At 31.2% G+C, this 71577-nt stretch overlaps 7 protein-coding genes and 1 long non-coding RNA gene across 12 annotated transcripts in view; 5 read left to right on the forward strand and 3 right to left on the reverse strand.

Moving 5' to 3' along the window:
• Positions 1-2185: 2185 nt before the first annotated feature.
• On the forward strand, positions 2186-8249 carry LOC124839557 (uncharacterized). The gene is made up of 5 exons (XM_088105311.1): positions 2186-2892; positions 3605-3708; positions 4223-4399; positions 5826-7672; positions 7895-8249. The coding sequence occupies exons 1-5, from the start codon at positions 2690-2692 to the stop codon at positions 8039-8041; spliced, it is 2478 nt and encodes an 825-aa protein (XP_087961437.1). The 5' UTR covers positions 2186-2689; the 3' UTR covers positions 8042-8249.
• A 4003-nt stretch (positions 8250-12252) lies between these two features.
• LOC124839551 (uncharacterized) lies at positions 12253-13329 on the forward strand. 3 transcript variants are annotated; one of them, XM_047315399.2, is made up of 3 exons: positions 12253-12566; positions 12759-12861; positions 13003-13329. In XM_047315399.2, the coding sequence occupies exons 1-2, from the start codon at positions 12281-12283 to the stop codon at positions 12851-12853; spliced, it is 381 nt and encodes a 126-aa protein (XP_047171355.1). In that variant the 5' UTR covers positions 12253-12280; the 3' UTR covers positions 12854-12861; positions 13003-13329. The 3 variants fall into 3 exon arrangements, with proteins under 3 accessions (XP_047171355.1, XP_047171357.1, XP_047171356.1); XM_047315401.2 differs by having other exon boundaries at positions 13017-13329; XM_047315400.2 differs by having other exon boundaries at positions 12254-12566; positions 13010-13329.
• A 986-nt stretch (positions 13330-14315) lies between these two features.
• Positions 14316-20845, reverse strand: LOC124839571 (putative clathrin assembly protein At5g57200). Its single transcript, XM_047315445.2, has 15 exons — positions 20689-20845; positions 20504-20573; positions 20173-20270; positions 19551-19689; positions 19347-19474; positions 19160-19252; positions 18974-19024; positions 18142-18207; positions 17997-18062; positions 17788-17868; positions 17639-17710; positions 16256-16447; positions 16093-16171; positions 15536-15648; positions 14316-15292 (listed from the first exon to the last, which is right to left on the reverse strand). The coding sequence occupies exons 1-15, from the start codon at positions 20776-20778 to the stop codon at positions 14894-14896; spliced, it is 1737 nt and encodes a 578-aa protein (XP_047171401.2). The 5' UTR covers positions 20779-20845; the 3' UTR covers positions 14316-14893.
• A 4475-nt stretch (positions 20846-25320) lies between these two features.
• On the forward strand, positions 25321-30403 carry LOC124839566 (pathogenesis-related homeodomain protein). Its single transcript, XM_047315434.2, has 11 exons — positions 25321-25764; positions 26260-26769; positions 27274-27439; positions 27651-27774; positions 27872-27984; positions 28220-28555; positions 28635-28868; positions 28960-29049; positions 29225-29275; positions 29683-29910; positions 30086-30403. The coding sequence occupies exons 2-11, from the start codon at positions 26276-26278 to the stop codon at positions 30353-30355; spliced, it is 2106 nt and encodes a 701-aa protein (XP_047171390.1). The 5' UTR covers positions 25321-25764; positions 26260-26275; the 3' UTR covers positions 30356-30403.
• A 4341-nt stretch (positions 30404-34744) lies between these two features.
• LOC124839564 (tRNA-specific adenosine deaminase TAD2-like) lies at positions 34745-41797 on the reverse strand. 3 transcript variants are annotated; one of them, XM_047315431.2, is made up of 9 exons: positions 41613-41797; positions 39379-39514; positions 38736-38773; positions 37189-37255; positions 36016-36175; positions 35827-35923; positions 35490-35590; positions 35305-35364; positions 34745-35192 (listed from the first exon to the last, which is right to left on the reverse strand). In XM_047315431.2, the coding sequence occupies exons 2-8, from the start codon at positions 39427-39429 to the stop codon at positions 35327-35329; spliced, it is 552 nt and encodes a 183-aa protein (XP_047171387.1). In that variant the 5' UTR covers positions 39430-39514; positions 41613-41797; the 3' UTR covers positions 34745-35192; positions 35305-35326. The 3 variants fall into 3 exon arrangements, with proteins under 3 accessions (XP_047171387.1, XP_047171389.1, XP_047171386.1); XM_047315433.2 differs by lacking the exon at positions 41613-41797 and having other exon boundaries at positions 37231-37255; positions 39379-39579; XM_047315430.2 differs by lacking the exon at positions 41613-41797 and having other exon boundaries at positions 39379-39577.
• LOC148207027 (uncharacterized) lies at positions 40172-41802 on the forward strand. Its single transcript, XR_015783905.1, has 2 exons — positions 40172-41097; positions 41290-41802. It is a non-coding gene; the product is annotated as an uncharacterized LOC148207027 (long non-coding RNA).
• A 4676-nt stretch (positions 41803-46478) lies between these two features.
• Positions 46479-49891, reverse strand: LOC124839561 (protein CHLOROPLAST IMPORT APPARATUS 2). The gene is made up of 3 exons (XM_047315424.2): positions 48227-49891; positions 47478-47633; positions 46479-46804 (listed from the first exon to the last, which is right to left on the reverse strand). The coding sequence occupies exons 1-3, from the start codon at positions 49199-49201 to the stop codon at positions 46757-46759; spliced, it is 1179 nt and encodes a 392-aa protein (XP_047171380.1). The 5' UTR covers positions 49202-49891; the 3' UTR covers positions 46479-46756.
• An 18463-nt stretch (positions 49892-68354) lies between these two features.
• LOC124839558 (RNA-binding KH domain-containing protein PEPPER-like) overlaps positions 68355-71577 on the forward strand; it is a 5839-nt gene continuing 2616 nt past the window's right edge. The window contains exons 1-4 of the mRNA XM_047315415.2: positions 68355-68771; positions 69397-69646; positions 70145-70293; positions 70429-70689. Coding sequence (XP_047171371.1) covers positions 68484-68771; positions 69397-69646; positions 70145-70293; positions 70429-70689 — 948 coding nt within the window. The 5' untranslated portion in view covers positions 68355-68483. The remainder of the gene's footprint in view (positions 68772-69396; positions 69647-70144; positions 70294-70428; positions 70690-71577) is intronic.

Genomic DNA, 71577 nt, shown 5'->3' on the forward strand with positions numbered 1-71577 from the left:
TTTGTGTTTGGAAAATATAAGTTATAAAAAGTTTAGTTTAGCAAGTGAATGTGACATGTGAGTCACTCAATCACTAAGAAGTTTTTGTAGCCTTTCCTTCGTATTAAAGTGCTTTTGAAAACTAGTTTGAGCAAGATTGAAGAGAAGAATTCCACGTTTCAATAATAATAAAAAAAAAAGTAAAAGGAGGAATAGAGAGATAAATTGACAACTTCGGATGCAAACACAAAACCAAAAATGCGCTAAAACTCTTAATTAAACAAACCTATTATTCTAAAAGACTAATTTTCTATATATTTTATTTAATAAATTTTACTCATAATTTTATAATTTTTAATGAATACATTAGAAAAATGTATATTGTTCACGTTTCTTTTATTATCATTTCTCTATTTAGTTTCTCTTCTTTTTTTTTTATAAAATCAATCAGCTTACTCATGATTTTAATTGTATAAATTGTTTAACAGCTTATTAAATTGATATTTAAGACATCTCCAGCACCCTGGATCTTAATTTACATTTTGCATGTACTTTTACGTCATCTTATTTTTAAAACATATTGTAATATTCATATTAATTACATTTTAACTTAAAAGTATTTAATTTTTATTATTGGTTACCATTGATGATTCTTTTTATTATCTATGTAGATTATTTTACTTAAAACCTTAAATCTTAAATTTATTATTATATTTCAATGAAAAGTTTTGAAAAGTTTTACTAAGTTTAAATCTTAAACTCATGATTTTGTCTTATACATTAAATGTCTTATACATTAATATATATATATATATATATATATATATATATATAATTATTTATTGTTTATTATAAAATATTATACTTTACTATAAATTCAATAAAAGATTTGTACATAATATATATAATTTTCAAATATAAATTAAATATATACAATCATCTATGTATATATAACTACGAATTTTATAGAAGCATAATTATAATTTTAAGTAAAATTCTAATATTTTTCAAATGTTATTCTTATACTTATATTTATATTTATTTATGTTGAACCCCATATGTCATAACACAATAACTACAAGAATAAATTATTGAAACACTATTTTAGCTTATATTAAAAAGAAACATTATAATTAACAAACCACAATAATTTAATTTCATTCCATTACCAACATTTAACCATCATACAAACTTACATTAATACATACAAAATATATTTAACAAGTACATCAAATTCACAAAATTTATATTAAATGTATTCTATTACAAGTAGAGTGTTTAATTGCAATCAAGCCACGTCTTTCATTATGTGAAACAAAAAATACTCACTTTCTGGTCGCTTCATGTCTTAGTTTTGTAATATAAATAATAATTGAAATAAGAAAACACTTAATACATATTACAACATATGTCAATATTTGATACACAAACTAAACAAAATGTAGATAGATTTTACGTTGATATCTAATAACAAAGTAACAATATATCCAAGTTTATAAATTTATTAACTTTTATAATAATTATTGTGTAAAAGATCACGTCCATCATAATTTCTAAGTAATTAATAAAGTAAAATTGTACATGAAAATACATAAAAAGTAAAATTTTATTTTTATAAGTATTTTATTAGCAAAATAAAAGTACTCTTGGATTGCCATAGTAGGTGAGATATAAACAATTGTAAATTCATAATTTTAAATATTTAAGATATACATACATTATGTCTTGTTTATATTTGATTAAAATTTAAATAAATTTTTAATTTTTAAACTTTAACGTAAAATTATAATTTGTTAATATCTAAAAATCTGATGATAGTAATATTTTAGATTGATAATTAAATTATTTATACCGCTTAATATATTTTAGTGTAAATGCCATTTAAAAAAAATATCTAACACAAAAAATATTAAGATTATTAAATTAAAAAGACTAAACCTATTAATTTTAAAAATTAAGAAAAAAATACATAAAAGTTTTATATATTAATGATTTTTAATTTGAGGTAAAGTTTAAAAGAAAAAAACATATTTAACATTTTTAAAATTTTTTTAATTAAGAAGGATTATTTTTTTGTATAAAAGAGAGGGAGAGTAATTATGGTTGACTAAAGGTGAAAGAAAAAAAATAGAAATTCTTAGTGAAAAGACTAAAAAAGAAAATGAAAAACAAAATGCACAACTCAATTGACCCGGAATCCAATCCATGGTAACTTACTTCGCAACACATCTGAACCATTGTCTTTTCCTTCTTTCTTCTTCTTTATTCCCATTTCATTCCTCTGCTCTGGACCAACAAACTTCCTGTTCTCTCCTTCTCTATTGTCTGTCTCTTCCCATTAAGGAAGAAACAAATAAAACAGAGACATTGAGAAGCAGAGAATCTCTGCACAAACACATCCAACTTTCTTCCTTATTTTCTCTTCTCCGCTCCACTCTCATCTCCCTGTTCACCCTTTTCCCCTTCACTTATCATTTTCTCTCCTCAATTAGCCCCCACAATAAAATCCCGCTTATCATCCCACCCCAGCCTGTTGTGCGCCTCGAAATTTTCAATTTTTTGATTTCAGCCAAAAGATCAATTCGGCTAAATTGTTACCTTCTGCCGAGACCCGCTTCAAAACTTGGACCAACTTTCGTTGATTTTTCCCGTTTGTCTGGATTCTCGTTGGTTTTGAGCATCTGGGTCGGTGAGGGGTAGCCGGTTAATCATGCCGCCGGCTGTGATGGATCCACCATTGCCGGAATCATCGTCGGTGCTGTCTTTTTCCTCCGACATCGTTTTTCCGGGAACGGAGCCGGATAATCGGCGATTCGGGAATCTTAGAGGTCTACAGTGGCGTATAAATCTTGGGGTATTGCCATCTTCTTCCATTGATGATCTTCGTCGAGCCACTGCTAATTCTAGAAGGAGGTAAAGTGGCCAGTTTAATGATCATTCCTTATTAGTTTTTTTTTTTTTTTTTTATGATGTTGCAATTTTTTTTTAATCCAATGTTTGGTGTTTGTATAATTGTATCCCTCAAGGTGGATGCCTATTTGAGAGGTTTGTTGTTAGTGGTAGGTATTCTAGCCAAAATTATACCGAGTTTGAGATTACTTCCTTGGTGTTGATGATAAACTTAGCGTCTAGCTATGTGATATTATATTTTTATTGTCACTATGTGTAATTTCCCCTTTCAACTCTTAATAACAACAAGGGAAGGGTGAACCTTACATTTTTTTACAATGGGGACATAAGCATAGGAAAATTACAGGACATTTTGGCAAGTTTCATTCGAGAATGCTTACATACGTGTTTGGGCCAATTAGTTTAGATACTATCTTTTTTTTTTGTTCCCCCTGTCAGGCTTATATAATCTTGTATCGAAGTATTGTTTTGTTGGCTGAAATGAAAAGAAAATCAAGCTGTTTCTTCGGTTGGCATTGATGGTTGTGGCATAAATATGGATTTGGCGCTTGACTGCCCATACATCTAGTACAGTGTTTCCAGGACTGAGTCTTGGATCCACCTGTTTCTTGATGTCTGTCATAATTGTGCATTAAAAGCAAGTGCATATTTGTTCAGTTAATTCCTATTGTTTGGAGGTGTACTTCTTTAACATGAACTGTTAAAATCTTGTCAGGTATGCCAGTTTGAGAGGGCGCCTTTTGGTTGATCCTCATGTTGTAAAGGATGAAAGTAGTTTGCCCAATCTTGTCATGGATAACCCACTTTCACAAAATCCAGGTAAACCAAAGCTTGTCATGGATATTCTCTCTCCCCGTTCCTGCACTTTACTTGTAGTTAAATCTATGTCTGATTACAATCCGTGATTTAACCCATATACTTTCATAAATTCCTCTATATTAAGTAGAGAGAAAATTAGATATCTTAATGCTAATGTACAATATTTTCTTCCACCTTTCCTGAGATTGGTTTAATAAGAGTTTCATCCTATGGTATCCTTTTATTTTATTTGTTGACAGATCATATATAGCAATGTTCCCTTCTCATCTCAAACTCATGAAAATGTTAAGCTAAAAAAATAATGACAGTCATTAAACTGTTGAGGTGAAGAGAGAGCAGACAGAAAAAGCCAAGCTGATAAAGTGTTTCATATTTTGTCATAATGTTGTCTCAAACTATTGAAATACACATTACTGATATGAGTAGATTTTTTGGTTCTCTGTCTAACCCTATTAGTCTCTTGCCATTCGAACTCTGTCTGTGTTGACGTTATGTAAAATTTTCCCATTTGCAGACAGTACATGGAGTCGCTTTTTTCGCAATGCAGAAATAGAGAGGATGATTGATCAGGATTTGTCTCGTTTATACCCAGAACATGGCAACTATTTCCAGACGCCAGGATGCCAAGGCATATTGAGACGAATTTTATTACTATGGTGTCACAGACACCCAGAGTGTGGTTACAGACAAGGTAAATTCTTCTGCCATGCAATATTTGTTGACAATATGTTGAATTGAAGAGAACATGTTGGGATGGTTGTCTTGTTTTGCCTTCCAACTCCATGTGAGAAGCTAGCAGAAATAACACTCATCTTCTCCTATAGTTATGTTAAATCACAGTTCCACCTTCTTTAGTTTTAAGATAAACACTCATTCTTTTTAAGCTTTTAATAAAATAACAATCATACCTCCTTTACTTTTTAAACGGCACTTAGCTCGCTCCTCATCTTTTTAATAAAGTGATAATCATACTTATTATATTCTTAATAAAGTGTTACTCACATATCTTATTTTATCTAAAAATATCGTCTTGGCTAAAAATTAAATAAAAAAACTATGAAAATTAAAAGTTAAAGTTTTATGATAGAAAGATTTAAGAGTTTTATAGAAAGTTAATTTGTCTTATAAAACAATTAAACAATTTAATTATCATATTTTAACAATATCTAAAAAGTTATATTGTCTCGCAATTATAAATTGTCATATAAAAATATAAAAATATAAAAAATTATATTTTTGAGAAAACAATGTTTTAATATAAAAAAAAATATGTAGTTATAAAATGTAAGATTAAATCTATTAACTTATTATTATATTTAAATATAATTTTAATTCAAGTATAAATATATGTTATAAGAAAATACAAGTATAAATATAAATAAATAAGGAGGATGACTGTTATCTTATTAATAACATAAATAATGCAAATGTGTATTTTAAAACTAGAAAAATTATGAATGTCATAAAAAAAATCTCAATAGGGGGTGGATGGAATTTTCCAATAATTAAATCAATTGATTTTTATTTAAAAAAAATATTTAATTTTTATATTTAAAAAAATTAATTTTAAATTTTCATAATTTTTAATTATAAAATTTTAGCCAATATGTTATTTAAGAAAAAAAAAATAGGAAAGTGAGTGATACTTTGCTAAAAACACAAGAGACTAATGTCATTTTTGTTGAAAACATTTTTTCTGTCGCAAGTAAGCCTTCTTTATCATGAGTGTCTCACCTTCCAGCCTCATATAGTTAACAATGGCACATGTAATTGAATGAAAACTTGACTATACTTATCACAAAAAAGTACATCATACGTTTGCTCATACCCAGTTTTGTGTTCACTGGCAATGATCATTAATTATCTATCATACATATTTTTTGAAAGACCCATCAGTTTGTAACTACTTTTGCATTGATTCCTATTCCATTATCTGCATGTATACTGAACATTATCTTCTCTATTGCAAGATTAAATTTTTGGAAATCTTTTAACTGGTAAATTATAAATTCTTAGTATGACTGAGGTTCCCCTTAACTTGTTTTGATTTATTTGCATGTGTGATGCAAATAGTTAATATGATACTATTGAGCTTATTTCATTCATTTATTTTGTAGGAATGCATGAATTACTTGCTCCGGTGCTTTATGTACTCCAATATGATGTGGAGTGTCTTTTAGAAGTTCGAAAGCTTTATGAAGATCACTTCACTGACAGATTTGATGACCTCCTTTGTCAAGAAAATGATCTTTCTTATAACTTTGATTTTAGAAAATCTTCTGACTCGATGGAGGATGGAATTGACTCCAATGGAAATGCAATGAAAATCAAGAGTCTTGATGAGCTTGACCCCAAGATACAGAACATTGTGTTGCTAAGTGACGCTTATGGGGCAGAAGGTGAATTGGGCATTGTTTTATCTGAGAAATTCATCGAACATGATGCTTATTGTATGTTTGATGCTTTGATGAATGGGGCTCGTGGTTCAATTTCAATGATCGATTTCTTCTCCTATTCCCCTTTGCCTGGGTCCCATACTGGCTTGCCTCCTGTAATTGAAGCTTCTGCTGCATTGTATCATTTGTTGTCTCATGTGGATTCATCTCTGCATGCCCATCTTGTTGATCTCGGGGTTGAACCCCAGTACTTTGCTCTCCGCTGGTTGCGAGTTTTATTTGGGCGAGAATTTTCACTCAGCAACCTTCTAATAATCTGGGATGAAATCTTTTTATCAGATAATAGTAAAGTGGAAAAACATGTCGAGGACAATGCAGACTCTGGTTTTAGGATCTTCAATTCGTCTCGTGGAGCATTTATCTCTGCTATGGCAGTAGCAATGATGCTTCATTTAAGATCTTCACTTCTTGCTGCAGAAAATCCTACAACCTGTCTTCAAAGATTATTGAACTTCCCTGAGAACACGGATATTGAAAAACTAATAGAGAAGGCTAAATCCTTGCAGGCTCTTGCATTAAGTACTGAGATTTCGTCGTCAATGCCTTCATTCGTCGAGTATCATAACCAGGCCAAACCAGTTATTGCAAGATCTCACACCCTTTCATCTGAATCAATCTCTCCGAAAACTCCTGTGAATTCGGTACCTGAGAGCTACTGGGAAAAAAAGTGGAGAGTTGTCCACAAGGCTGAAGAACTCAAACAAGATGGGGTGGAAAAACAGGTTCCATCTCGGAAGAAGGGATGGACAGAAAAGGTGAAGTTCAGTTTGAGAAGAACAGAATCTGACCCCTCTTCACCAAGGTCTAGGAGTGGTAAAAAGGAATCCAAGTCACCAGTTAGACGCAATTTGTTAGAAGATCTATCTAAGGAACTTGGCTTTGAGGAAGATACTGAAAAACTCAACAGTCATGATAATCTACCTGTAACAGTTGAAGCGGAGCAACGAGAAGACGGTTCGGCATGCAGCAACTGTTGTTCTCCTGCAGATAGATGTCTAAGTCAAAACACAAGTAGTGTGGAAAACTCACCTGCTATGTCTTGCTCAGCTAGCCCTCGTAACGAGGCTAATGATCTCAAAAATGACTGTGAGAAGAGTAGTGTTGGATCTAATTTATCCCTTGATGGAACTAGTGAAGCCTCACTTAGTAGTCCCTTTGATTCACGTCTTCCAATCCCTGATCATCCTGAGAACGTATCAAACACAACAGGAAGAGATAATAATATCTCTGCTGGAAATTCAACCGCCCATTCCAAGGAGAGAAAATTGAACAAATTTCAGTGGCTATGGAAGCTTGGACGGAATAATGGTGAGTTTACTTTAGAGAAAGGAAGTGATGCTTCTGAGGCAGTAAAACCTGCCAACAGTTGTGATGATCAAAGCAATACAGTACCCTCTTCTACAGCCAATACGCATTGTAGTCCTCTTGGTTACAAAGGAAAATCTACAGAGCAGAATATGACGGACACTATGAGGAATCTTGGGCAGTCAATGCTTGAGCATATCCAGGTATACTTATTTCTCATTGTCACAATCAAAATAAGTTAGTTAGTGAGTGAAAACTTACAATCTAAAGACTGGTTTAAGTCTAGATTCTATAAAACAGTTATAGTAATTGTCAACAGAGAATCACCTTTTCCGATGCACCAAAATAAGAAGTAATATCTTGTAGTTTAGCTTTGAATCTGAACTGAAAGAAACAGTTTTATTTACATGAGTTTTGTGTGGCAGGTGATAGAGAAAGCTTTCCAACAGTGGGGAGAGGGAGCACCATTGGATAACATGTCTGAAAATGTTGTGTTGGGTGAAGAGCAGGTTACTCCCATGTCAGCTCTGAAGGAGCTACGTAAAATCAGCAATCTTTTGTCTGAGATATGAGCCCAATCTTACATTCACCTGTTCTGTGTGTGTATATATTTATGTATATTGTAATTATAATTTTTTAGTGGCAATTAAGTAAATGAGATTCTTCTGCTTCACTTCTATATATACCTCACGAATACCATAGATTTGCAGTGATGGACTTGTAAATACCAATATTGCAGTTACCATCAAATAAAGTAAGGTGTTTCGTTCCTGTTTATCATTATAATTTTGCTTCGTTGCATGGCATACCTTGGTTTGCATTTTACTGCACCGTTGCAAAAGCAGTTCCAAACTAAATTGTGGTCAAGTCTGGATACCCTCAAAATTTTAATATATAAAATGAATAAAACATGTATTCAATCATATTTAAATTCTGGAATGATTTTATATTTTATATTTGAAAAAATATATGTTGACAACCCTAGAAGTTATATACGTGATTGTTTCAACAAATGAAAAAAAATAAAAAATAAATTTGTAATTAACCATGTAAAAAGTTATTAAAATAATAAAATTATAGGTTCTTTAATGGGTGTAAAACAAAAGTGCAGTGTGTAGGTATCAAGGAGATTTTAACTTCTCTATTTTAAAAATCTTTACCAAATACCTATGTTTTAATAATTTCACTGTTTTTAAAAATTATGTTATAATACAAAATGTCTTCATCATTTATATTTCACTGTATTTTCCCTTTTGTTTATTTTTCTTTATAATCATCGTCATTCTTAGTTTTTAAACTTCTACACTGCAGCTTTTTCATATTTTATTGGCATTAGTTAGGCACGTTTTGTGTTTATATTTTTTTAAAACATCAAGCTTTTGTCCATAAATTTGAAACTTTTTGAATAAATTTCAAACTTTTCACATTTATAATCATATTTTAACTTTCACTTTTATTTTTATTTCTCCACTTTTTTTTTCTGTTTTTTACATAATACTATACTTTGATATATTTATTATTTGAAAAAGGACATTACCATATAGAAAGAGTTTACAATTTTTCTGGCCTTTTAAAATTAATCATATTTTTCACCTTCGAATTTATGTTAAACTTTTGTTTACATTTTTTAAAATCGTTTCTCTTTTATTTGTTTTTCTTTTAATTTCAAGATATCTTCTTCACTTTTTTTAACCATTTACTTTTTCCCATTCATATTAATTCGTACTATTTTCTACAAATTTGATATTATTTTCAATACTCCATTTTTTCTAATTTTTACAAAACATTTATATTTTAATATTTTATCATTTTCAAATTGTCATAAATTTTAACTATACAAAATAATGAATAATTATATATGAAACTCAATTTTAGTTTAGTAAAGATATTTTCAAAACAAATAAAGATTAAAAGTTTATTTTATGTTAAATATATAATGTATATTTTAAATATTTATTTATTTATTTTGAAATAACATAATCTCTTTAAATATTTTTCCTCAAATTTTCTCTAATTTTTTGGAATTGATTCTCTGTTATTTTTTCACTCAACTTCCACGTCAGGGGTTGTCTGGTGTTGATATAACAACAACCTTAACATACTTAAGTAAAATCTTAAGAAAACTCATGAAATCTGTAATTATGTAATTATGCTACGAAGATCCATACATTTTTATTATGTTTAATACATTATTTGGTTCCTATTTTTAGGGGTTTGGTTTAAAGTAATCATACATTTTTAAAAAATTTAGTAAAATCCCATATTTCGTTAAAAAGTGATCAATCCGGACGGTGCAAATACCACTGTGGCATCTCATAAGCACGTGACACGCAAAGACGTTAATAGGTGGACTTAAATGATTTTTTAATTTAAAAAAAGTTTAAAAAAGTTTCTGCCACATTACCACCCTAACACGTCATCATCACCATCTCCAGACAAACCCTAATTTCTCTCCAATAAACCCTAGTCGCCGCACCGTCACCGCCATCCTCGCCGGCAGCCGTCCTCTCCAACGCATCACGCGCCACCACCTTCTCCCTTCTGTTGCACCTTAATCACCTTCGCATCTTACCTTAGTTCTCGCGCCACCACCCAACGCGATCCCTTGCTATGCCGCGACCACCAATCTTCACCAATTTCACCCTCACACCAGCTAAATCACCATCGCGCCAGCAGCACTGCCGTTCAATCTCCACCACAGAATCGTCCACCATACGCCGCTGCTACAGATCGCGAATCACCACTCTTCTCCAGATTGAACATTTTTTAACAAAACATTAGGCCTTTCTGAACTTTTTCTTTTTTAAAAGGTATGATCACTTTGAACCAAATCCCTAAAAGTAGGGACCAAATAATATATTAAACCTTTTTATTATTATACTAAACAAATTATGAATAGTATCGTATAGAAAAAATTATTTAATTATATGACTGATTAATGTAATAAAAAATAGCTTAAATACTAATTTCATTTTAGTTAAATTTATTCAATTTAGTTTTAATATTTTTGTGTTGAATTCACTTAAAGTTATCTTCATTTTTTTTAATTTAATTCGTTTTTTGGTTAATGTTGTTTAAATAGTTAAGTGAATATTATCTATCATGTGTGAGTTGATGATTTATTTTATTGTTATTTTTTTTAATTTTAAAAATTAGATTAGTATTACGTGATAGTGTGTATAATAAATATTATTTAATTTGATCTCTATATTACTATTTTTGCTTAACTTAAATTGAATAATTTTATCTCTCTCATACCAAATTTTATATTTTAGTCTCAATTTGAAAAAAAATAAATGTTTTATTTTTAAAAAATAAACAATTAAATTAAATAAAAATAAATCATATTCGTCTATTGTCGTCGTCTATCGATACTACTCTCAGAGTTTCAATTTCAAGTGACGATCACACGATTTTATAGTTTTGATTAGACTATTGTGTCATCACGACGCCTTTATCGGAGGTTTTACGCGCTTTTAGTACTTTTTGAAATTGTGAATCTGTTCATTTTCCCGTCATGCATGGGGCACGTCTTGCAGCGATTCAGAGCGTCGAGATTGATCTTTTTCCCTTTCAAGTTATTTGTGTGTTGTCGCATGTCACGTTTCCTCTTAGACAGTTACTTAGAACATCAATGTTGCTATTTTTCCTTTTTCAAGTTTTTTGATTGGAGAATATTGATTTTTAAAGGTTTCTTTCTTCTATTCATCCAAAACTTCTTTCACTACACTTGTCGCTGCCAGCAGTGACGCCATCTACCACTGTTGCTTGTTGTCTACCACTACCACTGTCGTAGTTCCAATTTCGACTTACGATCATACGATTTTGATCGTCTTGGCTAGGCGACCACCATACCCTCAACGACGCCTTCATCGGAGCTTTTACGCGTTTTTTAGCGTCTTTTGAAGTTGTTGATCTACTCCCTTTTCCGTCGTGCATGATGACACGTCCCGTAGCAATTCAGAGCGACGAGGTCACTCTATTTCCTCTTTCAGTTCTTTTCGTCTCCTCTTAGATAACTATTAAGAGTATCGATTTTGTTCTTTTTCATTTTTCAGGTGCCTTGATTAGAGAATATTGGATTTTTAAGGGTTATCTCTTCTGTTCATTCAAGGCTTCTTTTGTTGTTGTCTCTTTTGACATATCTTTTGTCACAATTGTGTTTGACCCGTATATGCTTTTTATTCAATGACAAAGATGAATTTTTTTAGTTTATCTCTCGTGTTCATCCATGACTTCTTTTTGTCTTTTTTGACCTCCCTTTTATCAACATTGGATTTGATCCATTCATATATGTTTTTTCTCTTGTGATAAAGATGAGATTTGTTAGTTTATTAATAGTCGTGATAACTCTTCAACAATAACCTCTTTATCTACTACTCTTTATCTACTAGATGTCAATAATGCATTCCTTAACCACGACTTGTAAAAAAAGATTTACATGGAGAAACCTCCTAGATTTATTGCTCAAAGGAGTCTTCTTGAATAATATTTTGTGTTTGCAAATCATTAACAAATTTAGTATTTCTTGAGTCCTATTTTCACTATCTTTATTTTATATTTATCTTTTATTTTTAGTTAATTTATTATTAAAAAATTAAAATTAAATTAAATAAAGTTGATAAAAATTGAAACCAAATTAAAAAATTTATTATTAAATTAAATATACGAAACAAATAATTATTTAAGCCTAAAAAGAATATACTAACTTGAAATCGATAATATTTAGACAGAAAAAGAATTAATATAATGGTATTGTTAGGTGCGTTGAAAAGGAGGAGCGCATCTGGTTTTGTCCGATAGGAATTGATATGATGGCCAGGTTCATCTCCAAGTCCAAGACGCTGCTTCGTCATTCCCAATCCCCCAAGGTCCTGATTGTGTGCCACCGCCACCGATCTTCGGAAGCCATGAAATCGAAGTGGGTGGAGATTGAAGGGGTGAAGTTGCTGGAGGACCATGCCCACCGTGTTATGGTCATGAAGGCCACACCCGATTGGCTTCCCTTCCTTCCCGGTTCCTCCTTCTGGGTCCCTCCTCCTCCCTCCCCTTTTCTCCCCAAATTCTCCATTCCCACTCAACCCTTCTTACTTCAAGGTTCTCTTTTTTTCCACTCACTCTTTTTCTCAATTCCTTCAATGTTAGATGAAGATTCTGGGAATGCTATTATCACAAACTTGTAAAAATAGTAACTTTTGATATTATGATTGACTAGATTGATTGTATAGGGTAACTGTGGTCTTGACACGGAATTCATCGTATGCTCTATTTGTTTTTCTCTCTCAACAGCTGTTGCCACCCCACGAGGGACGGAACTTACTGTGCAACTTAAGGTTATGGCGCCCACTGAAAACGTGGCCCTCTCGGAAGATGAGGAAGGATGATCATGATGGTAAGCAATATTAATAGTAATGCATGCGTGTTTGTGTCCGCTTTCAACAATTCAAGTGTTGTTACGCAGTTTCAACTGCTGTTATGCAACAGAAATGTCTTTTGGATTGGACTTGTTTGATATTCCGCTGAGACCAAATAGTGAATAGTTTTCAGGGTTGCAACCTTTGTTCGATGAGAGGGTCGGGGTGCAAAAAAAGTAATCTGTTTGAAGATCACGGAGCTTGGTTGCATAGAAGACAGTTCATGAAAATGGGAATTCTTTAACAGGTGAAGTACTACCGGTTGCTTTGGTATTAACTCTTCTCACGTTTTTTGGTCTCTGTTATTTGTATATAGTTTGGGTCCTGACCAAGCACTAAGCAATCGGTTTCTGTAGATTTTTCTTTTCAATGGTGTCATGTTGAATATTTTACATTGGATTATGTATGTATTTGTGTAACTAATAAAGCAAAAGCTTCTTTGACCATTCCTCTGAATAATGAATATGAGTATTCGTGTAGATAAAATAACTGCAGTAGACTTTATAAGGGGGTAAAAGTTTTGCACTATCTCTAGTTGCTTGATTATTACTACAGAATTGCGTAGTTTCTATTGAGTTCTATAATTGAAGCCTTATTTCCCATTGAAAGGCTGAAGAGCGTTCCATTGTAGAAGCGAACTTGCCTTTTGTCGCTAATGTACGTGAAATCCTTCTTTTAATAAAAAGGGTCGATGGATGTTTATGTCAAGAAAAGAAAGAGATTATTCATAGATCTATTCAATTCTAACTATTAAAAAAAAGTGCTAGAATTTTGAATGTTAAAAAATGTCCTAGTAGACTTGGGATGGATCGGTAAGACTTATAAATTTTTCTAGTTTTGCCAGCCTCTCTGGTGACTGTGTCAATTCCTCTAATATGATTTAGGATTTGGATGCTCTCGTGTTATAGTTGGAAAAGTTGGGACTCTCTTCTCTCTCTGTCATAAAGTTTGATGTGCAAAGAACATTATTGTAATTGAAAAGAGATACATACAGTTTTAATTTAGGTATGAACTTACCGCGATGAGTCTTCAGATTTGCGAATTACATTCAGAAGACATTTTAAATTAATTGATACATATCGGTCAACCGTTCTTCTATTTGACTCGAGAGTCATTTGATATTGTGGAAAGAGTGTAGTGTGAAATCTAAACTGAAAACTCAGCTTGAAATATTCAAAGACATACATCCGTGCAGGATCCTAAATTATTAATGCTGAATAAGACATAGATCACGCTTGCTGAGAGGAAAGAGATAGAATAAGATTAATTTTCTAATTCATCAGTTCGATTTTAGTTTTTAATCTACTCATATTAACCTGATCACTTGTCATTTGTCTAGTTTGGTTTGCGGTACATGACTTACAAAGTGAAAACCAGTTCTGGTTCTGGTCAAATTCACAATTCATGTAATGTCATTTATATTTCTTCAGTTAGTTGACATTTTCAAGGGGCACAGTGAACACAATAAACCTGACTACGGGCATACATGGGTAAATATACATTGCTAGTTATACACGATTTTGAGTTATATTGCGGGTTATATCCTTTTTGTGAGATTAATTCTTCCTAGAGCATCTATGACCCTGGTTATAAAGTTCTCTGAATGGGCTCTGAACTGCAAGTACAATACAGTCACGTTGACTTCAGTTTTCCAGATTGTTCTGATAAGAAAGATAAATGAATCATTAAACTTGGAATAATAGTAGTCAATTACATGTGTTTACTGTCTTGATTTCTCAGTTGAATAATAATCAATGAGGCGTGTTTTCTGCCTAGATTACCCAGCTCCAAACTTTGGACTACCGCTCTGGGCAACTTTAATTTTAAAATGCACCATTTGTTTCAACTTGAAAGGGTGTACCCCTAGAATGGCCTACGGAAAATGGACCATTGATGAATGAAATTTTGATCAAGAAAGTTAGTGTTATTCTACTTAACAAAGAATAAATCCTTTTTGGTCAAAGGATTGAGGAGAGAAAAAAGAGGATTAAGTAGAAGAGAAGCTGAACTCTATATTAAATTGTAGTTCCCTTGATGATTCATGGAATTATAAGCATGGGTGGGCACGGGTAAGGGGTCCTCAAATGGATTAGAAGAACCCATGACTGGCATTTGTTGATGGTATTGAGTCTGTGGATACTGGTAATGGCCCATCATCATATTATGTTGTTGATGTTGCTGGAACATCAGTTGTTGTTGCTGTCGCTGAGCCATGAATGCCATTTGCACATTGGTTGGAGGTGCTATGTTGTTGGACACCGCAAATGGATCTTGCTGATTATGATGATTGAATGGATTATGTGTATCCATTTCCCCATATCCATAGCCTGCATTTCGGAGTTGAAGTTGTCTCCTAGCCTTTTCATCTTCATACAAACTGTCTAGTAATAGCTTGTCAAACCCACCAGCCTGACTCAACAAACGAGGGAGAAAAGAACAATAGTATTGTTAGCTTTTAGATTCAAAGGACAAACCATAGCGTCATTTAGCGTGTGTGAAATTGTACCTATAGCCAAATATGTGAGATGAATGTCACAATAATCGTTTTGGGCCGCATTGGTTATATCGTGTGCATGTAACATGTTCATATATTGATTGGCATGTCTCGTATTTACATGATCTACTAAGTATGACAAACAGGTAAAAACTGACCATTTTTCGATCTGGCGCTTGGCTTGTATGGTTACTTGGTGTTGTAACCAGTGCAAGTTCCCAACCAGAAGTTCCATTTGTGTAAGCCAAATCAAGACTGCTTGAGTTATTTCCTACATAAAATCGCAGAGTCTTAGAATTGAATCGATCAAAGATGGACCCGATTGTGGTTTTTTTTATTAATACAAGTTTGTTTAGATTAAGTCCTGGTAATGATGTACCTGAATGACTACGTGAGCAAGGAATGGCAATGGCACAGTTATTCCCTATGGGTTTAGATGAGATTATCTCCCATTTCTCCAATTAGTTTGTGGAGTAAACCAAAAGAAAAGTCTCTGGTTCGACAAGTTTTTTCCTCATTAGTTTTGGATTTCCCTACGGACTAGTCATACATTCTCGTTTCTATTTTCAAAATCTAACAAGCATTGCATGTGTGTATGTGTGTGTGTGTATATATATATATAAATTCTGATTCTTTGTTTAGTGAAGCAAATTCCAACCTCCATTCTTATGCATGCACGATAGAGTTAACTTCGTTAATTATCAATTACTCTTACCTCCGGCTGGTACAATTGCTAGCGCCAAAGCATTGCTTTCTTCTAGTTCCCGGGCTTTTGGATTTATTTCGTTTAGACCCTGCAAAGGTGACAAATATATTATATATTTTCCGTCAAAACAATCTCTCAAACATTCATACGATCCACATAACCAAAAACACACCAGCAAATCATCAGTAGAATCAGTTGATATCAAAGGAGGAAGTTCCACTTCCTCCTCCTTAGGCTCTGGTTCGTCCTCATGCACCTGTTCCTCCTCTTTGTTTTCTTCATCGGGTTTTTCGGTTGCTTGAGTCTCTTCAGATTCTTTAGGTTCTGCTTCCTTTTTAGGTGATTGACCATTTTCGTGATACTCCTGATGTTGCATGACATTTATTAACGAACCATGACAAACAAATATGTTGTGGGCGTACACAGATGTTTAATAACAATTGACATTGAACCACTTTTAAGAAAAATAACCCTTTTTCCCATTACGGTGATTTCCCCCGGATACCATTAACAATAAAGGCAGAAACTTCAGTCCAAATATGCCATAACTAGAACCAGAACATAGATGCAAAGTTGTTGAGTTATATCTAATAATGAAATGAAGTTATCGTAGTCAATCTCCAATTCTCCATATCAATCGGGGTGCCAAAATTGACTCCAGAACCCAATGCAAAATATATAAGCGAGTCTTACAGCTAGGGATGGCAACGGATCGGGTCGGGCACGGATAGTGCCTACCCGCAACCCGACCCGACAAAAAAAAATCCACCCGCTACCCGACCCGCTACCCGCACGGATATCCGCTTAAAAAATATCCGCGGATATTTTAAAACCCGCGGATATCCGTGGATACCCGTGGATATCCCATAAATATTTAAAAAAATATATTTTTATAAAATATTATAATAAAATTTAAATAAAATTACAAAAAATATATAAAATATAATATATATTATATTAAATATAAATTAAAATTTAATTTTAATTATATTTAACTTTATAAAATATAAATTAATGTTAATTTTAATTAAATTTAACTTAATAAAATATAAATTAAATTTTTATTTTTATTTTTTGCGGGTAACGGATATCCGTGGATACGGATAGTATAATACCCGCACCCGACCCGTTTATAAGCGGGTATTAAAAAACCCGCTACCCGCAACCCGCGGATAGTAAATATCCGCGGGTACCAACTATCCGTCGCGGATTTTATCCGCGGATATCCGCGGGCGCGGATTTTTTTGCCATCCCTACTTACAGCTATTATATCAACTGCTAAGTTGTTTTAGAGGTATTGGCCCTTAACTTTATTATACGCACAATAAAATAAAAGTTCTACACATCAGACTGGTCTGGGAAATCTTTGGCTCGTTCTAAAAGTCATTAGGCTCTTCCACTCTCTGACGAAGTGGCTTGAACTTCATTTGCCATATTGCATGTAATAAGTCCTTTATTAGTTTAGAAAGTCAAGCATATTGGTTCGTGGAACATAAACAAACCGCATATAAGGCGCAGGCTTTCTCGAATAAATTTGCATATCACTCTTTCTTACCAGTCTATTAGATGCATTCAAGGGTGCTTCTTTAACGTATTCTTCCATCGTGGCAAGAAAAGAAGCAGGTGGCTGTTTATTGGGGGAAATATCTCAGTGAGAAACTGTATACGATATCAAATTAAATATTGTTATTAATGAGCAAGAACCTGTCTCAAGATTGGAAATTGAAAATTCCTAGCAAGGTCCAATCTCTTGCAGTATTCATAGAACTCGGCAAGATTATCAGCCTGCACATTATAGAATGATCATCAATTCAACTCGTATGACCCATTAGGAGGCCTCATTGAGGACAAGAAAGAATTCAAATTCAACAACAAAGAATGGATCTGAAGGAAAGCAAAGCACTATTGTACACCTGTTGGCTAGCCCTTTTATAAACGTGTAACGCCTTGATTGCATCATACTTTGGCATATCAAAGAACTGAAATTTTCATTACTTAGTACAGTTCCACATTTAAGAGTTAAACTGAAATAACATGTTAAACTGAAATAGACGTTACCACATCCACAAGATTTATGATTCCATCATTCAGGGCACAATATATTTTGAAGCTCTCTTTCAATACCTGAGATATTTTCAGAAGCGGAAAAGTAAAGTTAGACCATTATCCCTCTCAGTGAATGGATTTCTGGAAGGGAAGAAAGTTAGTGTTTCCTTTTCTGTGTTAGGATTGGATTCCTCTGAAATTAATTATTTAACTTGGGGAAAAAAAGAGAGTGAAACACGCCAACTGTTAACAAAAGAAAAATTAACAGTAGATTTTGACAATCCATTATTTGTCATAATAATGTTAACCTTGATTGTTTACGAATAGAAATTTCTCGCTTCTGTCTGAAATGAGAGCTTATTTTAAATAAGTAATTCTTTTTAATGAAAGTGAAACAGGAGATACGGATGAATCAAGCATAAACAATTTTGTATTATAGGAAATCAATCCATGAGTATTGCAGCAATTGAGCTCTCTAGCACCTGAAGTCATATCTATTGTAAGGATCATTTTGAGATTTTAATAATTTTTTTTTTTGGTTTCACCGTATCACATTACTATCTTTTTGCAACTTTTACTTCAATGCAACCATCTTATAAGACCCAAGCTTTAAATAATATTTTATTTAGTTGTTTATCAAAAATATATATTTATAAGATAGAAAAGATATTTGTTTATTCTTATAATCAAGGTCTTAATTCATGATCTTTAAACTGTCATATTAGTACTCCAACTGAATAAAATATGTTCGACTAATTCTATTCAGTTATACAATTGATACAAAACATATCAGATAATACTTAAAAGTGTTATTGTGTGAAAAGTACAAATTAAACAAGCATACCAAGGCCAGTGCATATTGTATTAGGTAACTGCTGATAGCCAAACCTTCAGGCTGCAGGAAATTAAAGAAAACTAAATGTTATTATCTAAGGGAAATAAAATGCAGTCATTTCAGTGGCAAGAGATATAGCATAACAGATACAAAGCATGAAGATACCAAATCACAGTTTTCTCCACAAATTCTTACCTGACAACCAACTAGGCGGTATAGAAGTTGCTGCAGTGCAGGCAGCTGCTCCAATAGCCCTTCTTTAGACAACGACCGTGTTCTGCTATGTCCCTGTCAAAGCTAAAAGTTATAATTTTCTAAACGCAGTAATGAAAGCCGCATGGAACAATTAATGTGTGAATAAAATTGAAAGGCAAAGCACCACCTTAGTTATAACGGGTGATGGTTTTGATAAACGCTCAGCCTCGATGTCATATTTAAGGATTCTAAAACATTCAAGCCTTTCTTCTAAAAATAGTGCATAGGTTCGAACCCATGCAGAACAATCCCAAGCTGCGTTGAGAAATACAGTTAATAAGCATGAAATGAAAGAAAATTCAGATAACAAGAGGGTCTCACTAATCTATACCTTGAGGACTTGAGTCATCTTTGAAATTGGATATTTGAAGAAAACGTCCCCTACGCGCATAGTTTATGAGGTCTTCTTTGAAAGTAGGATCACCCTCTCTTAATATTCTATGAATGACTATCAATGTCTTTACAGCAACCTATCATGTGACATGTCGTTATTCAGTTAAAAACAATGTCAAGAAAGTTTGGAAAAATTATCGTCATGGAGTATAATTGTACGCAAATTACATTAATTCCCTCTCACTTGTTTTCACTGAACAACTTAAGCTTTTAGAATGGTTGATTCATGACAATTATACAGTTCCCATTTCCCTTTTTTCTTACATATGCTAATGTTTGTTATTTTCATGCAGAAATCAAGCATAACATCTTTATGAATCCTGTTAAAAAAAATAACATTTTACCATATACGGACAAGAAAAACAAAATGAGCACTGATTGTTTATTATATGTTCTGATGTTTGTTAAGTACTTTTATTTCTAAAGCACCATTCGAACCCTTCCTTCTTCATGTTGTGTCATGAAATTCGGAAATGTAAATTGAAATTATCAAAACCACGTTTTCAAATTTTATCCAAACACAATTTTAATGCATTCAGACAGTTACACAGAGGACTCACTATCCAATTCCGTGTCTTTGCAAGCCTCCTAGCAAGTGTGTGTATGCAGTAAGCCACATCTGCCCGTGGTTGGTGTGCCGAAGTTGCAGAGAAAATCTCTGCAAAGAAGAGCAAAGACAGAACTAATAAATATCCCACTCTGGCATTATTGATCCGATATCATTTATAATTTCTTTCGATGCAAGAAACAAGATCTATGGAATAAACCATGCATAATGCATCGAAAATTAATGATTCAAACCCTGACGGCACTAATCTCACAATGAAAATAGAAAAAAAAAGGCATAATTTTCATTTATATATAAGTATTCAACAAAATCTGAGAACTCACTTCTGACATGACGTTCCTTTGGAGGATATTCTACATGACTGGTAGCCTTCACAATAGCAACATCCAAATCCTTATATAAATAAAAAAGAACATGATCAAAATAGAGAAAATCTGAGAAATCAAATCTGCAGAAAAATGTATAAATAGATCGATGAAAAGTTAGAAAGAGATATGAAAATATGAACCTTGTATTCGCTATGGACCTTGGCTAGGCCAACCTTGGTAGAGTCTTTGAGAGCACCGTAGGCCTTTCTTAAGGTACGGAACGTTCCCATTCACCAACGAATTGAATTTGACAGAAATACTGAAGGAAGAAGAGGAACCACGTTTTCCTCCTCCTCCTTCTTCTTCTTTCAAACTCTGTCATGTGTTCCAACTTCCAACGACAAAAAGAAGGAAGCAACGACCAAAGGGTATTTTCGTAGTTTCAGCTCTTGATATACTAGGTGTTGCATGGATTCTGTTAACTAACTTGGACCAATAATTATAATTTTTAATATTATAAAAATAAAATAAAAATGGTGTAAAATTTTGACTTTCTATTCCATTCTTAGTATAGATAAATACATCAAAAGCTAAAAATATATTAACCTTCTCTTTGAAATTAAGAGTAAATTTGAACGATTTTATTTTAAAAATATTTATTCGATAGATGATTTTGACATAATCATTATTTTTAGACAAAAAGATCATATAGACAAAACTTCACCTTGTAAGGAACGTTTTTATCGAAATAAAACTTTTGGGATGGATTGGCAATTGCTTTCCACATCCCATCAATTTCTTTCTGCACCTCTTCACGTTTTTAAAATGTCTATTTTATCCTTGTAGAAAAGACTTCTGGGTTATTCATTTTGGAATATACTTTCCAGAATGCATGTAACATTGAAATAAATTTTTCGGAATATCCTTTTATATAAAATAGAATACACAATTCCCACATTTATTATATAAAGAAAAAGGTAATTACTTTCTGCACTTTATCATTTTCTTCCTAGGACCTATCACTTTTGGAATTTATTTTCTGAAAACATAATGAATAATTGTGTAAAAAAAAAGATCAGAAATCAATCACCCCTCTTTCGACGAAAACTTGATAAGAAATTTGATGGAGTGCAGAAAGCAATTGGCAAAGAAAAATTCTGAAGTGATCTTAGTTTATTTTAATTTGTGTGAAAGGGCATAACACGTGACGCAGAAAGCTAAAGCCGTCAACAACACATGCAATTGTACACATTAAACTAACATTAGAATCTTTTTCTTTTAACAAAGCATTTATCAATGAGATCTTCAAGGAGAAAAACTTCACTTGTTTCATTACCAGTACTTTTACTTCATCAAAATATTTTACTCTTCCACAAAAGTTTAACCAATAAACATCAATCCATTCCGATTGAACTCGTTGGTTTATCAAGTTAATTTAATTTAATTATTTATTATTTTATTTCAATAGATAGTATCTTTTTATTATATTATAGATAAAGATAAAAAAATGTTTTAAGAGAGAAGAACATTATAGATTTATCTATTCAATACTTTAATATTATAAATGGATAAGTGATAGAAAAATTATCAATATTAAAAACTTATTTATTCGTCTTTTGTACTAGTTTTAGATTACGTTTGCATTGTATGATATTTTTTTTATTTTTGAATTATCTTTAGAGTTTAACATATTTTAGAGTAAAATTTATTTAGATTTGAATTAAAAAATATAATTTTTTATTTAAAAAAAACTTATAATTAAATGAATCAGTAAGTCAACCCGTTGGTGGGCTGAATCGGATAGACCCGAGTTACCCGTTTTGACACACACACACATATATATATATATATATATATATATATATATATATATATATATATATATATATATACATATATATATATATATATACATATATATATATATATATACATATATATATATATATATATACATATATATATATATATATATACATATATATATATATATATATACATATATATATATATATATATACATATATATATATATATATATACATATATATATATATATATATACATATATATATATATATATACATATATATATATATATATATATATATATATATATATATATTTTCTTAAAAAAAACTCAAAGGGATATGAATAAAATAAAGTTTTAAAAAATAATAATATTGTGCTTTGATATCCTTAGTGATTGGATTTTCATTTGAAAAAAAAAGGAAGGTGGGAGGATTAGATTGGATAATTCAAGAAGCATGTCATGTACATACATATCACGTCATCTCATCCGTTTCATCTTCTATTTTTTTTTCCAATACTTAATTATTTAAAAATAACTTATACATAATTTTAAGTATTGTTCAAAATAATTCTATATAACGATACAAATATATTTTTTCATTTAATTTTGTTATTAATGAGATTACAAAATCATTACTTTTCTATAATTTTTAATTTATTTTTAATTTTTTTTAAAAATATATAAGTTTAAAGCAGTAAAAAAGAAAAATAACCTGTGACTTTAAAAGTTTTAGAATTAATATTTTATGTAAGTTAAATCTCCTTTATTCGTGTATCATTGTTGTTGTTTTTTTTTTTCAAATCCTCCTTAGTGATATTATAATCAATTACTCATCTTCATAACTTGTTTAAATAATTTTTTTTAACGAAAACTCCGAAACCCAATTTAAAATATATAAATTTATAAAATACTTAAAATGTAAGTAAGTCCATCAGAATTAAAAAAATTCATTTTATTTCTCTTTCCTTAATTTCTGTTATAGCAATATGATCTCTAAAAACTCTAATATAAATTCACTAGTAAAGTTTAGCGGTGGTTCTCAACTAATTTTGTTGAATTATTGTAAAATATAAATAGTTGGTAGGATTATATACAAGTCAAATAGATACACAATTCTAATAGTCTTTTCAATACAATGGCAATTAAAATGTTTTATGTGAAAGTTAACATTAATATATACTAACTAATGTCTTGGATAGAATAGTTAAACTAAATCCACAAGTTTTAATAAATTAAATATATTTATTTTAATGAAGTAAATAGTTTAAATTATGAATTTTAAAAAAATAAAGAGATGAAAAATATAATTTAGATTATGATGTAAAATCGTGGTCCTTATTCTTGCACAACAGAATGACTTTTTAAGCAAATTTTGCCAAGTGTCACGCTGATGTTGATTAAAACAAATGTTTTTTTTTCTTTTACCACCATACTAGGAATGTTGGATTATTTGGATAGTGAACAAAATATTCGAATTTCATCCTATAATTCGTCTGCAAGTGCATTGGTGTAGTTGGTATTAGTTTTTCAATTAAAAGTCAAAAACTAATATGCTAAAACTATAAAGAATTTGACCTCTCCTAATTTATATTCTTTTTTATCATACGAGAAACAATATAATCAATCTTGTTATCACATGTTGTAGTAGGATACATCTAATACCGATATTTAAATTCGGGTAGTTATATTTTAACTATAGGTTTTGTTAATAGATAGAAGTTGGGATATAACCATGTTAGTTTTTTTCTACATTAGCATTGTTTTTAATCATTGGATTAATTGTAGGTTTATTAAACAGTATTAACTATAGAAATCAACATTGCATTGATTTAATTATAATGGTAGATATTCATTTTGAACTTTATAATAATTTATGATATACATGAGCTTATTATGAATTAATGAGTCGGCTGAAATTGAAATGGAGACTTTGCGAGGGACTAATTGTTAATGGAAAAAAATTGGAGAATAATATATCTATACTTGTATGTTTTTATAGATCAAAAGTATTACAATATAATAAACTATATTTAATGTAAATGTTATTATTTATTTATAGTATAAATGTAAATATTAAAACTGTTTAATCAACTTTTACTTAATATTTTATGGATTTTAGTATTTTATGTCACTCCTTAGTCACGAGAAAAATCTCTGAATAGATTTCATATTAATAAATGATGAATAAATTTATAGTATGATTATGATACTATTTTTATCTCAAAATTTTAAGAAAATTAGGTTGTAGGACTTTTTTCTTATTCAACTTTGCCATTTTTTCACAAATATCAGTTTTGAATAAGATTTTTGTTCTTAATGTTTAATACCATTATATTCATAACAAATATTAAAACTATTGGCTAAGTGAAAATAATATTAGATAAATATTCGGGAAGGAATTAAGCCTTTTATTCATAATATATTAAAATAAAATTATAAAGAATGGTTTATACTAAATCAAGATTTGTAAGATACAGATAGTAATGTTTTAAGAATGAAACGTTTGTTGTATTTAGTATATTTCAGAAAAGAAAAAAATCAAACACTTTTGGTTATGTTAAAGTAGCTTTTAAGAGATATTTTAGTAAACATCCAATGATTAATTGGCCTATACAAAAATAATATTAAATAAAAAAAAGTTTGTCACAAATAACGTTAAATATACCTAATTAACTAAAATTTGTTTGACAAAAATGATTTCACAACAAACATCTAGAATGGTATTCTCTTTATCATGAATGACATCGACTTCAAATTAATTGACAGCAACAACATGTTGTAAAAAACGAGAGAGATAAATGAAATAAAAACATTATTCAAAAAACATAAATAAAATCGAAATTGCTGTTGCCTACTTCCATTTTAATTTCGGTAACATTATTATGTACCAATTTGATTGATGCAAACATAGTCTGACAGTAAATTAAATCAGTAATTTCTTTCTGCTAAACTAAATCTATCAGGAGATCACAAAAAGATTCATGCTCTCATTGCATATAACCAAGCACTTTTGCTTCCTTTGTTCATTGACGAGTTGAGACACATTGGCTACACACAAAAGGCAACAATGCCTATGATTCACCACAGAATCTGATTTTTTTTTTCTGAAGACTATATCAATATTATTTTGTTCCTCGTTTCAGATTCTGCCACAATTACTTGTGAAATAAAACCACACGCAAAGAGAGAAAAGAGAAAGAAAGAGAGACAGAGAGATTCATATAATGAATGGGAATGGCAACATAACAAGAAGCTAACCGTTGTGGCGCTTGGGGTAGCTATTGACGGCGACTGGTTTCATCAATCAACATTGGGAATCTGAGACCCAATTTCAAATTCAAACCAATCTCTCAATTAAACTCCACCCATTCAATCCCTGCAACTCCTGCACTGTCACCATGTTCACACCCTTTCAGGGCCTTACAAAGTTCTGATCTTTCACTATATTCCTCTTCCTTCACAGGTTGGTTTTGTTTCTTTTGCTTCAAACTCTTGTGGGGTTAGACATTTGGATTCAAAGTCAAGGTCTTGAGGCTCGTGGTGTATTGGCCGTTTTGAGTACTTGGGGTATTTCGTGTGTTCTTCTGCTTATCACAAGTGCTTTTTTTCTCTCGATTTGAATAACTAACGATGACTTATTTGTGATTCTAACAATCATGTCTCAAACATCGTATATTGACTTTCTTTATTTTGCTGAACTAGTCAAGTAATTCATGATTCAATGTTCTCTCGACGAGTAATACTCATACTCATCTAATGCTCCACTGTTTTTGCCCGTTTCATATAATGTTTGGCCTTGTTCCATCCTGCTTTGATTCAAGAATTTGATCAATTGTAATGCTCATTTTTTAACTTGATCAATGGATAGCGAGCAACTTAGTATGCATTAACAAGACCAATTTCTGTGAAATCGTTGTCTTTGTTTTCGCAAGATTCATGTTTTGTGCTGAAATTTCAGGATTTAACATATCAATATGCGGGACAGTGTGAAGAAGTCAAACGACAAAGGATCTAAAAAATCTGGTCATTTGAAGGCACGTACAAAAGGGAAGAAGGATAAAGTGAAAGTGGAATCAAAATCTCACACAAAAAATGTTGGCACTGACGTATCAAAGAAGAGAGTTATCTCTTCCCTCAAGATCAAAGGACCTCGTAAGGATTCTTCAGATAAGAAATTGACTACTGGACAGAAATTGCCTTTGAAGAACAGAAAATCTTCACAGAAGCCATCCTCAAAGTTACCAGGCAAAAAAGCTTCTCTTAGCTCTAGAAAAGAGGGGAAAGATGCTGATGGGGAGGTAAAGCTTCAAAAAATGAAGAGAAAGAGAACAAAGAAAAGACAAAGGAATAACTTGGATCTTGATGATCCTTCACGCCTGCAGAGGAGAGCACGGTATCTTTTAATCAAAATGAAGCTAGAGCAGAACCTTATCGATGCTTACTCTGGAGAAGGTTGGAAAGGTCAGAGGTATGGTATAAGTTTTCCTATAGCTTTCTTTTTGTTGCAAAAGGTTGGGTGAATAACAAGCATATTTTACCTTTTAATTGATTTAGTTAGGAGGTGTTCCTTTTAATTGATTTTTGTTACTGTTATTCTTAGAGGTGCATGCTCTATGTCACTTGAAATATTTAGGAGATTAAATTATTCAAGGGAAATGTAAATAGATAAATGACTGGTTTATTGAGTTACACTTCCATTGAATTTGGTGATAGCTGGAGTTTTCACGTACCCACTTAAGCTGAATTTATGTTTTGCATGAAAAATTTAGTATGATTATGCTGTACCGTTGATTATAAACCAGAATGGATTGGTGTCTCCAAACATTCGTCTTGGTCAACAGCTTATGGCAATGCAGTGCGATCTTAATCTGAAAACAATTATTAGCTATTTTCATCAACGCTAGCCCTTGACAAATAGCAGTGTGGCTTATCATTATTCCATTTCTTGAACTGATGGAAACTCCTTTAACAGTCGAGAAAAGATTAGGCCAGAAAAGGAGCTACAACGAGCAAGGAAGCAAATTTTAAAATGTAGACTTGGTATTCGTGATGCCATTCGCCAATTGGATTCCCTTGGTTCATTGAGTTGCATTGAAGATTCGGCAATTGCTCCAGGTGGATCTGGTTGTCAGGAACATGTGAGCAAGTATCAACACTTCATTGCATTAAATGATTCTCTATTCTTTCCATTTAATACTTGTGAACCAGCTTCATACCTTCTCTTATTTTGCTAACGTTGAGCCATCTCTCATGCCTTTTCTGAAGTCAAGTTGTATCGTGTATCATGTATGGAATGACAAGGCACATTTTAAAAACTTTATATTCAGTCTTCTATTTTTCTCAATCTAGATATTCTGTGCTAAGTGCAAAATGCGTGAAGAACCTCCACATAATGATGTTATACGATGCTATGGTACATGCAAGCGTGCGTTTCACCAAAAATGTGTGGACCCTTCTTTAGACACTGAAAATGGTAAGTTCCATTATATGATAACAAGTTGTTCTTTTGGTTGCAACTTCCTCTGTTTTGATTTCATGAAATAAATCATTTGTTTAATTATATATTACAGTTCCTCCTGGAGGGCAGGACTGGTTTTGTAATTTTTGTGAATGCAAGATGGAAATACTGGAAGCTATGAATGCTCATCTTGGAACTCACTTCTCCTTGCACAGTGCTTGGCAGGTTTTTAATCTTATAATCTCTTAACACCATTTATTTTTCTGTTTTCATCTCTCTCTACATATATAATCAATTTAGAATTTTATGTACATACCAGACGAAAATGTACTCCCTTAAATTTTTTCTTTCATTGCTGTTTGTTAGACTTTCCTCTTAAAAAGTACTCGTCACTTTAAGGAATCCAAATCCATATATTCCTACTGGTTCACCTAATAATTCCTTTCTGGCATAATTAAAGGATGTATTCAAAGAAGAGGCTGCTATCCCTGATGGTGAGACTACATTACTGAATCCTGTAGAAGAATGGCCGTCAGATGATTCTGAAGATGATGATTATGACCCAGAGAGGAAAGAAGACAGCCACAATATCAACATGGAAGGAACTAATGATAGTGCGTCTGATGATTTAAGCAGTTCTACCAGTCTGTGTTATTCTGATGATGAACATTCTCCAGTACATGGTGTCAGTCATGAATATCTTTTTGCCAATACCAGCATAGATTCTGATGAGTCTGAGGACAAAGCCTGTGGGCGTAGGCAGCGAAAAGCTGTTGACTACAAGAAGCTTTATGATGTAAGTATATGAAGTTGTCCCTGATTTGTTTGCTGTCCTATAATGGTTTAGAAGTTTCATCTGAGTTCTTTTTTCTCAGGAAATGTTTGGGAAGGAAGCTCCTGCATATGAACAATTGAGTGAAGATGAAGACTGGGGTCCTGGCAAAAGAAAGCGAAGAGAAAAGGAGTGTGATGCTGTTGATTCTCTTATGACGTTGCATGAAAGTGAGAATATGCACCCCAATAATGAGCACAACAACATGACAAAAATAATTTCTTCAGGCACAAATATCAGAAGGCATTGTTTTAGGATTCCACGTGATTCAGTTGAGGTACTAGCAGAAACACTTGGTCAATTTATTTATAAAAGGGTTATATGTGCTTTAATTTTTTCCCCTTTCATCTTATTATGAAATGAGCCAGAAGCTTCGCCAAGTTTTTGCTGTGAATGAACTTCCTCCAAGATCTATTAGAGAGGATCTTTCAAAAGAGCTAGGACTTGACACTGAGAAGGTGCCGACTTACTTTATATCTATCTTCCATTCGAATTTGCTTTTGAAGTTTTTTCTCTTGATGCACAATTTCTTGATCCCCTGTGGTTATTCCAATTAGTTCCACTCTGTTTGCATGCCTATAAACACTTTATTTGTTCAAACTTTCTGCTACTAACTTGTGCTAGAAAATGCAGGTCAGCAAATGGTTCAAAAATGCACGTTACTTGGCGCTTAAAAGTAGAAAGGTAAGACACACTTTAATATCTCATTGTTCAATCAATGCAAGTCTATTTTGTCTTCCTTTTGTTATAAACAATTCTTGCACTAGTAGCTCTTTTTATAACTCTCACAATCTTTACGGTAGTGTTTACATTTCATTTCTTTTGCTTATGAAATTGATTTTGAACAAATGTCAAGCTTTGTAATTTTAGATTAGTATAATTAAAATCATATAATAGGATTACTCAATGACTGAAAACAGAGAGAATTCTAGGAAATCATATGATGAAAATTCTTGTCTTAATGAGAAGACCAAGAGAGTAGTCTTAGCATTTTTTTTTGTAGATTTAGGACTTCCTTTTGTGTCAGACAGTCAAATTTTGTAGTCCTTTGGAATTTGCAATGAACTCTAATGTGATTGGATTTTGTTCAGCATCAAGCAGAAGGAGCAGCAAATCAACATAAGGGAATCACTTCCACAAAGAACTCCATATTACAAAATCAGGAGAAAACTGATCTTTTGAAACCAAAGACCTTGAAAATTACTACAAGTCATTCCCAGAAGGATGTTAAAAATGTCAGTGGAAGAAAGAAAATTAAGTTTTCTAGCAAGAAAAGACAACCAGAAATTCCTCCACCTCCTGGAGAAAATGGCAACAAGGTGCTTTTCTAATAGTTTCATGTTTTAAAGCATTGTATGTTTGAGAAGTGGTAACACATCCATAAACCAGGCAAATCAGAGTTTCAAATAGAGCATTTTTTTTTTCTTACGATTACTTGAAGAAAGGATGCACTGGTAATTCTATAACAAGTTTTCACTGCTTTTTCCCCTTCAGGACTCAATGGAGATGAGTGATGATGTGAGCTTGAAGAAACTATTGAAGAAAAAAAAGAAGAGGTTGGTAAATTTTACATTTGCAGGAGATTCTCAGACGGCAGAGTTGGAATTCGAAAGATTGTGCAAATTGAAGCAAAAACTAATTAGTATGAAGCAAAAATTAACAAGAATTCAAAGGTTGGATGCAAAGGGTTCAGATGAAGCCCATTGTAATGAAGCATCCATTGTATATGTACCCACAGCTGTGTTAAGGGAAAAAACTGAATGATAACTTTTATTGGAAAATTTATGAAAGCAGTTAATTCCTTTCTCCTTGTATTGCTTCCAAGTTAACCATATTAATTAATACCAGTTTCCTCACCATACCAATTCTTTTTCACGTCCCTAATATTAGTGATGATACCTGAAGCCAAATATTCTTATTCTTTACATACAAAACCAGACATCTCATGTTCAATCATATGCATTGCAAACATCACTGTAAAGGCCTACACAGAGGTTGTTTTTCAATAACATTGTACGTGTCGGGCATTCGGTGTAGGAACCAAAACGTGAAAAAAAAATATATATTACGTCTTGTATCTTCGATTGAATGCAAAAGCAGATTTATTAAGAAAGTTGTTTTTTGCATCCTGTTGTTAGTGAAAAGAAAGAAGAAGAAAGTAAACATGAAAGTTGTAAGATAACGCATATTATCCTTCAATCTACTATGCAAATGTATGTTGTAATTTTTAAATAAGCTATAAAGATATAAAATATATTAAATAAAAATTATGTGTCATTTTATATTTATGTTTTTAAAATAGGTGTTTTTTTATTGAAATTAAATATAAAAAATAAAATTAATTTGAATATTTAACTGAAATGATTTGATGTATAAATTTTAAAAAATCGTTTTAACATAGATATATATAAATTATAATTAAGCTTATTTATTAATTTATTTTGTGTGACATCAACGTTAGCACGTAATACTAATAAATTAATACATGGCATATAAAAACCAAACAAAATTAAAATAATACGATAACTTAATTGAATATTTCAAACCAATAAGAAGAACAAAAAAAATTAACTTAACGATTTTATGTAAAATAATAAAATAATAAAAATAAAGTTATTAAAATAATAATAAAATTATAAATAATTGCAATAATAAAATTTAAAAAAGTAGTGGTAGTAATAATAATAATAAAATTATAAAATAATAATAGAAATATTGACAATAATACTAATATCATAAACTAATTATAAAATAATAATAGAAATATTGATAATAATACTAATATCATAAACTAATTATAAAAATATTATTAATAACAGTAATAAAAAATAAAAAATAAAAAAAATATTATTAATAATAAAATTAAAAATAGGAATAATATAAAAATTGATAAAATAATAATGATAAGTTTATGTTTAATTAAAATTAATTTATAATAATAAAGATAATTTGGTCATTTTATAAATAGATTATTTTTTAAAGTTTGTAGTTGACTTTCTTTACATATCATGAAGGACAAATATCAATTTTCTTTTCCTTATCATCAACAGTGTGAATTTATTATTTTATTTATTTATTTGGTAAATTTATCGTTGAGCTTCTTCACATGTCATCAAACACAATACTCAATCTTTATCACCTTTTGTTGTGCGCCTACTTTTCTTTTCTTTAAAATAAACATAATGTTAATTCAAACCAGTTTAATCTTTACTACTTTTCTTTTCTTTTTTTTACTAAAACAAAAGATATTGGGAATAGATAATGAGAAATTTAACACGCACAAAAGAACAAAAGTATGGGTAAGTTAAGCTTCTACTAGCTATTTCATTTAATGAATGGCTAACTCATGCTTCCTATATCCACTCTTTCTTTGGGCTTAAATTTATTTTGATTTCTTAAATTTGGTCATGAAATTATTTTCTTTTCTAAATTTTAATACATTTTTGTTTTTAAATTTTAAAAATAATATATATTATTTTTAATCCAACAACATTAATTCTATTACATTTTGGTTTTTAAATTTTAAAAATGAATATATATTATTTTCAATTCAATAATATTAATTTTCTTATTTAGAGGGTGTTTCAAGTTATTTTAAATGATGTAAATAGTTTAAACTTAATTTGAACTGTAGTTTAAGATGTAAAAATAGTTCTACATAGAAATGGCTATATTTATCTATTTTCAAACATTGATAATCAAACTCTATCAAAATTTAAAATAAAGATAAATCTTATTTTTTTGTCCAAATTTATAAACTAAAAATATATTTAAAAAGTAAATAATTAGAAAAAAAAACTATCCAATATTTTAATTAAAATTTTTTATTTCAATTTTCAATCACTTTTTATTTTTCTTTAGTTCCTACCGTGTATTGTTCTATAACTTATATGTTTGTCAGTGAGGAAAACGAAAACATTTTTTATTTTACTTTTGTAGATGATAAATCTAATAAATATGTTCATATTAGTTTTTGTCTTTGTTTTTACTACATTTAATAGTTTCACATAGTTTAAAAACAATGATCAATAATTCCTCTTAGACTTTAGCTAGGAAACTTATGTTCTTACCACTGTCAATAGTTCCACGTCACTTAAGAGTCAATATCTAAGATAGTTTAAGTACTCCTTTCACTTTCTAAGACGTTTTTTAAGGACAAAATTGTGATGAAGCTCCAACGATTGTGTTGAGTGTATCGAGGAAGGGGTTTACTGAAGAGACACAATACCAATGAGATATGAGCTCAACCATATAAATGATTGACATCATTCTTTATCCAAAACCTTAAGGCAATGAGTTAATAGATCTTTCACCTTAATAGAATACTCTACTTTATTATTTCTATCCAATGTGGGACTTGGACTCACACTTGAATTTGCAACAGATTGATCATAACGATGATATTTGTTACTACTTGTATTTATAGGATTAACATGGACAAACTATTTATTTGATGCTCTAAAGCAATCAATTTTTCTAGCAAGTATACTAGGTAATTTGTTGTACAAGAAGTGTCATATACACGGGGGTTTGGCATAAAACAAAACATCATAAACTAGCTTGACTTTGAATAAAATAGTAAAACGATGCACCAAAAGATGTGGAAACATATTTGATTTAAGAAGGTAAGGTCAGTTCTACAAATTAACATGTTATGAAACAATTTTAAATTAAAAAGGCATGTAGAAGTTAAATTTTAGCACTTTATCCCTATCTTGTAAAGATTCAGTTATTATTTATAAAGACGCAATTAATCATATCTTTAGAGTTCTCTTTAAAATAATTTTAAGTCCATTCCTGACACCTAAAGCCTAAGATCACCAGATTTTAGTATGATTCTTCAATGACTGTTTGAATTGATCACTTACGTTAAGGTCAAGACTTTATAACATGTTTTTTATGTTAGCCCTTAAGATAACTTCTTAGAAAAAGAGTATTCATAGCTTAGCCTTAGGTCCAATGCTTGAAGTTTTTCTCAACTGTGAATTTATTCATATGACTCAAATCTCAAGATTGCTTCTCAATCATACTAAAATTAAGTTTGTTCGGAATTGTTTGGATTTTCTCCATTTTCTTTTTATTTTATGTAATCATTAAAACTCACAAAAACAAGTCAAATTATGGTAATTTTTACCTATGTTTAACATAATCAAAACAATATAAATCTCAAATTATATCAAAATTAACTTATATTAAATATTTATCACTGTTTCAAAATGAAAAACTTTAATAAACCTTGTTGGTAAGCATCGTGTTCAATATATATTATTTTTTTTTTCATTTTATCTCTCTCAAAACTTTTATCTTTATTTAAGATTTTATTGTTTATTGAAATCTTTAAAATGACTACCCTTGTTAATTAATTAAATACCGTGTTAGTGTTGAGTAGGACTAAACATATTTGTTTAAAAATTATTTTATTTAAAGGAAAAATAAATAAATCAATGTGATATAGAAAATACTTTTTCCATTAAGATTTGCAACCTCTTTTTCTGTTTTTTTTTTCTTTTTAATAGTGTGACCAAAAAAAGATAGAGAATAACAAAAAACATATACATATTGATTTTTATCTTCTTTGAATTTCACCTTTAAATAGAGAATACTGAAAAAAAAAAGTAAGAAATACAAATCCTTATAAGTAAAACAACATTATATTCATCACGTTGATTTATTCTTTTTTATTTAAAAAACGTAATTAAAAGAATACACACGAGTCCTGCTGATGCAGTGACTTAATGAACACTAATTACTTTTAAAATGCCAATAAGCAACATAAACCATAAAATTTGAATTAAAAACCAAAATAAAATATTATTTAAGACAAGAAAAATAGAAGGTACAAAACTATAAACAGGCTTATCTATCAACGTGCTACTCTAATTCATTATTAAGGGTACTTCTTCTTGTACCCTCCCTGTTTGTTTTCTTGTACTCTCACAAAAAAGAGGTATTCTCTAAATTACCCCTCTTTTCAAATATAATAAAAATCCGTATATCTTCTTATTTTTAATATTTTATGGATTGGATGTTGTGAAAGATAATTTCAGATGGAAAAATATCTTCCGGTTACCAGTGTCTTTAGAGTCGAACTAATCTAGCTTAACCACGAAATAAATGAAGTCTGGTCGGATAACCAAAAAATCTTATTGAAACTAAAAGTAAAATTAAATCTCTTGTTAAAATACCAATTACATTCATGTAAGAAACTTCACTCTAAAACAATAGCAAGACAATAATGGAGTACATATTTACTGTGTAGAACTGTTAAATTGTAAGGTAGATAAATAATATATGTATACTCTTAATATTATAGGCTGAATGAGCCCATCCCCCAAAAGAAAGTTTAAATAGTAATTCTTACTATGCTATTCGATCTCCTTTATCAATTAGACCATAACTACGAATATCGTGTACAATAAAAAGGAAACTCACTGCACCTTCCAGAAACTAAAAAATATTTAACAAAAATGAATAGCTTCAATTCCATTTTGCAACTAGTTTGAACCTCCAGTAAGAATAAGTTAGAATGACAAAATGTGATTCATCTTTCTAGTAATTGGTAGAGCTGATTCCCAGTTCATAACAGATACTATATCAGCAACTGTAACAAATATTAGAAGAGAAAATAGAAATTCAAACCAATGGATTAGTAACAAACAACTTTCAGCTTTACATAACCAAAAACCTTGTACACAGAAATGACGGAAACCAACCTGGTGATATACAGATTACACTTCATGTCTGACGTGCTAAAGGCCTGTGTGGCTTTGGAGCTGAGAAGAAATAGAAAGAGCATAAGTATTATTTATTAACATGGGCTATATGAACCACATATCAACAATAATATAAGGCTTTAGAAGGTTTTGTGTGCTAGTGAGAAAGGACCAAAGTAACTTGCCATTCGGATTTCCTTGCTCATAGAATGTTCGAAAGAGAAGGACAGCTTCTGATGCCATTATACCTCCAGTACATTTGAAATTCTTTCCTGATGGAACTTCACTGTTTATAAGAAAAATAAGAATTATTTGTTTACATACGTTAGTGGATGTAGCAGACAGATGTAAGAAAGATAGACAATAAACAACAATTAATAATTTTCCTGACAAAGTAAAAATAATAACAGTAAATGACATGCACCTACAAAATAATAATGAATAATTATAATAATAGTAATAGTAATGATAGAATAGATCGAGACAAGGCTTGCGTAGATGGTGCTGAGTTAAGAGACATACTTATTGACTGGTGTGGTGTTACTTGAATGCAAGGACAGTATCGATCCACAGCCTCCAAATTTATCATTTGAACAGCCATAAAATACCTCCTTTATACCTGAAATAATACACAAACCAATGAATTAGAAATGACAAAATAAAGAGTGCAACTGTAATGGATTGTTCAACTCAAGACTAGCAGAAGCATACCTAAAATTGATAAAGCAGATGCGCACATTATGCACGGTTCACAGGTAACATAAAGACTGCAGTTTGAGAATTTTTCAGCAACTTCAGACATTGAATGTCCATTTTTCTGCCACTGCCCAAGAAGCACGTCTATAGCTTCCATTTCTGCATGCCTTGTAGCCTGATAATAACAAATGCATGAATGATAAAACGATTATAGTAATGAAGAACACCCAAAGAAAAGTATGAATAAAGAATTGCATAAAGCTTTTGGTGAGAAACTTGAAATAATTGTTAATAACTTGTGTAGGAAAAAATGAAAGCTTTTTGTTTACCATTATTTGATTGATAACAAAAAATTGACAAGAAACAATCAAATATTTTTTCTTTATGACTAAAAATAGAAGTACTTAACTAAGAATCACATATGGGTAAGGGGGCCATGAAGGACTAAGTGAAAACAAATATTAACAAGTTGTGCGACCACTCCCCCAAGTCAATAAAACTAGTAGCAGACTGCAAAAAGACACGTAAATTGCAAATATGAACAAATTATCACTGGAAGCAAATGCATAAGCTCACATATTATCAAATTTTGGATGTTTTCTGTCACTTGAAGAGTGCACTGTGTGCTTAGTAGAAATTAATATTTTATTGTGTTTAAGGCCAGAGTAGGAGGGCCAAATCAGTTCTCACTAGGTACATGCTTTTTATAACTATAAAGTTAATAGCGTGTTCAATTGTTATAAATATACTCTACAAATTTCCATTCACGCAAATAAATATTGGGCATTAAAATCACAGAAATTATGCCATTCATGTACAGATGCACATGAGCCAAGCTTCATATTTCTCACTTTTCTGTATAAATTTTCGTTCTCATGCTACTATTCACAACAGTTGAGTGAATACCCAGTAAATACTTATTTTAACTCTCCCATTTTTGTCATGCTATAACAAATGAGAGTTCTTCACTACTTTCAGAACCATACAATTTTAAAATTTCACTTGCTATCTAAGAAAAATAAACTTACAGAAACCAAATCTAATTAAGTTTTCAGCAGAAAAGCATAACATTCAAAAGTAATCCACAGTTATAAACAACAAATAGATTATTAAAGGAACAGATAAATATAAACCAAAGGATCGAAAATATATGCATGAAAACAAAAAAGAGATCATTGATCAAATTACATTTCGTGTCTCAGTAGTTCGGTTTCTGCCAGTGGCTATTACCTTGCCATCCTCAACAATTACACATCTGCCAACAAATACCGCAGTTTACATAAAAAGAGTAAACCAAAACAATAATGATCCAATGAAATGATAGACATAATCTCTCCAATTGATTCAATGCAGAATACAATCAAGATGACTAATGAACAAAGATTTACTTCAGCCAATTTTACACTCAACAAATGATAGGAAGCATACCAGGAATTACAAGAAAATGTTAAATGCTCCATGTTCTCAAGGTTACTATGATGTTAAAGGAGAAAACAACAAGCCATTATTACTAAATAAATTAATCTCTGACTATACATGCTAATCCAATGTTCGATGCCAATAGTTCAATTTTTTTTTCCTATTTTTTCTCCAAAATAAAAAGACAAATGAAAATGGGCATTCATATCTAAATTCAAAAAGCAGTCCAACGGATTGGATTTGGTACAATGCATAAGAGATCAATGATATTCAAACATTCCCGCTCAGAACAGATTGATTTGACCAATCCCGTAGCATGTTTCCAGTTAGGACTTAAAGCACAAGAGGAGAGTTCAATCGAAATGATTAGTAGTCCATTAAGTGAGAGAACCTAAAGGTTTACGTATCAAATCAAATAGTTTAGCCTACTCGATGTGGGCACCTTACACTACATCCCCTTTAAGGGCTGATGTCCACGAAGACTTCATTCTATCAACATGGACCCGATGGTACCTTTTTTCCCTATAAGGGATTTAATCACCTATCAGTATTCAGTTTGCACCTTATTCCAACCCGTAGGTACCCCTTTTCATAATCCAACTCTTAATAAAAACACCAACTACTAGGATTTAAGTACAAGAGGACAATCCAACCCAAAAGACGAATTCACTAATGGGAAAACCTTAAAGCTTAAGTATCACATCAAGTAGCTTGTCCTACTCAATATGAGACTCCTCCTAACAATTTCAGTTGAGAGTCATTACACCTGTTTTTGATTCATTAAATCCCATTGGTATTGACTTGAAATGACTTTAGAAACTGATGCATATAATTAACTTTCTGTTTAATCAGTACCTTGCCTTTTAAATAGGAGTCATGCAAGTCTTCTCACATTTCCAAAATCCAATTAAAAGTTTGAGCAACTTCTTATTACATCCTTTTTTGCCCCGTATACAGTCATCACAGCACCGGCACCCATTTAGCTCACACTCTCCTATGCACTTCTTTAGCTATATTTATTTATGGTTCAAGGAGGATAGTCATCTTCAACATTAAAATCAGTATCACCCTCTTCTTCTTCCTGAGCCATTAGAGAAAAAAACTAAAATATTTTCTGATTTCAACTATCTAACCAAATATCCTATTACCATAGAATGGATTTCATTGTCTTAATGCAATCAAACAGCACCAGTGATGAATGTGAACGACGGTCAACACCCTTGCCTAACACTTTCCAATCCTAACAACACCTTTATCAATTACAAGTTACACTTCCAATGATATTCAAGTAACATGAAATTGTGAAGGTAACTTACCCAACAGGCACTTCAAGAGCATCCAAAGCTAACCTCGCCTGTCACATAAACCAGAGTAATTAAAAGAAATAAAAACAGTTAAATCTAATGCCATGGTAATAATGATAACAACAACGACAAAACTAGTGTTCCACAATGCTAGAGGGCTCCTCGCTATGAAAAGGTACAAGGGAGTGTCACTGTATGCAACCTTACCGCTGTGTTAAGGCTCGCCTTCATATAAATAATAATAATAATAATAATAATAATAATAATAATAATAATAAAAAGGGCGAGAATATACATTTCCGCATAGATTACATGGTGAATGTAAGGATAGCATAATCAACATAGTCAGGGAGATAGATGGCTTAAATTGTCAGTTTGAACGCAACAACTGCTGTCATGAAGAAGACAAACACTGTGTTCCACAAAAAGCTAGCTACATAAATATTACTCCACCGCCTACCATCATTTCCAATTTGATGAGTCATAAAGATTAATAAGCAAAGAAACTACATAAGCAACTATTGAATATACAGTTAATTTCTGAAAAAATTATGAATGGTGTTTATCACCTACAGAAAAGAAAACAACCCTACCTACACAGGAGGCATACTTGCAGAAATGAATGGTGCATGTAAAAATGTTCGCAAAGCATTACCTGATGTATGGCTAGCTCCATGAACGAAAGGGTCTCAGGAGAGGTCATCATGAGCCAATGCAGAGAACAGGGATTCGAGGGAAGAAGAAAAGAGAGGCACAACGCTTAGTCACTCACTTCACACCTTCTCTCTCAACTGTGACAGAGGAGAACGAGTGATTACTGACTTAGATGTAAAGTATCTATTCGGCACAAAGAGAATATATATATATATATATATATATATATATTATGTAAGATAAAACAGTTTTAGTCTGAATGTTGGTTACATGTAGTGTAGCAAATATATTGATATCCTACATCGTCCATCTATAAAGACTCTTTAACTAAATAAGTTGTCATTTTTTAAAACTTATTTTTTTCTTAAAAAAAAAAACAGAAACTATACAAAATAAATAAAATTATTTTTTTTAATTGTTGGGTTATTAGTCTTACTTACTCTTATATATTTCCATTTAAAATGAAAATTTATATGAAAAGTTCTTCAAAAGATGACTTTTTAAAAAGATAAATACGACAATATTTTCATTTACAATAGATGTTGATTTTTAAATTTTGAAAATTTTACATTCTTAATCTTATGATATTTTAAAATTATTTGAAAAGTGAGGGTAACGTGAGCTAGTAAAGACAAAAAATTGAAAAGTATTTTTTAAATTTTAATAATATAATTTTTAAGAAAACAAAAAAAGTGTATGTGAAGAATTGGAGTATCAAGAAGCAAGTGTTAGAAATATAAGATAAAGGTCCTAAAAGAAAAGTGAGAAGAATTAAAAAATGGAGTTGTATGCGAGAAAATGAGTGTAGTGGTAATTGCGCTGGGGGTGCACCATGTAAACACGGGTGTGCGCGATGTAAAGGTCCAAAAACAAAATGAGTAAAGAGAGGTGCAAGAAGCTGAAACATATTACAGGCCCAATCCCGTAAAAGAGGTGTGTGAGGGCAATGACTAATCCAGCCTTAATTTCTTCTTAATCAAGGGGTAACCCTCTTCCTCGACACCCAAGACTCCTTTCTCTCCTCCCCACACTCCAGCATCCGCAGCCCCCATCGAGCCTCCACCTCACCGCGCCGCTCGGAACCGTCACGGCCCCGCTGTTACCGTCGAAGTTTTCGCCGTCCAACACGATGTAAACGCCGGAACTATCGTGGGTGTCACAGGATGCGTGGGCAACGTTATCATCACTAGCGCCCCCATTCTCCTTTTTTTCATGTGTAAAACTGTGTGCGTGAAGAATGATTAGGGATGTTTGGGTTTGTGTTGATCTTGGTGCGGTGAGCATGGGTGGTGTTTATGTAGAAAGTGTTGTGCAGATTGAAGATGATGGTGTTGTGACTGGGTTGAGATGGGGGTGTCGTAGTTTTGTGTTTTTGTGGTGCGTGTTGGAGAAGATGAAAAATTTAGAAAAGATGGTGAAGGCGCAGTGTAACAGTAGGTACCGAACGCCCACGTGGACCGGAGACCCCTTCGTCCGGGAGTGCAGGAAATGCCTCAACATCCGGCCATAAAATGAAGATTGGCCGGTCATAATGTTGTTACGAATGACACTCGTAAGGTCGGCCAGTCCAAGGGAAACAGGGACTACTTCACCACCCGGCCATACTATCATTGCCGGCCGGACATACCGCTTGTAACCCAAGACACCCACAAAGACCGGCCGTTCCCAGTAATGAACTTCGGAAACCGGCCAGTCATACCACTAATCAGCCAGGATTAAGGTAAGTTGAGGTTAAGAGCTATTGGGTTCAATTTGCGCCGTGATTAATTTTTCACTAATCCAAGTCTATAGGGAAAACTATAAATACAGGTCCAGGTAAGTGGTAAGGAAGGTTGGCATTTACTACGCATTTATTATTGTTCGATAGAAAATGCTCCCTGAAGTGACTTTGACATCGAAAAATCTTTGGCAGGTCTCCCACCCGCAGATCGAAGAAGAAATTGAAGATTAAGTACGAAAGATCAACTAGACGACGGACGAGTGAAGGAGGACATAAAGATTGGACGACGCATCCCTACGCATCCGAAACACGCAGCATACGTGATGGAGAGTAGAAATCTGGTTAGGTATGGTATTGAATAACAAAGACGGGATTGTGAAAGAGGCAATGTGGTGTCTGATGGGACTGTTGGGTGTTCAACAATTACCGGACAAAGATGAAAGAAAACATACATTTCACAAAACATGCATACATGAATGAATAAATGCTAGAAAACAGAATCACACCAAACATACCACACGGTCCGACTCGCTGGTTCTGTAAACTTTGGAAAGTAGAGACAAAACCACTGTGGATGCTGAGGCTCTCATCCTTCTTTCTCAATTGAATCTCCTTGTGCTCTCTCCTTTCTTTTTGTTATAAAACCTATTTTTTCTGTTTTCTCTTTTTGAACCTTGACTGTGCAACAAAAATGTTTCACCCTCATCCCTTTTTTTTCTTCTTTTTCTCTCTTCTTTTTTATTTTTTATTTTTTATTTTTTCTTTAAAAATAAATTTTCCAAGCTTTTACTAATAAAACTTTTTAATTTTTGAGATAATTAACTTAATTAAAAAATAAATATATATATATATATATATCTTTTTTGAAAAAAAGAGTATATCTTTTTTGAAAAAAATTATATCTTTTTCTTTTAAATTATTTTAATATTGAAATCTTTTGGATAGAGGGAAGACAAAGAGTGAGTTTTATTTATATCATACTCAAAATATATAAAAAAAAAACTCATTTATTCACACTCATATATTTAATGGTATAATTATTTTTTTTCATCTTCACCTATAATGGAATTTTATAATTTTCTAAAATTACAAAAATATTATTTGTAAAATTTCAAAATAATAACATATAAGTCTTAGGACTTTTTATATAAGTAACTTGGTGTATTATGTAGAGAGTTTTTTTTGTGAGTTTTACTTATTGAAATAACTTAGTGTCTATTCTGTAAGGCTTTTTATGGGTGTTACTTGTTGGAGTAACTTGGTGTCAGGCTTGAAGGATTTTTTATGAGTGTTACTTGTTAAACTTGATGCCTTTTTATGAGCATTATTTGTTGAAGTAACATGATGCATCATCTAGAGGGTTTTTTGATGAATGTTATTTGTTGAATAATTTGGTGTCTTGCTTGAAGGGATTTTGATGAATTATACCTATTGAAGTAACTTCATGTATGATATCTAGCTTACCTCAGAAGTTTTCTTTATTGTGTTCTTCGTCAAAGTGTTGTAGTCTTCAGGAAGCCTTGTCGAGTTATGTTGGTATCATGACCTCAGTGCCATAGGCTAAACAAAAGGATGTTTCATTTGTTGACGATTGTAGGGTGCATTGTAACCTTGTAATATGGCTGGTGTCTCCTTGACCTAAAGACCCTTGGCTTTTTTCTAACTTCTTTCTTAGCTTGGTAAGGATGACTTTGCTGGTGGCTTTGACCTACCAATTTGATTGGAGGTGCTCCATTGATGAGAGCCTATGTTTTATGCTGAGTTGCTTGAAGAGATGTTCAAAGTTGACATCGATGAATTCTTGACTTTTATCAATAATTATGGTGTATGGTAGTTTATGTGGTTATGCGTTCTGCCAACTTGGGTTTATGCAAAATTTGCTTAATGAAAACTGAAATTAAAGTTGTTGAAGTAGTGGTGTAGTCATCGGACAAAAAAAGATTAAAGTGTGGTATCACTCTTCTGAAATATATCATTTATTGCTTCTTCCATTTCTTCATTATGAGGATTGAGCTTATCATCAAGTGTGACACTGTCAGGTACAAAGCCATTTGGCTACAGACTTTTAAGGACATGGAGTGTTGCAACTTCCCTCTTTAGTTGTTGAAACATGGTTTCACACTCTTCGCTCTGATTGTAGGTCTTAGCTCCTTCTAAGATCTTGAATAAGAGTTTCGTCTTCTCTGCTAAGCATGACAAGTAACAAGTTAAAGAGATTAGTCTGTCATTCAAACTTTGGACCTCTTTCAGGTTGGTTAGGCTTCTCATGCTATGTATAACTTTACACTTATTTGAGTTAACCTTCATCTCTTATGGAGTTATCATGAAGCCAAGAAATTTGTCAATAAGAGAGTTTGGATACATGTGAGTAAATCTGTTAGAATGTGTATGAGATTGAGTGAGTATTACCTACGAATACCAATTGTATTTATAATACTAACATAAATCGTAAACTTATGTTATAATACAAAAATAATATTTACCTTATACAAATAATAATAACAAAGTAATAGTTTATTGTAAATAATAATCATGGCGAGATTGGTATAAATATGTAAATATGTGAAATTTTTTTAATAGATATATTTTGGATTATTTTAAGATGAAGAATTTTAATAAGTTTTATTGAACTGAGCTCTTTAACATATTTATGGGATCGTTAACATATTTATGGGATCGAATACGTATATATAGTATTTTATTTAAATTTAAAATTTATTTTATCAACCAAACAAGTTATTTTAGTATAAGGTTTACTTTTATTATTATATTTTCCATGTGTATTATATCAGTGTTGTTACACTTAAGACATTTATTATCAAATTTACTAATCTTGATATATTCCAGTAATAATAATAAAAATAATGGAATAAAACATGCAATGGTTAAAGTAAGTAATATATTATAACATAATGAATAAATAAATATCTCATTTATCAATTTCTATAATGTTAGAAATACTAAAATAAATATTGTAAGATAAAAAAAATAATTGTGGAAACATATAGTGTAAGATAAAAAAACATTTAAACGTAATAATAAAATAAAATAAATTTATTAATTGTCATTGTCAAATATAGATGTCAAATGAATTTGTTTTTATTAAAGTTATTTTATTTTAACTGAAAATATTCATATAATATTAATTAGATGTGAGTAAGAATAATATCAAAATTTTAAAATTGAGAGAGAAAGAAATAAGTACATACATATATGTTCCCCTTTTTTATTTTATACATACTAACCTAAAATATTTATGTTAAAGTTTTTTGTTCATTAATTTTATAATTTTTATAATTTGTTTATAAGACGTTTTTACTCTTTTTTATAATTATTAAAATTTTATTCAATTGTTATTTTTTATTTTTTATTTATTTAATTATAACTTATTTCTTAATAGTTAACATTATAGAAAAAAAAAGTCTATATCATTGTGAAATTGAATAATTTATTATATCATACTTATTTTAGTAAAAATTATTTTTTATTATTTATACCACCAAGGACATAAATGAATATATCATGTTATCACATACAAACGAGAGTGAGACAAAAAGTTGTATGTCTATGTATAAAATTAAATTAAATTTTTATTTTAAAAATAAGAATGAGAAAGTGAAATTTGCACCTATCTCATTATCATCTCTTGCCAATATCTTATCAATAAAAGGTAAAATATATAAAATCTTATATTGTATAAAAAAGGAGACATCATTAAATAAAAAAAGGAGAAATCAAATTAATTGCGATAGATTATTTTAATTGAGATTAAATTAATGATAACAAATTTCTTTCTATGTACAAAAATATATTTTTATTTTATCTCGCTAAATCAATACAAAATGAAAGTGCCATGTTAGATTTATAACAAAGAAAGAAGAGGAAGATTGAAGTTAAAGAAGTGGGGGTTTCCCAACAGGTAAGGAATCAGAAATAAAGCGTAATTTTCCTTCTTTTTTCCTCTAAGTTGGAGATGCCTTTACTCAATAACTATGGCCAACCTTCAAATAGTAGGATCACTGTGAAATAAGGTTTGGTATAACACATGCAATTTGACCCAAAGTAAGATTAAGTATGAGTGTTGCTCCCTCCACCATCATCAAATATTTTCTGCATCACTTTATATCTAATTTGTTTTTGCTATAAAATGAATGTCAACATGTGTTTCATCTTCAACGGACGTTGACATCCGTGAACGTCCGTTTATATATTTTATATTTTATTTTATTGTTTTTATTTAAAAATAGATAAAAACTTCAACGGATGTGACACATCTGTTTAATAGATTTTTTAAAAATATTTTAATTACTATTTAAATAATAATACATAAATTAAAAAAATAATAATTATTTTATTAAATAAAATAATATTAATTTAAAAATAATTAAGTAATAATTTAAAAAAATTAAATAATATTTATATATTAATTTAAAATACAATAAATTAAAAAACTAAAGAGAAAAAAAAAACCTTCAAAGGATGTCGCCACTGTTAACGTTGCACATCATTTTAATAAATTTTTAAAAAATATTTTAATTATTATTTAAATAATAATACATAAATTAAATTAATAATAATTATTTTATTAAATAAAATAAAATTAATTTATAAATAATTAAGTAATAATTTTAAAAAAATAAATAAAGTTTATATATTAATTTAAAATACAATAAATTAAAAAACTAAAAACTAAAAAAAAAATTCAAGAATGTAGTGGTGCAGGAAGCAACTTAGAGTAGTGTAAGAACTAATCCTTATTAAGTAATGTTTAAACAAATTTTTCCGTAAATATTTCTTAGGATGAAAAGAAAATGTAATTATTTATTTATAAAGTGAAAATTAGTTAAAAAAAATCATATTTATTTAAAATCTATGTTTAATTTACATTTAGAATATTTTTTCAGTTTTATTTTTGGAAAAACTCATTAAAACATATTTTGAAACACATTCATATATGCTCTCCAGATTAAATTAGAGAAACAAGAAAAGTGGAATTTAAATATTGAATTCAGGATGAGACATTTAATAGGAACCGAGAAGTTAAAATTTGCTGTGGCCATGATTCTATTATAGTAGATGGTTACAATCCTTAATTATGAGGTACTGGAATAAAGCAACATTGCATGAATTGACAAGGTTTAACACCCACAGAAAAGTTGATAATGAATGTGTTGAAATTAAAAATGATATATATTTGGATAGATAGCCAACTCAACGGTCAAGGTGATTTCCTTTTACTTTCATATGTCAAATCACATCATTAACATTAATAAATCTGTAAAGTTATGATTGAAAAGAATAACAAAATCACCGTTAAGTTTCTTCTTTTTAAATTTGTTAGCTTTACCTAAACGGAAACCACTCTTGACCACAAAGGGATGGGATATGAAACGCCAAGAGAATTTTATGTGTAATAGAATCTTAGGCAATTTGTTTCGACTACTTCGTTACTTATTTCATACAGCATCAATGCAGGAACTATGAAGAACCCCAAAAGTAAAAGGACTAAAGGGATTAAAAGAGTAAAGGTTACAAAAATATAGATAAACTCTCTTTCCTTTTCTTTCTTTCTTTTTTTTTTTTTACTTTTTTTTATTGATTTTAAACAAAGGGTCCCAAAAAGCTTGTTCTTTACTGCTACGTGCTACTACATACAAAATCATCTGTGTGCATTTGAGCTAGAATTGAGCCTCCTAACAAATCGCCCCTGCCACATCACAAACAAGTTAGACTTGCTATCTCAAATGCATCTGCCTGTCAAACATAAATGAAACCATAATTTAATTTCTTAAGAAAACCATCCATTGTCCCCTTCTCCTTTTTTAAGTCTGGTTTTGGTATGAAATTTTCGTTCTAGTTAGGCTACCTTGTTCAACCAACCATCTTCACAGTAGAATTATGGTGTCCAATAAAAATAAAGGCCGACCAAATCTGCTGTTGACATAGGAATGTATATATATACACACACATGTGTTAATTTTCATACGATACAAGAATGTAGACCAAACATATTTTATTTATTTATATAAGGAGAGAGAGAGAGAGATATATAATATGATGAAAGAATCTAAAGTGAATATTGTGATAGGAATGAAAAGTGGAGGAGATGCATGCGTCAGGAGCTGTTGGTGAAATTAAGAATATAAACCTAAACATTGGCATTGGCAGTCGGAGGGTATCAAACTAAGGTGAAATAGATAGATCCTCAAAAGTTGGACAAAGTGACCAACCACCATAACCGGGTCCACTCTCCATAACAAAAATAAACTGTGACGCAGGCACAAACCTCATTATCCAAAATTATCATCGCCAAATCATAAACCACATTTCCTCTTTTCTTTTAAATCAAAATTCTCCAACTGTCCTCAACTCACTCGTACCTTCATTCTGGGCCGTCGATCTGCGTTGACCTTCCTCACCTGGTATCTGATCTTCTTCGAGAACAGTCGCGTTCGCCGCTTCTCTTTGTAGCGCTGCACGCTAGCTTCTCTCACTCCGCCATTGTCCCACCACAAATCAATTTGCGACAGCCGCGCCTGTCCCCCACAACCCCCAAAACACAATTCCGTTAATTATTCACTACTACAGCACCACACCCTCCCCTACCATGTACCCTCGCACTTAAGTTTTTCAAGTAAAGCCACACACAATAACATGTACCGGCTACCGGCATCATCACAGATTTTAATAATGCAAGACAGATGTAATTAAAACTAATAATAATAATAATAATAATAATAATAATAATAATAGATGAAAATCGTAGTAGTACCAAACCATAAAAGATGCTTTTACTTTTAACCTTTTTCCGGTATAACATACCCAAATTGAAATTGAAATCCATTAAATATTGCAGTAGAACTTTATTTTTTAAAGATTAGCGTGAAAAGTAAAGTAAAGAGGGACGAAGCAAGAGATGCATGAAATCCTTTACTATGTCAGTTTTAGAAAGTTGGATTACCATAGTCCGTGATTAAAAAGGCTAACCGTGGAGTCAATCTCCAAACTTTATTAGCTTAAATTTTAAAATGATTAGATTAAAATAAAGCTTCTTGCTAAACACGCTGTTATTTCCTCGTAAACCTCGCAATCAACAGAGTATTAGCTACTGTTACTTAGTAGAACTTACAGTGACGTCAGTTTCCGGCAAGTCGGCCAGGGGGCTATCGTCCGCGAACGGGGTCCCACGGTCGGACCAAGCGCCCCGAACGTCGTCGTAATTCAATTTCAACATCAAACCTTGTTTCGGTTTGGGCAATTCCGCGTTCTTCAACTCCACCACGGCCGGTTTCTCGGCCGCCGCAATCGCCGTCACCTTCTTCTTCTTCATCTTCTTCTCGGCGGTCACCGGAGGAGGCTTGGTGTTAATTTTGGGAGATATCTGATGAATATCGACGGCCGGAAAATTCCACCAGTTTCCGTTGTCGACGTGTCGGAGAGCGCTGACACGGGGTCTGGGGAAGTCCGATTTCCCGCCAAAAGGCATTATCCAGGGAAAGTTATTGACGGCGTCGTTGGAGATTTCTTGGACCCTGCTCCCCATGATGCTGTCGATTCCTTCTTCAATTTCCTCGTCGAGAATCGATTCCGCGTCGAGGCTCTCTTCGCAATCGTCGTTCAATTCCAGGTAATTGAAATTCACTACGGAGCTTATCTCCCCGGGGCTCCCACACGCCTTCTCCTGCACGCTCACCACTTTGGGCCTCTCCACGGGCTTGGGGCCCGGTTGGTCCAGAAGGAAACACGAAGACGATCCGTCCAAAACCCTGAACGGCAAAAACAGCTCCGAAGAGTCAAAATCGAAATTCTCCGATGCGGGCTTTGCGAATTTCCCCTGCGTTTTGAGGTTCTTTGTAGAGAAGAGGTTCGGGTAGGCCGTGGATAGAAGTGCCGCTGCTTCATTGTAGGTTTGGTTCGGTCGCTTTCTCGGCGTTCTGGGTTTCTTGGTGGAGATTGCGAGCGCAGCCGAATTGCTCGATTCGGAGATTGTTGAAGAAGGCGAAGAAGAGGTGTGTGAGGTTCTGGTCGAGGAAGACGGAGATTTAACAAATTCGAAATCGAATCCGTAGGTTCTTCCTCCAGCTCCGGTCAAACACGAAGACATTGTTTGTATGTGTGTGGCACAATTTATGCAATGATATTCAGAATTGAAGAGGCGTGGAGTGGAACATAGGCTTGTGTGTTTTTTTCAGAGGGGGCGCAAAACCCTAAACCCAAAAAGTACAAGCAACAAAATCCCCTGCCTTATTTAAAATAAAAAGGAAATGAAGAAAAGGCCAAGAGGTTTTGGGAATATTAGAGTGGAAGAAATAGTGATAACAGAGGAGAGGAAAAATAAAATAAAAATCTGAGAACTGCTAATATAGTTGGAAGTGTGCGAAAAAGGTTGCGCTAGGGTAGGAAAAGCAGGAGTGTAGAAACAGGGCATTCATTGATTGATCGATTCCAAAACCCGAAAAGATGAGCCGAATTCGGTGTCGGATGAGGAAAAGGAAGTACTGTTGGTGTGAATAAGGGAAAGCTGGCCAATAACAAGGGATTGAAGTGTAAGAAAGGTGAGTGGTGTTAAATTCAGTAAGAGAGTATGAGAGAGAGAGAGAAATGAGACAGGGCAGAGGGTCACGAGGTGAAGCAGATAAAAGGCAAAGAACCGTTGGGGTCCTGTATGTATATGCAATTGGCAGGGGTATAAGCCCACCCACTGTGTCACTTGGTGGGAGAGAGAGAAAGAGAAGTTGGGGAAGAAGTCTGAGAGAGAGTGTGTGTGTGTGAGTGTTGACACTTGCAGTGGAGGAGGTCGAGCAATGAAGACGAGAACAACGAAGGAAGAGACAATGCTCAGTTTCTCTGTTGTTCCTATTGTGGGGACCATTCATATTAAGCTCCTATTACTTCTCTCTCTTTTACCTCTTCAATTATTTTACCCTGTTCTTTTACTATAATATCCCTCTCCCCTCTTCCTCATATCTTTTTCTCACTTTTTCATTTTTAACATCACTCAATTATCATTTTTCATTCTAAATTTTAAAACTTAATACAATATAAAACTAAAACTTTTTTTTTGGTATAGAGCCGGCCATTACTTAACTGTTACCATTATTTGCCTTTAAACACATTGTTGTGCTCTCACAATTCATAAATAAATGCATTAAAATGAAACATTTTTTTGGAAATTAGCAAAGCGCATGAATATTATTAAACAATATCTTTTTGTTGTCTTTTTAGAAGAATAATAATATACATGATTTGTTTGTTGTTGGAGATGATAATTTTACATGAAGGTGGGGCAATATGGTAATTGGGTAATGAAAATCTTACTAAGTATGGCCGTGACAGAGAGACGTGGATGTGTAGGTACAGGATTATTCGGTTTCCATACCTTACCTGCTGCAAAAGCTTATATAAGGTATATGGAAAAAGGGTCTTATCTGGTGACGTGGCAAAATATGATTGGATGTGCAAGATTTTCTGGCTTACGTGGCCTGCCTTTTATGGGTAAGCTGGTGCACAGTTATTCACGTGTAGGAGGAAAAAAGAGGTGGGCTTTTGGATGTGTTATGAGACCAATCAGATTCCACCACTTTTGGTGTCTTCTGCGTTGCATCTGTGGCACTTAAACGTGCTACGTTCCCCTTAATACCTTCAATAACTCCTCATTACACATTACCAATTCAAAATCTTTCTTTTTCTTTCACTTCCCACATTCACACACACACACTAACTGTACACTCTACTTCTGCTGTCTACACATCCAACTGTCCATTTTTTCATCCTTCCTTATAAGATATTTAGAGACATTCCAGTAGCATCCACTTTCCTCGTTTCTCAAATATCTCATCTTACTCAGAGTTAGTACTTCACAAAACTGACACCAGATTTATGACAAAAATTGTAATGTGTGACTAGATAAAAGTGTGTTAATCCTTAAATTAGTTTTTTCTTTAGATAAATTTATTTCGATTAAGTTATATATTTTAACACACTCTTTTTTATTCAACTATTTCAAATTATATTTCTTCTATAGAGCAAAAAAATACAGCTCAATTCAATTTGGTAAAGTTATTTTCTAAAACAAAAATCTATAACTATCAAGTTAACGTTTAAAATGCATTATTTTTTCATTTCATGGTTTAATTATCTTGGTGAATTCCTTTAATATGAGAAAAAAAACATTTTCACATTCGTTCTTTCTGAAAAATAATTTAGCAATGTTATTATTAACAGATCTAAAATAGTTCATGACCAGTTTACTATGTGTTTTTAGAAGAATAATTTCTGACCTTTTATTAATTAATATAAAAGATTTTTTTTTTATTTCTTACAATCTATCCCAAGATATAAATATATTCTCAGAAGTATAGACTTAGTTTGTATATTTTTATCTCATCTAAAATAACTTTTAACAAATTTAGATCTAACAATTAAAACTACTATATAATTTTTTAAAATAATTATGTATCAATAATATATGTTTTTTTCATATGTAATTTTTAATCTAACCTACTAAGACATTATATTTATATTAATTTCACTTATGTTAAAATATCTTGTAAAACAATCTTCATTATAATTGTATATTTCTTTAATTATTTAATTATATAATTAGTTTTAAACTTGTGTCACGAGTTAATACTTGTTTGTGTGTTTATTAAAAGAGATTTAGATGTTGAAGAAAAAAATAATAAATGTTTTTAAATTTATAAAATCAAAAAATGATTTATAGCAATGTCTCTATAAAGAAAATATAAATAATAGAATTTTCAAAAATACAAACGATAAAATATGTGCAAAAATATAGAACAGACTCTTTAAAAATATAAATGATGTGTGAAAAATATGTACAAAAATAAGCTCACTAAAAATATAATTAATGTATGAACATACTAGTGTAATGTGTATTGTTAGAACAATTTAATAAGTGCATTGATAAACTAATTTAATATGTATTGTTAGACTAGTTTAAACAATATATGGATTACTCATTTAATGTGTAATTTTAGATTAGTCTTATCAGTATATGAACAAACTTGTACAATGTATGTTATAAGACTCGTTTAATCATATAATGGGTAAAATATTGTAATATATTAATACACTCGTTTAATGTGTGTATGAAGAAACTTGTCTAACATATATGGTTAGACTCGTCTAATTAGTGTATGAATAAATTTATCTAATGTGTATTGTTATACTAATTTAATGTTTTTTACTATATTCATTATGAATCAATTTGTCTAACATATATTACAATATTTATCTAATAAGTGAATGAACAAATTTATCTAATGTGTAGTAATAAACTTGTATAATTTGTATGTGGAAATACTTGTATTATGTAACTGTTATAGTCGTTTAATCAATATATAAATAATTTATGTAATGTTTATTTCTAGACTCATCTAATCAAGACATTGACTAATGTTTTACAAATATAAATATAAAAATATATTTAACAATAAGAATATTTATATTATAATTTGATATAAAAAAATAAATGTAATTTTTTGTTAGACAATTCTTTTAAGACAAAATTATTATGACATTATAAACAATTTGTGTTATCAATAAAAATATATTACTTTCAAATAATATTATTTTAAGAAATAAAAATAAAATATATATTTTTTAAAATTTAATTTTAATAAATGACAAAGTGATTAAAAATCATAAAAAAGATAGAATTAGGTTTTAATTACTCCACTTTGGTAGGAGTGTCTCAAGTTGATCATCCTTTTAAAAAGGTTTGTCATAAACTTTGAAAAAATGTGTCAATTCTAAAAATAAAATTACTAATCGTATTAATTTTGTGTCATGTGTAAATTTGTTATTTTTTTAATTTTTTATTTTTTTGTATAAATTTGTATTCTCACATGTCAAGCTCAAATATAACTCATGAAATTATTAGTGACACGTGACAAGATACTTTCACGTGTTAATGTTAGTGTTAAGTGTCATTGTCTTTGATTTCAATTTATTCTAGATATATGTCTTATTATTTCAATTTAGAATAGATATATGTCTCATTGTTATATTTTTCTATTAAATATATGTATAATATATACTTTTAAACTCTTACGATAACCATATAAATCCATTAATTTAAGACAATTAATTTTGTTAGTTTTTATTTTGTTTATTTTACATATGACTAGTTAGTGTAATTATTTATTATATAATATTAATTTAAATTTCACATATTAAAATTTAAAATATGTATTCCATAATAAAAATGTCAATATTATAATTTAATAAAAAGAAAAAATTTGAAATATTAAATGACTAAAAAACTAAGGAAATTTGTCCGCAAAATGATTTATAGTAGATTTATATATATAATACTAATTATTAAAGTATAGATTAATCCATTCATATAAACCTAATTCTTTAGATGATAAATATTTATAAAATATTTTTTTTATTCTTTCATACATTACAAATTTAAGAATAAGCTAAGAGTCTGAAAATATAAATGAAAAGGTTAAATGACATATATAAAAAAACATAAATATTAAATTTAATTAAAATTTTATATGAAATATTATACCATAATTATATGAAATTTCTTAATTTATGGGTGATGAATATTCTCAATCATTTTCTTCTTATTGTTGTGAATCCATGATGGTTATCTTTAAACTCTTTTTTCTAAAACAAGTTTGTTCTTATTTAATTTTATATCACTTACTCTTTTACGGATTATACATGTTATCATTTTTTTTATTATTATTATTATTTTCTTTATATTGTTTTTGATTTGTTAGGTTATGAAGGGAGAGAGCGGATGAACCTTGTTTATGGAGATATGCGGGTGTACTTGGGAGAGAGAGGTTTTAATCCATCCTGACTGAGATAAAAATATTTGAAGGGTTGAAAAGTAAATTTACCAAATGATCCTCGTGTGGGTGTGGAATGTGGTGCCTGGATGTAGAAGTGATGAAAGAGGTTGGTAAAGATGAAGAAGCTGAAAAAAAGTGTAGGCCGGAGGTTTCCATAGATGTACAGGTCTAGGAAAAGGTTGACTTTATGGACGGTTGAAGATGACAGCTGTATAACATGCTTAATTATAATAATAATAATTATTATTATTTTTAATTTTAAATAACAATTTTAATTTTAGGTTTAATACCTTTTTTGGTCTCCGAAAGGGGGCAAATGTTCAATTGCGTCCTAAGTTTTTTTCGAAGTTCAATGTGACTTATGAAAAAAATGTGCAATTAAGTCCTTTTTGGTAACGGCGTTAATTTTTTAACGGTGCAGCTGCCACTCTAGACAAAAGTTAATGACGTGTACAGTTTCTCTGACTGCGTGACAATCCTAATTCCCAAACTCTAGCTTCCTTGTGCCGCCAGCACCATGGGCAACCGTAGGCCGCCGTCAGCCACCCTGCCGTCTTGCAGCAACCTCGCCATCACCCAACACCAGCGTCGCCGCCGGTAGCCACCACCGTCACCAATATAGAACGCGAATGCCAAAGTCGCGAGTCCTCCATCATCATCTTCAGCATCTTCCTCGACTTCCATCTCCACCATGAGACACTTTTCAGGTCGCCGTAGAGCTGCAAGGACCGCCATCCACCATGACCATTGCAAGAGCACTCTCTCGCACACACCTGTAGAAACCCAAACGGAGAAATCCCCAATTCAAAAAATCTTTCGAAACCTAAATCACCGCCACAACTCTTCAATTCATCTGCTCGTGAGTTTCACCCAACCTTGAGCTAGCCATCAGCGCCTCCACCAGACCTAAATCGCGCCATCTCCCCCTACGATAGAAACCCACCATGGCCAATGTTCATCATCTTCTTTGCACGGTAGAACCATCACGCCGCACCTCCAGATCGCAACCTGCACACCATGGTTTCTCCACCTTCGCAAAGCACGAGCACCTGCAAGAAAAGAAATCTAGATAGAGATTCCAGATCCAAATTGTAATTCTGATCGCTCAACCATGGTTTCTAAATCACAGCTTTAGGGAGCCTGAAACGTGAGGCGAGGTTGCGGCAAGATGGGAGGGTAGCTGACGGCGGCCTACGGTTGCCAATGGTGATGGCGGCACAAGGAAGCTAGGGTTTGGGAATTAGGGTTGCCACGTATTAACCTTCCCCAGACACGTTGCAAACTTCTAGCTGGCCCGTTAAAAAATTAACGTCGTTACCCAAAAGGACTTAATTGCAATTGAACATTTGTCCCCTCTCGAGGGACCAAAAGAGGTATTAAACCTTAATTTTATTTTAATATAGTTTTTCTTATTTATATTTAAATTTATATCACATTTATTCTGTAAAATAGTAATTACCGAATTTTATCTATGAAAATGTTTTTTAATTTATTATACTCATGAGAATAAAAATATAAATTTTTATAAACTTATTTTAAATTTACTCAAATCTTATTATCTTTTTCTTAGTGTAAACAATATCATAATTTTCCTTTTATCTCATCAAATTTATTTACTTATTTTCATAATAATTGTTCAGTTCTTCAATAGACATAAAAACAATTAGTACGGTGGAAAACACTTTTCACTGCGATGCCATTAGGCCTACCAAGATATTTTTTGAATGATTACTGTTAATAAAGAAGATAAAGTTATTATTTTGTATGATGTCCAAAGCAAATATTGTACCTGATATTTAGTCTTAAAGTTTTGGTTTATAAAATAGTTGCTAAAGTATATTAGTTATTTATTCCGTTTAGAAATGTTGTAAGCCAAGCTATAATGATTTTAAAATCAAATTAATCACAAAAAAATCAATTAACTTTAGTATTGACATGAAAATGATTCATTTCAAACTATATTTCTACCATTATTTATAATAATTGATTATCTAATCAATTAAAACATAACACATTTACAAATTTTTAAAGCGGAAGAACATCAATTGATTACGTTATTTTCATAACTGATTAATATTATTAGTAAACAAATTTCTTTTTGAAAATCAACTTCATTCTTTTAATTACAATTTTTGAAATAAAAAAAAGAAAAGAAAGAAACATCTAAGAATTCATTGAAGGATTGACATGATTATTAAAATTTCCATAAAGATTCAAAGAAGAATGGATTGGTTATAAAGTTTTCTTGTTTGACTTATGATTGAAATGTAAAATATGCACATAATATAGGTGTATTTGTTTCATATATTTTGTATATTGTTCTTCTATATTTCTTTCACCGTGTAAGTGATATATGTTAGGGTAAATAAGTGTGGCATTACTTTGGTTGAAAATCTTGAAATGTATTTTGAAGTTCTTATATATATAGTGTAAGTTTTATGTAGACGAATATTGTAATCCTAACTCTTGATATTTTAGTAGAATTCTAGCTAAGGATTATAAAAGTTGGATGTAGATTCTTAAAGAATTGAACTAGTATAAAATTTGGTGTTTCTTACTCTTTCTTTCATCATTTTGCAGTATCTTGATAATTGTAAAGGTTCCAAAAGTTAAGCATTTTATCATATACATGTTAATTGACTAAAAATGTTTAGACACTAGTTTTAAAGATTAAAGTTATTAAAAAACCAATTCATCCCTATTGGTTAGGAAATTAGTTGTAACTATTTTAACAAATGTTATTATTTCAATGATCATCAAAGGTCATATGAAATCACAACAGTTACAAACCGTCCTTAAAAGATTAGGAAACCATAATAGTTTATATAAAGACATCATTAAAAAGCTAACAAAATCTCAAGGCTCAACCTTGGACAAGCGAAATCACTCTGTTGAGTCAACACTGACAATAAGAAACGATATTTGGGAAAGTGAATAAAATTAAACATCCCAGTAGTCCTAACCATAAACGATGCTAAGTAGGCATTATGTGAATCGACCCGTGCAATGTTGTAACTAATACATTCAGTATCTCGCCTAGGGCGTAAATTCACAAGAATGAAACTCAAAGGAATTGACGGGGAGACAAATTATAAATCACTAGCAAAACGTATCATGAACTATGATTGCTACTTGAATTTTTATAAAGATTCATTCCATCATTAACAAGTATACCCCTTAACTTCCTTGATTCATTTTTGAATTCAGGGTATTCTTTATCGATGTTCTTACATTTGCACATAATCAATTGGATGACAAAGTAGTCCATCACATTTATGCTCTCCCACATGACATATAAGGTTTTTTTACATCATTTGGATACCAAACTACCTTCACACTAGGGTTGTGCTTTGTCACCTCATAAACATTCTCACAATCGTTATCTTTGACCTTATAATATGACAATTCATACTTAGGATAACTTTTCAACTCTACAAACTCATTTTTATATAAAATACAATCATTATGACACAAATGATTTTTTTTTATATTTCGTACCCATTAGATAAAGTATCTTCTTTGTCTCATAATTTTGATTAGGTAGTGTATTATTTTTTTAAAGCAATTCCTCTAACAACTAAAACAATTTTGTGAAGCTTTTATCAGTCAATTCATTTAATGCTTTCAAAATCATCAACCTTAACATTGTTCATAATTGTGTGAAGTTAGTTGAACTAGGATATAACGAAATTGTTGCATCAATAAACATATTTTCATTCACTGCTTCAACAAATGATAGTACTCCAAGATCACACTTATCATGTCCTTTAAATTATCATTTGTTGTCCAATAAATAGATTCATGTGTTTCACACACATTTGGCATGCCTAACAATTCACCATGTCATGTCCATCTTGTATAATTCTTCAAAAATCCATCATACAAAAGATGTTCTTTAATTTCGAAAACATTTAATCTTCTACAATTCAAATAATTCACACAAAGACACATCATCGTTACTTAGTTTTCTACACTTCCAATATTATCTTGAGCGAACTATATAAATTCATTTACCCTCTTTCATAATCGTCACTTATACGTGGTGAATTAATAAAACTCTGATTCATATATAATGTTTCGTAGATACAAGATTAAAATTAGTTTTCTATCAATACATGCAAAAATCACTTTTTTGATGTGTATGACACTATCCCATTAGAAAATATTTTATTTTAATATAATTGAATAATACATAAATTGTAATTATCATCCTTTATATTTTATAAAATTTTGACAACATTTCACATTGGTATTTAGGTGACATGAAATATGTAAAGTCCATTAAAAATAATAATAATAATAATAAAAAAAAATTAAAAAAAAAAAATATATATATATATATATATATATATATTTATATATATAAAAAAAATAATATGATTGCAAAATGACAAAGAACCTTTCAGAAGTGGAATGGTGAGCAAGACACTTTTGGTGGTGAAGTCAAAATATTATTTTTTATAAAATAGTATTTTTAATAAAATATTAAAAAAATAATAAATAAATAAATAAATAAAAAAACAAAACTACTTTCAGAAGTGGAGTTAAGGGGGAACAACTTTCTGTAATGGGATTTAAATATTATTTATAATAAAATATTATTTAAAAAAAAACTAAATAGTGTCAAATCTTAGCCTATAAATAGCAAGCATGAGGAAGGTTGAAACTTGCACCCAAAATTGAGAAAATTTTTGAGAGAAGAGAGTTGGAGGAAATTATAGTTGCAAAGGGGAAATTCTGGAAGTTTTTGGGTAACAACTTCTAAGGAGGAGATTAAGTCTGGAATAGAGGTAAGTGGAGCTAACCTTGAGTATTTCGTTTTGTATTATCTTGAGTCTTGAATATGCAATATTTTGCTTTTGTCTGATCTTAAATCTTGAATATGGAGTATTTTGTTTCTGTATGATCTTGAATTTCGAATAAGAACATGCTTCTGTGCCGAGATCCAAGTTTGATAGTTGTAAAACGTGATACTGATTCTGCTATACTAATTGTACGTTATTATTACTCAGAACATTTAGTTATTTCTTTTGCATTTTTAGAAGGATGAGAAGTTGTCTAACCGGCTCTGCCAGATTCAACTTCTTGTATTCCCCATATGTTTTATTGTTTTTCTTATTTATTTATATTGTATTTTTGGAAGGATGAGAAGTTGTCTAACCGACTCTGCCAGATTCAACTTCTTGTTTCCCCAGATCTTTTATTGTTTTATCTATTTTCATTGCATCTTTTTGGAAGGACGAGAAGTTGTCTAATCGGCTCTGCCAGATTCAACTTCTTGTTTCCCCAAACTTTTACTGTTCTATTTAATTTTTATTGCATCTTCTTGGAAGGATGAGAAGTTGTCTAACCGGCTCTGCCAGATTCAGCTTCTTGTTTCCCCAAGAATTTTTATATATTAAGATTATTTTAATGATTGTCAAACATTTGATTCTTCTCCGGTGACCATTTATAGTAATATTTTATTATTGTTAATTTGTTTGTAATATATTTATCTTGTATGATTTCTGTGATGAATGTATTTTATGATGTTGATATGAAATTATGCATCTGAACATGATATGAGTATTATGGGGAGATTTTGTAATGGTATAATATGAGTTGAGGAATATGAGCATGATATGAGTCTCATGGAGAGATTATGTAATGATATGATATGATATTAGTGTATATGTTGATGTTGAGGGTCCTGCTGTTGGAGGTTATCCTGATACTCTAATAATCATCCAATCTCAAGTAGAGAAGGATTAATTATGTGGTGAGAGGGACAGGAGGTTCTGGTCTATGTGCCGGTTTTGGACATAGTGTTGAGGACTAACCTTGTGGATGGTATAAAATATTTTGGAAGTGTATTTGTAAGAATAAGTAGAAGTCATCACAAGTGCATAACCTCCCGTGACTGCTTATCAACGTATCATCCGGATGAGTGTCTATTGGGTGTTGTGGGATGAATGTCTATTGAATATTGTGGGATAAGTGTCTATTAGGGATTGTGGTATGATGAGATGAGTGTCTATGGTGCGATTGTTGTATGATAGTATGTGGGTGTATGACATAATTATTATATGATGTTTGTTAAGTGTATCAATGTAATTATGCATGTTTTACAAATGATTTGTGTAATGTTAGCTCACCCCTACTTGTTTGTGTTTGTGTTTGTGCGATGATCGTATAATTCGTTATACGGGAGCAGATGAAGGAATATCGTTCGATTCAGTGTCAATGAAGGAAGTATATATATTACCGTGTGACCGAACGTAGAAATGTTACAATATTTATAAAATCTATTAAATGTCGAGTGTGAGATTATGGGATGTTACAAAATAAAATGTTGACACAAAATCTCAGTATTGAAACATGCACATAAAAATCAACGCAAAATGCAATAAACCAAAATTAAGTAAAATATATAAAATATAAATTATAATTCATGTACTAATTAATTAATAAAATGTGATTATTCTTTCTTAAATTGTTCAACCAAAAAATTCAAAATTTATATAATTATTGTGAGTATAACTTCCTTTATTTTTTTTATATAAAGTTTAAATTAATATATGACGATTAAAATTGGAAGAGCACAACACAAATCAATATATTAATTTTCAATAATAAACTAAAAACTATTAATGAGCAAGTGTCACTAGTAAAAATACTGTATTTAAACTCGCGTTATAGGCTTCGGTTAAGGTGAAACCGAAGCCTATTAAAATACGGTGGCATTTTTGTAATTTAAGCGAACTTATACGTCTCGGTTCAAAATCAACCGAAGCATATAAGTCATATTACCTCGGTTAAAGCAACGACCGAAGCCTAAAAGTCTACCTGTTCCCTGACAGTAATGCGAAATAATGTTTATGCTTCGGTTTAAACGGAAACCGAGGTATATAATCATTTTATATTTTTTTTTTATTTTTTTTCAGAGAACTATATGCCTCGGTCAGGTGTAGAACCGAGACCTATATGGATGTATTGCTTCGGGCGAGCAGACAACCGAGGCATATGTGCACGCAACTTAACCAAAAAAGACGTAACCTTTCATTTTCATTTCCATTCTTCCTCCAGATCTGGCTCCCTCCCCGGCTCCCTCCCTGGCTCCCTCGCTCTCCCTCCTTTCCTTCTACCTCCACCTCCAGATCTGACTCCCTCACTTTCTCACTCCGTCCCTCTCTCAGTCAGTCCCTCGCTCCGTCACTCTCTCAGTCAATCCCTCGCTCCGTCGCTCCCTGGCCCTCGCACCGTCGCTCCCTCGCCCTCGCTCCCTCACCCCATCGCTCTCGCGCCCTCGCTCCCTCGCGCCCTCGCTCCCTCTCGCTCTCGCTCTCGCGATCTCGCTCCCTCTCGCTCTCGCTCTCGCGATCTCGCTCTCGCGATCTCGCTCTGACGGTGGCGATGGCGGTGGCTGGGGCTGTGACGGTGGCGGTGGCTGAGGATGAGGATGATCAAAGGTGGGTTTTTTAATAATGGGTTTGGAGATCTTTTGGTAGGAAGGATGCGTTGGAGGAGCAAACGAAGGGGAAGAATCGTCACCACCACCAGGAACAAACGAAGGGGAAGAATCGTCACCACCACCAGGAACAAACGAAGGGGAAGGACGCGTTGGAGGTGCGTTTTGCGAGTAGGAGTGTTGGCCGCCATGGATCACCACCACCAGGATCGTGACCACGACCAGGATCATCACCACCAGATCCTCATCCCCATTTTTATTACTTTCTGCATTGGGGTTCTATGAAATTGGGAAATCTGGGTAATTTCGGGTTGGAATTTTCTGGTTGCATAAATGTTTCAGGTTCCAAGTTTCCAATATCTCGGGTTGCATATTGCGTAATCTTGAAAGTTTGCACATGGCTTCCACTACACCACATAATCAACCGCAATGGATTTTAGATCTCAAGAGCACTATGAAACGAGCACTATGAAACGCGTTCTAAATTCTGAAAAAAAAAAAGCGAAACTACCTCGGTTATTTAAGAACCGAGGCATAATCCTGTCTCGTTTTATCTCGGTTCGTGACCCGAGGCATAAAGCCTGTCTTCTTCTACCTCGCTCGCATGTGCATCGGTTGTAAAACCGATGCCTATAATCAAAATTAACCGGTGTCTATTTCTTTTATTGTACTAGTGTGTAAGAGATAAAAATTAATAAAATATTGGATCGAACAATTTTGAACTAAATACGAACACATTCAACAAAACAAATATTTTTAATAATCTGTAATATAATTTAATGAAATTGAGAGAATATAACAATACATCCAATAAAACAAATATATCTAATTAGTAAAATCTAATAAAATATAATTTTATAAATAATAAATACTATAACAAATTAAAATAAAAAAAAAATATCTAGATTGAGACTAACACAAAAAAGTGCTTCATACTTATGATAATTTAAGCTTTTTACCAAGAAATATGAATGGATGATGAGGAGTGTAGTGAAAATGAACACGGAAATATGAAAAGACACGAGGCTTAATCTTGAACGATAATTATACATTATTTTTTGAAAGTCACCTGTGGGAAAATCAAGACAGTTCCTCCCTGTAGTTAAAAGTTTCGTTATAATCACGGTTTTGATAAATTTATTGTTAAAAATTAATAGTTTATTAGAAGTTCTTTAGAGCAACTTTTTTTCACTGGTAATTAAAAATATTTAAATCTAATAGACCATAAATTAATCCATATTTTTAATATATCAACTTAAAACTCATTCTAAAATAAAAATGTGTGGTGCCCAAATGTGATAGTATAATAATCAAATGATATATTAATATTTATTTATCATAATGATATTATTATTATTATTAATAATAATTCATCCTTTTATTATTTATAAATTCTTATAATTATATTTTTCACACAAACCATTCCATATGATGTAAAGTTCCACATTATATATAACCAAACACTAAATCAGTTTTATCTTCATCTTTACATTAAATTTCAACAGTATTATGTTAAAATAGAATGTGAATAAAATAGTTTTATCACAACTTAAATATTTATTGTACATTAGATATACATTTTATTTATAATCTTGGCATTAAAAAGTTTATTTATGACCATACTTTTAGATCCATATATTATTTTCTTAGTAATACGATTTTCATGTACAAGTGACGTGACAAATATTAAACAAATTTACTGTTTTATTAAATTGCAAACAAATGTTACTTATATGAACGTATTTTCTTAAAAAATATATATAATATAAAGAGCATGTAAAACTTTCCTTCGTATATAAAATAGTATTTTAGATTTAGTATATAATAAAAAATTGAATGCTGCATCTTTTTGTTTGCATTTAGGAGTCGAGTGTCCTTTTCTGATTAAGATATTTTGGAGAAAAATATCTGATAGTATATTTCCTGTCGAAGCTAATATTTTTCAAATTCATTTTATATATTCTATAAATATTTCCATAATGAAATTGAAGAAAACCTTTTCCATCGTACACTTTTTCACATATATTATTGCACAAATTATTAAATCCTGTCAATTACTTTTAAATTAGTTATATTACAATCATATAGCTATTTTATTTTCACTTAAACTACGACAAACATATGCCACAATATTCGGCTTGAATCCATAATGTATTTGTATAAGAGATATAAGATTAAATTGGTAAAAAAAAACATTATGCATGTTTAAATAACATAATTACAGTTTCATAAAAAAACAGAAGAGTAGAATAATTCCAAAGAAAGTTATTTTGAAATAGGTAGTCATGTGATGGAGTGAGAGTTGATATTTGGCAGCATCTTATCGTAGGAAGGGAGTGACTTGGAGATTGGAGAGCCATTGAAATTGGATAAGCTATGAAGTGTAAGATAATATAAGGTAGAGATTTCATCAAAACATGTGATTCTACATATGTTTTGCCAACACCAATTAATTTCATGTTATCAAAATATTATCCTCAACTTACATAATCCTTTCAACGAGTGGATTGTAGGTAGCCACAGCTTAGCATAATCTGATTTTTCGGATTTCACACTTTTAAGCTAATGGAACTACCATTGCCCATTTATTATGCATATAATAACAATCATAATTGATGTAACAGTGGGTGAAATGACACTATCTTCATACTCTGTACAAATAATTGATACCATAGATTGAAGTGAACACGTAGCTGCTAAATAATCCTTAAAAAATACAAAAACATCAAACTTTATTAGTTTGTTCTTTGTTGTGTTTTTGGCCAAAGCTTATAGAAAGTTGAAATGAAAAACCAAGTTGCCGACAGATGAGATAACGGTTAAGAACATTATAGTTTTGAAAAGTGATATTATTTTTGACAGAAAGTACTGATATTAATTACTGGATGTTATGTATGCATGGTTTGCGAATTGAAAGGTCCTTGGAAGAGAGGGGTTGTTTTGAAAGTTTAGGAGAAGGAAGGGGGTTTAGAAGGTTGGTGTCACTGTCTTGTAGGGAGAGCTAGTTGATAAACAAAACAAAGAAGATGCTAAGAAAAAGGACGCATGTTGGGGACCATATATTCCATCCTCCACAAGTTCTTCACAAGCATGGACACAATCTTCATTGCTCCTTTAATTCCATAACACATCTCACCTCTAAATGCTTCTAGTGTTGTTCTTTCATACATACTCCTGGAGAGGGACAAATAGCAACTTGGTTTAAAACATTCATAACCCTAACCCAAATATCACTCTTAGGAGACTCAGACCAAACATAAAGAATAAGTTATTACTTACTACTTGTTTCTTTTATTCCTATTACAAATATACTTTATTGTAGTTACCAATTATTTTAGTGTCTAATTTCATATTTTGTAAACACATTTCTTTCAATCATAACCAATAATTTTACATAATTTTATAAATATTTATTTTCTTTTTGTCCTCCAAAACATTTTTTAAAGACAAAACTATAACGGACAAGACTTTAAAAGAACAACCCTTTAGATATACAATAATTGACTTTAGCAATGTCAGATTTGAGATCAAAACAATATATTCTCTGTAAGACTGATAATTGAATATTCAATTTTGTAAACTCTCCATAATGATTCGTCATGAACCATAATTTAAATATTCTTTCTACTTTTCAATATGTTTTTTAAAAACAAAACGTGTAACAATTTCATACAAATTTACCAGAATTTATACTTGATAGAAATATTAAATTATAATATATGAACGAATATCAAATTTATTTATTTTAAATTAATTTGTTGATACTGAATAAAGTTTATATTTTAATACAGTGTTATACTTTTTTTTTCTAATAATATATCGCGTTGTTTGAGCTCAGACATGTATTTTTGTCATTTTATAAAGAAAATATTCTTTTAGGTCCAAAAATTAAAGTTTAACTATTTTTTCCCTTCTGTATCATTTCTTCCTTTTTTTTCGAAGTTTGGTAAGATTATTAGCATTATTTGAAACCTGACATTCTTTTTTACGAGCTATAATTTCACAACACAGATACATACCACAGACATTCTTTCGCAAGATTCATCCGAAATAAAGAAATATATATATTTAGAAGCTTTATTTTAATGTGTAAAGAAATATAACTTTTGGAAGTAAATTCCAGGATATATACACTTATAACAAACCGTTTAATTTCAGAACATAAAAAAAAATCTATGCGTAAAAAATAGATCTAGAAGCGACATCCTTAATTCTCTTGTTGGAGTTAAAATTTGAAAAATAAACTACTAAAGTAGAAAAGGAATTCAATAAATAATATTTAAAATAACAAGTAATAGATAGTAATAAAAACATATTAATAACAAAGAAACTTATTCAACTTTTTTTTATCTAGATAATTTCTCTTACTACTCATTCACACCATCCCAAGCAAACATTAAACACTCAACCTATATGTATGTAAAAACACTATAGGTATGTTTTATATAAAAAAAAAACTTTGATTACGAACAGAAAAGAAGATCGTTACAAAAAGTAAGCCTTATTCTATACTAGGCGTGTAGTTTCCAGTAATCTCTCTTCTTCGTTTGGGCCTCGAGATTGATTTTGGATTGGGCTAAAATATGTAGGTCATCTTGAATTTGGGAGATAATTAAATCTTGAGAGTTACTTCTCACACCATCACATTTTTTTAAAATTCTAAAACTATCATTTATATTTTAAAGGTTTAATGTTTCAATAGGTCCTATTTTTGTTCAGAATTTAAAATAGGTCCCTTTATTTTTTGGCGTCTCAATTGGGTCCTTATTTTTGTTGATTTGATGCAAATAAATTCTTTCCGTCAATTTCATCAAACGGCGTTAATGAATGTGTGACTAACACCGTTTGATGAAATTGACGGAAAGAATTTATTTGCATCAAATTAACAAAAATAAGGACCCAATTGAGACGCCAAAAAATAAAGGGACCTATTTCAAATTCTGAACAAAAATAGGGACCTATTGAGACATTAAACGTATTTTAAAATATCTTACACCCCACATTTTTTTTAACGGATGTCAACATCTGTTGAAAAGTAAATACTTCAACAAATATATGATATCCGTTAATGGATGTCGCTACATTCGTTTAAGTTTTTTCTTTTAATTTTTCATTTATTAATTTAATATTTATTATATATTTAGTTAAAGGGATGTGCCACATTCGTTAATTTTTTTTTTAATTTATTAGTTTATTATATTTTAAATTAATATATAAATATTATTTAATTTTATTTTAAATTTATTATATAATTATATATAAATTAATTTTATTTTATTTATTAAAATAATTATTATTAATTTAATTTATATATTATTATTTAATTAATTATTATAATATATAAATATTTAAAATGAAACGGATGTGCCACATCGTAGGGTATTTTTTTAATTTATTAATTTATATATTTTAAATTAATATATAAATATTATTTAATTTTATTTTAAATTTATTATATAATTATATATAAATTAATTTGATTTTATTTAATAAAATAATTATTATTAATTTAATTTATATATTATTACTTAATTAATTATTATAATATATAAATATTTTAAATCAAACGGATGTGCCACATCGTTGACGGATGTCCGTAGGATATTTATTTTTTTAGTTTATGAATTTATATATTTTAAATTAATATATAATAATTATTTAATTTAATTTTCAATTTATTATATAATTATATATAAATTAAATTTATTTTATTTAATAAAATAATTATTATTAATTTAATTTTTATATTATTTAATTAATTATTATAATATATAAATATTATAAATGAAACAGATATGTCACATGTGGTCAGATTCATGTGTTTTTTTAGTTTATTAATTTATATATTTAACTAAAATGTAATATTTAAAAAATTAAAAAAATTACTTAAATCGATGTGATCACATCCGTTGAATATAATTAATTAAAAATTTAGGTATGGAGTGGTGAAACGGATGTTGACATTCGTTTCATATCAATGATAAGTTGGGTATGAGATGGTAGAAGAAGTATGAGATGGTGGTGAAGAGAAGAGCAATCTTAAATCTTTATTCAAAATATTACTCAAATAATAAAAGTTCAAACGATTAACTTCATAATGCATTTTTTAAATCGCAAACTCCCCCTTTTTTTTGTCTAGTTTGTTTTTCTCACATAATTCCATCAACTGATTTTAGTTTTATCATATTGATTTAATTTATTTAATTTTTAAGAGATAAATGTGTTTACGTTAAGCACATTTTTCTTTTAGCTGTACATCAGTTTTGGATTAGGTAAACTAACAGACTAATTGATCTCTATAAGAATTTAAAATACTTCATGGTAAAATGGCTGGTTTGGATTCAAAATTTAAATAGTAACTGAAATTTTCATTTTCACCAGGTATTTTAATAAATTTATTTGCTATAATTCAAAATTAAATATGAAATTGTGCAATTTTTCACGTGTAATAACTTTTGAAAATGTAGCTAACCTCTCATTGTGAAAAGAAATACATTTAAAACATGAGCAAATGACATATTTTTATTACTAAAACTCCATAACTTTTTACAGTGGACGACTTGTACAATATCAAATTCATTGTGCTTAGTGCAGAAAGATCAACTAGTCTTTAATGACCCTTTTAATACATTATTTAAATCAATCACACGTTAATATTTTTTAAATAAAACAAAAAAAATACATTTTTAAATTTTATTTCACATAAGTAGTATATGATATACATTGAAGTAACACTTTTAACAAATATCACAATGTATAAGTTGACAATTGAATGGATGCATCATGTCAAGACATGACATTATATTTATCTAATATTATCATAACATTCTGGTGAAGTCATCACTATTAGAGTTAACCACAGATATACAAAATTTAAAATGTGTTTGGTGTTGGGCTCAGCCTATTTATAAAGAAGGAGATCACGCGAGGAGCACGTGAGGAATGGCGGTTTATAGAGGGAATAGCGAAGAATAAACTTGAGGTGGTAGTTAGTAAGTAGTAGTGTTCACAAATTGAGAGCTTCCATAGACACAAGGAAAAACCTGAACCCAACGAATCAACGAACCAACCCCATAAACCCTAACTTCCATCTTTCTTCTTCAATGGCCACCCTCGACCCAATCCAAAACGGCACAGCCAATCCCCTACTATCGGACAATCCCGACCCCGCCGAACCTCCCTCCACCACCGCCGACGATCCCACTTCCGAGGTCGCGACCGAGAAGCGGTGGCCGGGATGGCCCGGCCTCTGCGTGTTCCGGCTCATCGTTCCGGTCCTCAAAGTCGGAAGCATCATTGGCCGCAAGGGGGAGCTCATCAAGAAGACTTGCGAGGAAACGAAAGCTCGCATTCGAGTCCTCGACGGCGCGGTTGGCACGCCCGATCGAATCGTGAGTGTTTCCTATTTCATTTCTAGGGTTTCTTCGTTTATATTTTTTGCTAGGTTTTATAATGTTCCGTCATTTTTCACTGAATATTTGAGTACTGCTTGTACAGTACTAGTATGGATTTTTATTTTCACTGCCTGGAGGTTACTGGTTGGATTCTCTGTGCTGCTGTGTTGATTTCAGCTCGTTGCGTTATTTCCCTTATCTTCCAACTTACATTTTTATTCTAGTTTCATTAATTTTACGATGCTTTTCCAATCCAGGTATAGTTACTGGGAGTGTTTTATAGTATTTGTGGGGTGGTTTCTCTGTTAAGTTTGTACATGCTAACGCGAGGCACATGATAGTCGTGGTATCAATGGTTGTAACTTCACCTGTACTGTTAGAGTTTGAATCTCTAGGACCACGGTTAGTAATCCCCCGGAAAATGCGTCTGGGTGGTATGGCCGTATGTACTATTGTCCTGTTGCGTAGGTTCTGATGTTTTTTTATTTGAATTATAAGTGAGGCCACCTTGTCTGTTCAGTTCGGGATAATCTTTTCACATGCACATTATAACGATGTTGAGTTTTTTAATTTGTGTATCTAGTTCTGTATTGTCATTATATGGTTTGAATTTTGTCTTTAGGTACTCATATCAGGGAAAGAAGAGCCAGAGACACCACTTTCTCCTGCAATGGATGCTGTCATAAGGATTTTTAAACGTATCTCCGGGTTGTCTGAAATTGATGGCGAAAATAAAGCAGCAGGGCTTGCGTTTTGTTCTGTTCGTTTATTGGTGGCCTCAACGCAGGCTATCAATTTGATTGGAAAACAGGGTTCATTAATTAAATCTATACAAGAAAATACCAGTGCATCTGTTAGAGTACTATCTGGAGGTGTGCTTGCTGTCCCTGTTATCTGATAATGTGGCATATGTCATCTATGATTTTCTCCCCGCCTTGATAGCATCCTTTTATTTTGCTTATCTTTCCTTATATTGAATGATGTCATATAAAGTGTGCTGAATCATATTTAATTACTGACATGACATTTGGTTTACCTAGCTTCTATGGATGATTCTTGAGATGAGGTGGTTTTATCTTTTCAGTGTTTTTACCATTTAGATAGTGGCTAGAATCTAAATGAACTAAAGATGTATTCATAACCTTTATTCAAAGTTCACTGTGGTCTGAGGTCACTGAAATTCAAGAATCCCTTCGTCCTTGCTAAATTTAAAGGCAATCTCACTTTAGAGGAGCCTTTTCCAGTTGTCATTGTTGTCATTTTTAACATTTGTGCTCCTAACGAGAAAGAACTTTTTATTGGTTTTCTTTCAATGTATTTTTTTGTTCAACGTTGGAAGGGATTTTGAAGCCAAATCATTTTCCTGATAGATGAGGTTCCCTTTTATGCTGCTGCGGATGAGAGGATTGTTGAGCTGCAGGGAGAAGCCATGAAGGTCCTTAAGGCTCTGGAAGCAGTAGTTGGGCACCTGAGGAAGTTTTTGGTTGACCCCAGTGTTCTTCCTTTATTTGAGAAAAGTGTAAGTTTCATATTTTTCAATTATGCTGAAACTACCAATACCAGTGTGTATCATTTACTTTTAATGCTATTTTATTTAGTTTCCATGGTGAATATCATGTACTTAAACTAAGATGTGTGTTTATTTTGTTCCAAGTACAATGCAACAATCTCCCAAGAGCGCCAAGTAGATACTACTTGGGTTGACAAACCATCACTGCGTAGTGCTTCACAGCCTAGCATTGCAAATGACATTCCTCTTTCATCAAAAAGGGATTCTCTGTATGCTGACCGTGAAAGCCATTTGGATTCATTGCTCCCTCCTTCCACAATGTCAGTATATGGTCAAGATTCTTCACTTTCTAGTCTCCGGTCTTCAGCACTCGGTCGTTCCAGTGCTCCTCCTATTGTTACCACGGTTAGTAATTTCAAGCATCCACAAATATCAATGTTCTATTTGATTGGGCAATTTCCTTTGAAACCTGTCAATACCATTGTTGGTTTTTTTCTTTTTTCCATCTGTCTAAAATAATTAAGGCTTAATTACTTAGTCCCTGTATTTATTTGATTTATTTCAGTCTCTTTTACTAGAAGGTTCAATTCAGTTCCATAATTGAAAAAATCACTGTATCACAGACCATCTGTTGAATTGAACTGGCACTGTTAATCTTGTGATTTATGACAGTTTTGCTTACAATTACTGGTGGTTTTTAAATTCAAAACATTATTATTATATTAAAAATAAAACATAAAATACATTAAATGTAGCTTAAAAGTAAAACTAAAAAATGTTTGAAACCCTTCTATCTGTAACTTTCACTTCATAGTTTGCAAATCGCAACATAATGATGATGGGAGGCTATTAAATTGATGCAATAGAATTAAAGGAGATACAATTTGAATTCATTCATGAGAGAGATGTTAGAAATTTCTGTTACAAAAGATACTTATGTACATGGCTTATTCTAACTATCTAGCACTGCAAGGTTCAACATGAAAAACTTATAACACAACTACAGCTGTCAATTGACATCTCTGTAACTATCCTAACAAACAACAGAAAAGGCAGTTGTCAGTTGACAGCTGTGTAATCATCCTTATAAACAGAGAGGCCGCGTTCAGTTGATATCCGTGTGACCATAGGTTTATACAGAGTAATATACTCAAACAGGAGGCAGCCAAAATGCCAACATATCTTTTCCCCTATCCCCCATTTACAACCAAACCCCAAAACCCACTCACTGCTCTCTTCCCCTTCATTCTTGTTCTGTGCTGATGATGAGTGTTGAGCTTGGGGTTTCACTTC

The sequence above is a fragment of the Vigna umbellata genome, chromosome 1 (assembly GCF_029865625.1).
Source record: "Vigna umbellata cultivar VRB3 chromosome 1, Vumbellata_1.0, whole genome shotgun sequence".
Taxonomy (NCBI): Eukaryota; Viridiplantae; Streptophyta; class Magnoliopsida; order Fabales; family Fabaceae; genus Vigna; species Vigna umbellata.

Excerpts from the sequence above, each read along its gene's own strand:
- LOC124839551 (XM_047315399.2), top strand. The coding sequence starts at position 12,281 with ATGATGGCCAGGTTCATCTCCAAGTCCAAGACGCTGCTTCGTCATTCC. Across the intron at positions 12,567-12,758 it reads TCAACCCTTCTTACTTCAAG|CTGTTGCCACCCCACGAGGG; the intron begins GTTCTCTTTTTT and ends CTCTCTCAACAG.
- LOC124839566 (XM_047315434.2), top strand. The coding sequence starts at position 26,276 with ATGCGGGACAGTGTGAAGAAGTCAAACGACAAAGGATCTAAAAAATCT. Across the intron at positions 28,556-28,634 it reads ACTACAAGAAGCTTTATGAT|GAAATGTTTGGGAAGGAAGC; the intron begins GTAAGTATATGA and ends CTTTTTTCTCAG. Across the intron at positions 29,911-30,085 it reads CTGGAGAAAATGGCAACAAG|GACTCAATGGAGATGAGTGA; the intron begins GTGCTTTTCTAA and ends TTTCCCCTTCAG.
- LOC124839564 (XM_047315431.2), bottom strand. The coding sequence starts at position 39,429 with ATGATGACCTCTCCTGAGACCCTTTCGTTCATGGAGCTAGCCATACAT. Across the intron at positions 37,256-38,735 it reads GCTCTTGAAGTGCCTGTTGG|ATGTGTAATTGTTGAGGATG; the intron begins GTAAGTTACCTT and ends ATTTGTTGGCAG. Across the intron at positions 36,176-37,188 it reads GAACTACTGAGACACGAAAT|GCTACAAGGCATGCAGAAAT; the intron begins GTAATTTGATCA and ends TGTTATTATCAG.
- LOC124839561 (XM_047315424.2), bottom strand. The coding sequence starts at position 49,201 with ATGTCTTCGTGTTTGACCGGAGCTGGAGGAAGAACCTACGGATTCGAT. Across the intron at positions 47,634-48,226 it reads TGCCGGAAACTGACGTCACT|GCGCGGCTGTCGCAAATTGA; the intron begins GTAAGTTCTACT and ends TGTGGGGGACAG. Across the intron at positions 46,805-47,477 it reads ATCGACGGCCCAGAATGAAG|GGGCGATTTGTTAGGAGGCT; the intron begins GTACGAGTGAGT and ends GTGATGTGGCAG.
- LOC124839557 (XM_088105311.1), top strand. The coding sequence starts at position 2,690 with ATGCCGCCGGCTGTGATGGATCCACCATTGCCGGAATCATCGTCGGTG. Across the intron at positions 3,709-4,222 it reads CCCACTTTCACAAAATCCAG|ACAGTACATGGAGTCGCTTT; the intron begins GTAAACCAAAGC and ends TCCCATTTGCAG. Across the intron at positions 4,400-5,825 it reads AGAGTGTGGTTACAGACAAG|GAATGCATGAATTACTTGCT; the intron begins GTAAATTCTTCT and ends TTTATTTTGTAG.
- LOC124839571 (XM_047315445.2), bottom strand. The coding sequence starts at position 20,778 with ATGGGAACGTTCCGTACCTTAAGAAAGGCCTACGGTGCTCTCAAAGAC. Across the intron at positions 18,063-18,141 it reads TCATAAATCTTGTGGATGTG|TTCTTTGATATGCCAAAGTA; the intron begins GTAACGTCTATT and ends TGAAAATTTCAG. Across the intron at positions 17,711-17,787 it reads AATTTCCAATCTTGAGACAG|CCACCTGCTTCTTTTCTTGC; the intron begins GTTCTTGCTCAT and ends CCCAATAAACAG.